The following is a 72,089-nucleotide window of genomic DNA, read 5'->3' as shown; positions in this document are numbered from 1 at the left end:
TAGTTTGGTAGTCAAAACTATAGACACTCATAGTAATAGACCAGCGAAGGTACTTTTATCGAGCCAAACAAACTGTCAAAATTCGGAGCCAAACGAGCATGACGTCATACAATGCAAATAAGCAGAACAAGTATTGCGATTTTATATAAAAAAAAAATTTGTTATTCACAGTAGGCTTCACTTTTCATGTTCGTGTTAGTATTTTACAATGTTATTTAGAAAGATATTTATTGTTTTCTATATAAAAGAATAAAAAACATTTTACTTATGCTCTTTTTCATCAAATTTGTGTTTTTTTAAAGAAACTGGATTTTTTTGCTTTTCTTAATTTCTTGTTGCTCAGTATCAAACGTATAACTTCTCTTTTGATTCACATATTGAACCACTTGAAAAATTATTTTAATAAAAAAAAGGTGATCGAATACAGTCGAGCACGTTCGAGCTTGCACATTTTTGGGTGATGCCAGTTTAACGCGCTTGTTTTTCTAGTTGCCAGTTTTGCGGTTCTTACATCCGCGAGTCTATTACTACACTGAAAAAAATCCAAACGTTAATTCTATTTGCTTCAAACCGCTTAAAATTCATATGAAGTAGAAATGCTATTGTTATCTCGCGCACACATATCTGCTATGTGTCAACTGTATAAACTATGTATGCACACACATAAGTTATATGTGCATATTGTTATAGAATGGGGTTTTATGTGCCTAATAGTTATGAAATGTGAATGTAAGATTAATATTTCTTGTAAATACACACATTAGATTTATGTGCCAGCAAATAGTGTCTATATGCCACCGTTAATTGCAAAAATCTATGTGTAAAATCAATAGGCATAACGTTTACTTTTTTTTGAGTGTATGAGTGTTTATAGTCAAAACCACCGTCTTTCTATCTGTACTGTAAAATAAGTTAAAAGTGCTACAGTGATGCCGTAAATATCGAAAGAGGGGGTTGCCAGGGGGGCACTCATTGTGGATGTGTCGTTTTCAATAAGGGCTCTAGACTTACTTTTTCTGCCGAATCTTTACTTGGGGAGGGTAATGCAGGAAAAAACTTGTTTTGGTATGTGTCAATCTCTTCTTCATTTTTTGTATTTTCTACATTTTAAGTTTTTATAGTTGTTTATATTAATATACTGGTTATATTTGGTCTTCTTGTCTACCATTCTTCCTTCTATTTCTAGTAGTTAGCAAAATATAAGGCGCGCCTGTTGTCGGTTGTATGTTCGACATACAAAATCGATCGTTTCAGATACCTAGGTGGTGCTGATCGTATGCCGCTCAAAAATCACTCACAAGAAAACGCGCGCGAATATTAATTGCATAAGAGTCGGTATCTCACTCAATCGTTCTTGGTGTAAAGAAACATTACATAGCTGTCGTTGTATTGCTTATAATAATATCAGTCTATACTTCGAAATATTCCAATACAACACTATAACCGCGTCTTTTTCGGCAAATGTCTCGAGAAAGTAAAAGTAAAAATAATCACTTCACGTTATTTTGTATTGTTCTTAGGATGTCGTGTTTTGCCGGAATACAGAAACAAGGGATAATAAAATCGTTCACAAGTCGTTTGATTCAATTTAATATAAGTAACACTCCCGACAGTCCTGTGTCCGGAGCTGACGTTACATTTTTACATTGCCGAATTAATTCAACAAACGATAAATCTCATATATTCTCGGCAACCGGTTGCCCAGAACAATAAACACATGATAATACTTCTTGAACTTGCATAAATCGCATCACTTATCAAGGTGAATCCAGATTTGTGTAACTCTTTACCCCATCCCACTAACAAAAACTCCTTCCCGTGGCAAACGTGGAGATGCAGAGGTATACACGGTCTCCATAACAACGTTTGTTACACTAACATTCCTTTCCTTTCCCGATGACTGTAAGGACGTGGCCGGCGCCGTTATTGTCCTTTCAAAGTATAAAACTCTCGAAACGTGCACATTGAGAATGGATAGTTACTCCCAGGCTCCATTTGTTGATTCTCTGTGCAATTTTGCTTGTTCTGGACAATCACGGAGTAGCAACTACGAATTGTACGGTCATCATGCTCATGCTCATGCAAATCCGCCACTGTGCATGGTAACAATGCTGGTGCCAACAATTTACAGCACCGTTCGAACAAAAATTTTCTCTTGTGTTCAGTAAGTAAACAGACCATTTTGAATTAAAAGGTAAATTTACGTAAACAAGGGAGCGTATGATTTGGCAAGTTTTTAAATTGAAAAACTGCAAATCGTTGGTTTCGCAATCTGAAAACTCAGTAGATATAAAACAACAAAATAAATTTGCTATTGTTATTGCTTCTAAAACGTATGAAAACATCTCGATTGGAATATATCGAAACACTTACGGCCAATTTCTTCACTTGGATGAAAACCGGTTTTCGGCTAATTGGCAACCAGCAGCCCGTATAGTATAGTTTTGAGCAACCACGTTTTGTTGTCATGCTTGCTAGCTAAAAATTTAATTTCTGCTAGCTGAGCTGTGTCAGTAATTGCTATCAGCCATCCGTGTGTGCGGAACGAAAAAATCAATAAGTAGTTCAATCTCAATAGGATCGGAGCTGCATTGATAGCTTGGTGTCGATTGAATGTATACGTCACGGCTTGATGCTAGCAGAAGGGGAAAAGAATGATCGCATGGTCGTACTAGGCGAGGATTCATACAATGTTTGAACTTGTTGATCCGCTTCAAAATCTACATATTAAAGCATCTCCTATCTCCGTCACACCATCCTAAAGGACAATAACTACCACGCCTCCAATTTCATTTTCAAAAAACACTTCCTCTGCTCCAATCTATCTAAGTAGTATTACGGAAGAAAAATTGATTTCTTGTAGCAATCAATGTTTCAATTGATGACTGCAATGTTAAATTCTACCTCCATGTTTGAAGCTTTTTTTATCTTAAATACGTTTATTTAGGCCCAAATGCTGTAGCTTAACGAGGCCGATAATTCATTTTTTTTATTACATGTCACATGTTAGTGGGGGAAGGGAAAGCCGTATTTAGGGGCGGCTTGCTCCCCTCTTATGTAAGTAAAGGAAAAAGGTAGGAAGTGGGATACATATTGTGTAATTGACATCGTCGTTTGCTGATTGATCATTGTGGCGGATATGCACACTTTGTTGTAGTGTTGTAGTTTCCAGCCTGTAATCGCAGGGGCGAGGGGAGGGTCGATATTTCGGATAATTATTGGCACTCTATATCATCTGCATGTGCGGTATGTCATGATGTTCTGGATAGACGGTTATCAAGAAGGGTATGCACCGAAGACTCGTGAAGCAATGCCATATTGTAGATACAGGGATAGGTTGGTGAGATTCTACTGTGAATGAGAGAGGGGAAAATGTATTAAACTTGGACATCAATAGTTTTCAAAAAGATATAGATAAGAAAAATATAGGGGTGGTCACGGCTTGCTAGGACGTCCCGGACTGGCACATAGGGTGATCTACCTCGGGCCCGAAGGGAATCTATTAGTTGGGACCTGGCAACACAGTACTCTGCGCACAGCCAAACAACATGCTCGATGTCGTGATAACCGTTCTCACAAACACAATGATTACTTTCAGCAAGCCCTATGCGACGGAGATGCGCGTCAAACGAGTAATGGTTGGACATGATCCTTGACATCGTACGAATAAAGTCCCGGTTCACATCCAACCCCTTAAACCAAGCATTCGTTGATACCTTCGGGATAATGGAATGTAGTCACCGTCCCAGATGCCCATTGCTCCATGAGGTTTGCCAGCTATCGAGCGTCCTCTGACGAGAGATACTGAAAAATTCATTGAAGCAAATTGGTCTTTCGTAAGTGTCGCCTTCTAATGCGCCCACCTTGGCTAAAGAGTCCGCCTTCTCATTTGCCGCAATAGAACAATGTGACGGGACCCAAACCAAGGTAATCTGGTAAGATTTTTCAGATAAAGCACTCAGATATTCCCGTATTTTCCCCAGAAAATACGGTGAGTGCTTTCCAGGCTTCGCCGGACGGATGGCCTCAATGGAGCTGAGACTATCCGAAACGATGAAGTAATGGTCTGAGGGCAGGGTGTCAATGATCCCGAGAGTATACTGAATGGCAGCTAATTCTGCGACGTAAATTGAAGCAGGATCATTGAGTTTGAATGAGGCAGCAAGATTTTCGTTGAAGATACCGAAGCCTGTGGACCCCTCGAGAATTGATCCGTCAGTGTAGAACATTTTGGCGCAGTCGACTTGATGGTATTTGTTATAGAAAATATTTGGGACCACTTGTGGGCGAATATGATCCGGAATTCAACAAATCTCTTCCTTCATGGATGTATCGAAAAATACAGTTGGATCAGAAGTATGTAAGAGATGAGCACGGTTGACGTTATACGTAGATGAATTGATGTTCTGTGCCATGTAATCGAAGTACAAGGACATGAATCGAGTCTGAGAATTAAGCTCGACAAGCCTTTCGCAATTTGCAATCACCAATGGGTTCAGAATATCGCATCGAATGAGCAATCGATATGAGAGGTCCCAGAATCGATTTTTCAGCGGAAAAACGCCCGCCAGCACTTCGAGACTCATCGTATGGGTCGAGTGCATGCAACCCAAGGCAATACGCAAGCAACGATACTGGATTCGCTCCAGTTTGATGAAGTGTATGTTCGCAGCGGAGCGAAAGCAGAAACATCCGTACTCCAACACTGATAATATCGTTGTTTGGTACAGCCTGATTAGGTCTCCTGGATGGGCACCCCACCATGTTCCAATTATTGTACGGAAAAAGTTGATCCTTTGTTGGCACTTCTGTTTCAGATACCTAATGTGACATCCCCAGGTACCTTTAGAGTCGAACCATACCCCGAGATATTTGAATGTTGAAGCCTGAGCAATAGTTTGATCCATTAATTGAAGCTGTAGTTGCGCTGGTTCACGCTTTCTAGAAAATACGACTAGCTCAGTTTTCTCCGTGGAGAACTCGATAGCCAGCTGGAGAGCCCAAGCAGACAAATTGTCCAAGGTATCTTGCAGTGGTTCTTGCAAGTCGACGGCTTTAGGACCTGTAATAGAGACCACACCGTCATCTGCAAGCTGCCTTAGCGTGCAGGAATTGACAAGACATTCGTCAATGTCATTCACGTAAAAATTGTAGAGGAGAGGGCTTAGACATGAGCCCTGGGGAAGGCCCATGTAGCTAAATCGTGATGTCGATAAATCGCCATGCGAGAAATGCATTTGGGTCATTCCACGCGAAGTGATCAAAAAAAGATGCAAACTTGAAATCGACCTTCACTGATTTAAACAAAATTTGGAGGAATTGTTCATCTAGGGCCAATATATAAAAACCCAAATTTTTGTGTCAATTGAACCACCCCTCGGGTCATGGGAGCACCCCCCGTTTTGGCAAATTGCCAAAACCCTTGATTTTCTTTTGATCATATCTCCGGTTCTATTTACTCTAGAATCAAACCACAAGATGGCTTTTGAAGAAAATTGTTCAAGGAGTCTAGAAAAAATATTATTTTTTGCCGACAGTGTTGCCAACTATACAATTTTTTCAGTTAAATATTAAAAGTTAATTTTTCTCTCAATACGTATATTTTAATTTTGAAAATTTTAATGCCATCGCCTTCCTCAGACATTTTTACATAAAAAACACTTATCGTCCCAATATAATATGAGCGCATCCTGAGATATACCATTTTGAAGGGGAAAACTCCGATTTTCTCATATAAAAATCCATTTTTATTGGCCAAAATTGAGAAAATCTTCAAACTGTCATAAAAATCGACCCTGATCTGCTAGAAGCAAACCAAATACGTAGTTTTTCATCATTTCTCGTCTAATTCACGAAAAATTATGTTTGAACTAAGAATACTCAAGTTGGTTTTTAGTGTTGCGCGCTTGCGATTTTATATGGGAAATTGTGGTTTTTTCTCTTCAAAACGGTGTATCTCAGGATGCGCTCATATTATATTGGGATGATAAGTTTTTTTTATGTAAAAATGTCTGAGGAACGCGATGGCATTAAAATTTTCAAAATTAAAATATACGTATTGAGAGAAAAATTAACTTTTAATATTTAACTGAAAAAATTGTATAGTTGGCAACACTGTCGGCAAAAAATAATATTTTTTCTAGGCTCCTTGAACAATTTTCTTCAAAAGCCATCTTGTGGTTTGATTCTAGAGTAAATAGAACCGGAGATATGATCAAAAGAAAATCAAGGGTTTTGGCAATTTGCCAAAACGGGGGGTGCTCCCATGACCCGAGGGGTGGTTCAATTGTCACAAAAAATTGGGTTTTTATATATTGGCCCTAGATGAACAATTCCTCTAAATTTTGTTCAAATCAGTGGAGGTCGATTACACGTGCCTTGATCACTTCGCATGGAATGACCCATTTGCTTTTCAGACAACAGGTTTAGCAAAAAGTTATTTAAAATTGGCGAAAGACCATGCTGGTGCAACTTCTCATAAAGAATGTTGATAGAAACTGAATCGAAAGCCCCCTTAATATCCAAGAATACTGATGCCATCTGCTCTTTGTTAGCATATGCCATTTGAATTTCTGTTGACAGCAACGCAAGGCAATCGTTCGTCCCTTTGCCTTTGCGGAAGCCAAATTGTGTATCTGACAGTAAGCCATTTGTTTCGACCCAATTATCGAGGCGAAACAAGATCATTTTTTCGAATAACTTCCGGATACAGGACAGCATTGCAATCGGACGATACGAATTGTGGTCGGAGGCTGGTTTTCCTGGTTTTTGGATGGCGATGACCCTCACCTGTCTCCAGTCATGTGGGACAATATTACCCTCAAGAAACCCATTAAATAAATTCAACAAGCGTCTTTTGGCAGAGTCTGGCAGATTCTTCAACAAGTTGAATTTGATTCTATCTGGCCCCGGGGCTTTATTGTTACATGATAAGAGAGCAAGTGAGAACAACACCATCGTAAACGGTGTTTCGTTCGCGGTATTGTAAGGCGACGCGACGCGGTAGATTTTCTGTGCCGGGGCGGAATCCGGACAAACCTTTATGGCGAAATCGAATATCCAACGGTGTGAATATTCCACGCTCTCGTTAGTACTGTTTCGGTTTCGCATACGTCGGACCGTGCCCCAAAGAGTGCTCATCGATGTTTCTCTTGTTAACCCGTCGACAAACCGGCGCCAGTAACTGCGTTTCTTAGCTTTCATTAAATTTTTCATTCGCTTTTCTAATATCACGTACACTCGATAACTAGCAACTAACCCGTCGTTCCGGAAGGTTTTATACGCGGCAGCTTTCTCCGCGTACACGTCTGAGCACTCTTTGTCCCACCACGGGTTGGGAGAACGTTTTTGGGTGTTCACGTCGGGTACTCGTTTCGTCTGAGTTTGAATCGCGGTATCGAGAATCGAGTTGGACAAAGACTTATATTCTTCCTCCGGGGGAAGTACCTGTGTTGAATCGGTAGTTTTGGATATCTCAGCAGCGTAGCTCTTCCAATCAGTGTTTCGTGTGAGGTCATAGGGAACATTGATTGGTGCCGATGGTCTTGAACCAGTGGTGATTGCAATTACAATTGGTAAGTGGTCCCCTGTGTTCAGAATTCTCATATTGAAGTTGTCACAAAGGTCTTGAGTTGTCGAAGATCGATTATCGTCGTATAGACAGCCGCACCCCGTACCGTGAGAGTTAAAGTCTCCAAGAAGCAGGCGGGGCGAGGGAAGGTGTTCAATCACGTTGGAGAATCTTCGATATCCCATCATGGCCCTAGGAGGAATGTAAATAGAAGCAATGCAAATATCTTTGCCTTTGATTGTTGTTTGACAAGCGACAACTTCAATGCCTGGCGTCGAAGGGAGGTTGATTCGATTGAAGGAGTAGCACTTTTTGATCCCTAAAAGTACCCCTCCATATGAGTCTTCTCGATCCAAGCGGATAATGTTAAAATCGTGGAAGTTGAGGTTTATATTAGAAGTTAGCCATGTTTCACATAGGGAAAATGCATCACAATGATTGTAATTTAGCAAGTGTTTTAATGAATCAATTTTGGGGATAATACTTCTGCAGTTCCACTGTAAAACAGTGATCAGATCCCTGATTCCGTCCAATAAGTTAGCCATCGAAGGATACGATCGCTGTAAGGAGGGGCCATTGTTCAGTCAACTGTTTTAAAAATGTTCTTACTGTTGGTAGAATAGCAACCAGCAAGCTTTTCAGAGGATCGGTAATGTTGAAAGCTGTGAATATCCAGTCCACAATGTCAGAGAATTTAAGGAATCCCGTTTAGGTTGAGTTTCTGACTGTAAAATATGAGCACTTGGGATTTTTGGTGCCCCGGGGAGTGCAGGGAACTCCTGGTTGTATCTCAATTTCCCAAAACCAGGAGGTATTATCTTCGGATTTGTACCAGCACTTCCAGTTGATGAATTATTTTTATTTTGTACCCTTGTTTGGGACAACCTAGGACCCTTACGAGGAAGTTCAGGTGAGTTTTGATTAGGTCTTTTCCTCGAGTTTCCAAGCGGAGCCAAAGAATGCCCCTTGCAAGGGTCGTTAGAGGCGTTATCGTCAGTTGGCAAGAGAGCGAATGGGTTTTCGGAGATAAGTGGAACAGCTCTTTTAAGCATTTGGCGGATCGCTTCAGTTTATCCGCGCGAAGTTTGTACGTTGGGCATGTCAAAAGTGCATGAGGATTCTCCCCACAGTAAACACACTTCTCGGCGGGCCTACAGTAGGTGGCCGTGTGACCTAGCTGCTTGCAATTGGAACAATTCATGACGTTCAACGTAGCTCGGAAGTGCAGATCCGGCGAAGGTTACGCGAAACGAGTCTGATGGATAGTAATTACCATCTTCGATGGACTGAAGGTTAGGGTCCTTAAAGCGGCCAGCCCCATCATTCATCAGATCATCGACAGTTAGACCCGCATCACTTACCACACCGTCGATCTCCACATCACGAGAAGGGATGTAGACGCGATACTCCAGCGTAAAGAGGCTATTGCTAACGATATCATTGGCCTGTTTCAAGTCAGTAACGACTGCGCGCAGTTTGTCTGACTGAACCTTTTTAATCTCGGTTACGGCCGAGTAATGTTTTGTCAGCTCCCGTGCAACAGGTATGCTGTTTAACGGTTTATTTTTGGGCCGAAAGTATACCACCCAAGGACCAGCGGATCCATCCTGGTAAACCTTGACTCGGGGGGGGGGGGGGGGGGGGGGGCTGTGAGACATTGGGGGAAAGTGGGGGAAGTGGATCGACCATAACATTATCTGTCTCAGTATCAGATATACGTTCTTCTTCCCCATAATATTCGTCTTCGGAGGGTGATCCTTCTGTTTGTTCCATTTTGTGGCGGGAGCAACACGCTCGACCGCACCATTTAATTTAAATCAAAATAAAAAATCAAAAACAATAATAAAAAAAATCGATAAGAAAAGTAAAAAACGAAACACTTCACCTGTTGGTTCCTGACGAGCTGGTAGGTAAATTGATCCTTCGTTTGTTTTATCCGTCACCCGTGTGACCTTCACACAGTAGAGAGCTGATATAGCTCGTCTAAACAAAGCCGTCTTTCAGGCAAGAAAACTGTTTAGTAACGCACTTCACTGCACTACCTTCACCGATATCGCAGGTAATAATTATCACTCGCGGGACTGTTTATTAGTAATGCTTTACTGCAGCCTCTGCCACAGCAAGCACCTTCGTACTACCGAAAAAACTAAACCACACCGGAGAGAACAAAAAGCACTTGTTTCTCGGTACACGTTCGGTTACGAATGATGTTTGAAGCTTTTCAAACTTGGTGGGAGTTTGCTAACAAAATTGTAATGATTGTAAAGTGTAATACTGACTTTAAATAATCTTTTAAATTCATTAAATTGGATCGCTCGTTCAGTAAAAACTTGGGAAGTCGAATTTTTCAACTTCTTGAGCGTACATAATGTGCATATAACCGTTTTTACCGAAACTTTTTTAAAACCACATATTAATTTGAAGAGTAACTTTATTTTTGTTATTCATCGATAGATCGAATTGTTGAATTCGGCGGAGGAATCGCAATAGCTGTTAATCACAGAATCAAACATTGCGTCTTGCCGTCTTTTGACACATAGAGTGTCGAATGTCTGTGGGACCTTGGCGTATTTAATTTGTATTTGGTTTGGTTAACGAAGTTGAAACCGATCCAGGTATCGTTTTTATTGTTGCAGCGTTTTTGCCTTTTCTTTGCAATGGCGAGCAAACTAATTTCTTGAAAAGAGACTTACAAAAGCTCGAAACCAAGAAATCGGCATATATATATATATATATATATATATATATATATATATATATATATATATATATATATATATATATATATATATATATATATATATATATATATATATATATATATATATATATATATATATATATATATATATATATATATATATATATATATATATATATATATATATATATATATATATATATATATATATATATATATATATATATATATATATATATATATATATATATATATATATATATATATATATATATATATATATATATATATATATATATATATTGTGTACATTGTACACTCAGGTTTATTTACGCAGGGGATACTCGCGTAAAAACAGCGCGTGAAAAGGACAGTATATATAGAACATTGCATGAAATGGGGACGGGCATAGCGTAGTTGGTAAATCGATTGCCTTGTACGCAGCTCACCTGGGTTCGAAACTCAACCCTGCACATAGGATTAGAGATTTTTCAAAAAGAGATTTCTCTAAACCGAAAAGAGGCGAAGGTTTTTATTATAGAGGTTAAAACCTCTATAATAAAAAAAAAATCGAATGAAAATGTATAAACTTTCTTTTCCGATAGTTCAGAGGGCTTGTTTACATGGACTTAGAAATTTTTTGATTCCATCCAGTGCTAGAAACTTGGTTCGAATTCTAACACCATGTAAACAAGCTCGTTGAACTGTCTTTTTTCGAGCATTTCTACTCATATGCAGAGCTTTAAAAAATTGACATCACTGCGTGAACTTGAAAGAATACGAAATTCAATTCATGCCCGCTGCGATGAATAATTTTTGGTTCGTTTCCCTCGTCATTCGTTCTCCCGACGCAGCGCGTTCAGGTACGGACATGTTCGGTTTCAGAAGCAAAGTGAATTTTGTTTCTATGCTAGCTCTGAGAGGGATTATTGATCAAAAGTGCACCAGATATAGATTACGCAGTTCACTTATGCTCGAAAATGTAGAAGATGCTAACTTCTGCCTTCAAACTGTCCACATAATTACAAATGAATGCTTTGGTTGGTGAATGAATTTGTATTTCCTCTGCACTCCAGCATTCGATTCTGCATGAAATTTCAGTCAGTTGGAAAGTAGAAGAATGAGGGAGGCGTTGAATCTGAATGTCGGTTTCGGTAAATGCAAGCAGAAATAGGTAACTGATTTTGAAATTTCGTAGCACTGCATATATGACGTCATCTTGCAATGTCCCATTTTACCATTTTTTTATATTGACCCTAACGCATCGATCCTAATTTAGCATAATATATTTAATGTATAAAGTAAAACCTTTTAAATGCAATCAAAATTATCTAATTACGTTCACCCCCTTTCGAGATAACAACATTTGAAAAGGGCGTATTTTTCAGTGAAAATTATGTATAACTTTCGAACCTGCAGGGTGGCGATTCCTGGAAAAAACCTGGAAAATCAGGGAATTTCAGGGAATTCTATTTGACCTGGAAAAACCTGGAATTTTCAGGGAATTTGTATTCAAATCAGGGAAAAATTTCGACCTGGTTTTAATATTTTTTTTAAATGCGACTGGAAAATATTGGCTCAAATATTCGGTTGAACGCACTTACTCCCCTCAACACATTTTATACTAGGGAGAATAACAATATTCGATCCATCTCATAATTACAACTTCTCACAACAATAGTTATATGGGTCATCCCCCGTCAGATTTACAACCAAAATTTGAATTCCTTCCAATTTTTTTTCTTTCATTCTTTAGCTTAAAATAATTAACACGTGTTTTTTGTTTTGGCTGAATATCATACTTTTTTCAAGTTATTAGATTTGTAACTTTTGAAGTTTATAAAATCGAACATTTTTCAATCACTGATAACTGCATGGAAAAAAATATTATTTACAAAAAGTAGTTTTTGCATGAGCTTACCGAAAAAAACATAAACATTTTTTTGTTATATAGCTTATGAAATCTGCAATTATTATAAACAAATTGATTTTTTTTAAAAGTTGGGTCAATTTTAAATATTAAGAATCATGTTTAATCCTTTTTTTGTGAAAAATTATGGAGTGGATATCAAAATACTATGCGAGATATTACAGTTATAAACTGAAAACAAGCCAATTTTACACTAAACGACCAGTGACAGACCTGTTATAATTGTATTGTCTCGTGAAGTACTTGGAGATCCATTCCGAACTTTTTACCTAAACTTCGCAATATAATTATAAATGATTTCAAAAAATAATAAAATGTTTTTGGTTCAACTTAAAAGAAATTTGCTTTTAGTATTTGCAGAATACATAAGTTACATAGCAAAAACAAATATGCATTGCAAAAACAATTTCGGTGAGCTCATGCTAAAAGGCAACTTTTATTATTTAATATTTTTCTACAAATTGAATATCTCTGACATTACAGAAAAATCTGCAAATATAGTAACCCTGCCAACAAATTTGATATACCTACATTCGCCTCAAACATTGAACCCAAGCGAACAAAGCAAAATGAGTCAACGCTGATGATGGGTAGAGCGAAAGAGACAAGCGATTTTGTGTAGGAATAACTGTATTCGAGATTGTACATAAAAGTGTGCTGGAAACGAGCACAACACAAAAGAAATCATAGCACTAGATAGCGTATCTTCACAAGCAGTGTAACGGACTTCTCATTCAGCTACACTGGCTGTGAAAACACACAGCGCAGTGATCTGCTCCGCCTTCCGTTCAACAGGCAACTGAGCTTGTCCGGCCAAATTCGTTCTTGAAATAGTCGATGATAACGTTATTCATAGAAGCGTAGCGCGCTAGGTACACAAATCTGTCGTACCGGGCTTGGGAAGCGCTATCTTATGTGTGTAATTGCGCGATATTTTGACAAGGTTGTATATTATTTAAATTTTTAATGCCATGATATCAAAAATCTTTGGGTTTATCTATTGGAATCCATTCTTAAAAGTATTTTGGGGCGATTCGCGCATAAAATTTGAAAATTTATCGGGAGATGGCTGAATTATTTGCGTTCAAAATTGGACCACTTTTCGTTACATACAAGTTTTGCAGAATTTGCAAAGTGCACCCCCATATCAAAAACAAAGACGTAGTCCTACGTCAAAAAATTGCCGATTCTTGAAATAAATCTTCATGACCGTATAACAGTATATCGCATCGTAGCTGATCTCTTGTTTTGCGGCAGCTTATTTTTTGCTTATATAACCAATTTTGGGGTTTGTAATCAACTAATTCTCAACGGCGTAAACTTGTTTTATTCAAGTTCTTTCATGTACTAGCCATCGAGTTAATTCTAAGCGCTACTCAATTCCACTCGTGTTCAGTGCTAGTCCATAGCGGCATTAGGTAACGCACAGCTTTCATACTTCTTATTCGCGCACGTTGGCTGCCCCTATTTTTTGTCTGCAGCTGAAGTCATTTGTCTGCTCCGCTCACTGACAGACAGAATTATTAAGAAAGTAAATAAAGTGTCACAACCGCTCCGGGATCAAATTATCAGATAGTCCCATGACGATTGTTAACAATCTCTGTGGCAAACCCAAGAATTTTGACATCCATATTACTAGGGTTCTTTGAAATTTACAAATAGTATTTCAAAGCTGGGACACACTTCCAGGACCGGGTGTCCGGAAACAAGATCTCATACGATTCCTTATAGCAGGTTTAAAAAAGTAGCTGACTTCCTGATTCCAAACCACCTACAAATATTTGAATAAGTTTAAAATTATAATAGTAATGACCATTACCCTGTCAGTCTGCTATGCGGTAGAAACGACCAAAACGTTCGCTCAGGTCTACATCTTCAATTTTATCTCACTAAAATTTATGCCTAGTGATGTACTATGATGTCACCAAGTTTCTGGTTCTAGTTATGGACAGCACATTGTAATTTTAATTGAAATCTGGAAAGGTACTCGCGTACTATGTCGCTACCTAACGGTTAAACACTCAACTCCGCTTAATAATTCAACGTTTTCAATATGGCTTTCCGTGTATAATAGAACTGTATGAAGATGACTTTCGCAAGCTTCAGTTTCAATATCATCTTCCGCTAACATACGGGCGGATAAGACAATATTTAAAATCAACAAATAGTGTATTTAACCGAAGTTTGCCTCCCTTTTGCTGCGAAGCTTAACTCATCTCACAATAAACAGACAAACGATCATCGCAAAAATAAAATCGGCAGTGTATTATCACTCACCATAGATCGTGGCGACTGTTACGTATGCTTAACTTATAGCACTAGCTTGAGCAGAGATAGAATATACACTAGTGTCCTTTTTTGTGTGCTGCTATTGCCAGATTGCATTAAAAATCGTTTTATTTATTTATTTGTTTGTATTTATTATATTGTTACTATGTTACTATGTTGGAATTGGAAGATGGAATTTTCAACTGACCTTTTCACTGCCGTTCAACGCATAATTGTCTTATGTATAGAGGGAATCTCATAGAACATGGGACGAATACGATCTTAACGGCAGTTTAGAGGGTACTTAATTTCTGAATTGTTGGGAAAAATCATAAGCAGGCAAATGAGAGACTAAAAAACTGTTTGTCTCAAATCACAAGTAAACTTACCAAAAACCGGTTTCTATAATTTGTTCGCAGACCTGTCTGTGTTTTCCTGTGATTATTCGACATTTTCTTGAATTATGCCCCTACTTTAAAGTTGTGAAAAGTGCTGGATGATTTTGTATCAACAACACAATCATTATTAACCTTCCGGAAGTCGCGCAAATGGCCCACTGAACGAGCAACCGCTGGTGCGCTCAGACGATTTCGCTAGATTTTCAGAGCAGCGTGTACTCAGTGCACTAGCGTGACTTCCGGAAGGTTAAAAAGAAGAATCCAAATCTAACCAGAACATAAAAAGCGGATTATTACTGTACAGAAGTGGTTAAAACCGCTTCTGTAAACAATCTTCTTAGCACATATTCTGGGATACCTTCCTGTTGGTATGAAGTTTTTACTGGTTCACCCACTGTTGCAGAAGACCTGCTTAACCAAATATTTCTTGAGAAATTTAGACTTCTCTATCGTTCAGAATTACTTTAATACTTCATTTCGTTACATACCATGAAGCATGGTTGAAGTCTTCTACGTCCAAGTTTTGTAATCGATTGCCACACAGGAAAAATTGGTAGAATATCCGCGCTACAATTTTCGAAGAAGTGTTTAGCCTTCATATTCTGCCTATCACTAAAATTCGGAATAATCAATACCTTCAATGACTTCGTTCCTTAATGATGCTTCGAATTATACACAAACACATTTGACGTTTTTATTTTATTATTATTTTATTAGGGTACGAGCAGAATGTTTGTCTCACTATCGAATCCATTTCGTCGTTTCTTAAGATTGTTTTTTGCATTTCTTTTATATGTAGCTGATGGCAATCGAGTATTAGACGTTTTGGAAACGGTGTGAACAGAGCTTGCCGATTAGCCAAGCTTTTTAGAACTATTCCAATGAGATGTCTTTTGATTTCCGTTTGGACCGCACATATTATTTCTAATTTGCATTTCTTTCGACCCATTTTTGAAAGCTCATTTAACATGTCAACGAATTATGTATTTTTGGATAAAAAAGACATACGTCCATATTTGTAAAAAATTTCATTTTTGGTTGAATATATCAAGAGATCTATGTGTTTTTAGGTTTCCATATTTTGTCGCGAACAAACTTTACATTGCAAATTGACCTAAGAATGGGTTACGACCACCTTCAAGGGTGTTTGGAATATAATACAGTATGTTAAAACGGTGCCTACTTAACCCTCCGGAAGTCGCGCATGACACTGAATGAGCAGCCGCAGTTGCCCAAAGACAATTCGCTAGCTTTTCAAAGCAGCGTGCACTCAGTACACCAGCGCGACTGTCGGAAGGTTAACGGAAGATCCCAGACTCATCACCATTTCCACACAGACTAAAATATATAACACTATGAGGAAATTCATCCTAAAAATGTCAATCCGCTTATTTTTCCAGAACACTAGCTCCTCCTTTTATACACGGTCCCATATCTATCCTCAGCTTACTTGTGCATATGCCAGGGGCGGCCTTATCATAAATACGACCACAGCCCCAACCAAAAGTATATTCTAAATAACCGTTATATTAGGCGAAGCATTGTTTTCGAGTGTTATGTATGTTGGTCTGTGATTTCCATAAGCACCACGATGTGTATGCAATACTGTTATCCAAGATTCGTCACAATCAGGCCTTATGATCTAGAAAATATATTTTTATTTAAAATTGTAGAGGATGAAACTTGTTTAGATTTGGAAATAATTAAATTACATGGCAGTTAAAAGACCAAATTGAAATGGAAGATACAAAAAGTTTAAAACTAACTAAAAATGCAAAAATGGTGTAAGCTCAAACGAAAGACATTGAAAAATGTGAATTTAATTTAACTCTGGAAAATTTATAAAAAGGTCTGGAAAAACCTGCACCGAGACAAAATGACTATTGAATTCCATAAGAATCGCTTATGATTTTGCGCCACAAGTATCCCATATGAAAATCATAAGTTTGACTTATGACTCGGAGGAGAAAATGGCCATCGAGTCACTTAGGGTTTTCATAAGTAATGCTAATGAAATTTTTAAGCCGTTCTTGTACCTTTCATAGGAATGTGCTTATGGAAATCATCAAATTAGTTCGAGAAAATATTAATTCAGCATCACGTTTTTTTTCATTTTATGGCATATCTTTATTATTTAATTGAATTAATTTTACATGAATAAAAAGTGCTTAACCTAAATTTGATGTTTGGAGGCGTGTGTGATGTACCTCATTATAGTTCCAAAAAGCTGTAAAATGAATGGAAATGAAATCTTGAAAGTTGGTGTCAATTCCATACTTTTTTTTGTGAAAGTCATGTTAAATATGGAACAATGAGAAAGAAAAGAATATTTACTTACATTTCATTGCCACAAAATTGCAAAGAAACCTCAGTTTCAATGCACTTTTAAAAATGCCTGTTTCTCTAATTTCACAGATTTCGTATGGTGAAATTATGACATTTGCACAATAATACGGTTATGAACATCATTACATGCGCCTATTAATTCCATAGGACGAACTTATGAAATTCATAAGCGCTCAATGGAATCAAAATTGTGCACCTTCATAAGTTGCGACTTATGAAATTCTTAAGTAGGTTTGCCTCAGTGTGGAAAATCAGGGAATTTCATTTTCAGAAATGAGTCGACACCCTGACCTGACAAGATAAAATTTTTCTTCCTTCAGTAAATCATGCTCTAAAAGAACACAGAAGAGCACTTTTGTGCGAAAAAACTGCACGGAGAAAACTGATTTTTTGAGAGACACTTTAAGTTATGATATGAAACTCATTATAAAATGAAAACGGTTTGAGATTTAAGGTTAGGATTCTATCTCAATTAGATAAAAAATGTCTATAACTTTGACATATTAAGGACCACCCTACAACCGTTTCAGCTAAAAGAAGTAGTTTATCACGCATATAAAATGTTTCTAAGACACCAAATCTCTAAATCCAAAGATGAAAGCGTAATCAATTGCTTCCCGCTAGTTTCGCTTCCTGGAACACCGTGCATTGTTTGCTGAAAGAAGTAGTTAATTTTTTTATTTGTTGCTGTGTACAAGAATTTATAATTTTTATTCGAAAAGGACATGCCCAGAAATTTGTGGTTTCTTCCACTACATATTTCGTAGTGATGGGCATTTTCCACTCTTTTGGGCGCGAATTATCATCACAAGTCATACATTGAAATCTAAATGATAATGTGAAGCCTCGACATAGACGACACTGGGTCAGATTTTTAATTCTACCCCATGTCATTCATAACATACCCACTTAACCCGCACTAAACGTGCTTTTTAATACATAATCAATTTATTAACCTCATTGTGGTTAAAATGAATTAAATAAAGCTCCAGCATCATTGTAGAGGGCTAGAGCCCTTAGCTTTTAGCTCTTCATAAGATTAACTTGTGAAGTTTTCCCTTCACCAAGTGAACTCTTCAATTCGATGGATATTTAATCCAAAACTTTGGCTTGGTGGTAGGCCTTCCAAGAAATCTTTGAATAGTCTATCAGCCTTGAAATCATATGAATAAAATTTATGTAACTTCTCCGTGAGATACAGGAGGAGTCGTTTGTGACCAATCAATCAATCCACTATAAAACGACATTCTCTGCTTCGACCAATCTGCAAGACTACAAAGTACAACAGCGCGAGCGCTCGAGAGCTACACCAGATCACTTAAAAAGTTCAATCACTTTTTGTATTTGTTATAGCATGGACGTGTTATGGACGAAGAAATGTAAATATGTAGCGGAATAATTTCACGAATCAATTAATATATTTTGAAATATTTTTGTCAAGAGCATTTGGATTTGGAATTATTTAATGGAAAAACTTATTTGCTGATAGCTTTTCCATGATGCAATTTCTTTTTTTTTTTTTGCAATAAGGTCTGTATTCTCTGTAAGCCACTCTTGACTAGTTTTGCTGTCATATGGTTATCGAACTATATTTTGCAACAACTCCTACGCCCTTAAAAAAATTGTGCGTGACGTTCAGATTGCCAGAGAAAAACGAGGATAACATGGAGATTCACATGCTTTTGATTTTAATTCCGAATGGTATATGTAGATTATTGCATTCAGATTAGGTGCGATTTGCCAGAAATAGAAAAATGGACAGCTTAACCTGTATATGGCAACGAAGTCTGTCACTGCCGGTATCAAATAAATAAATACCCATGTAATGAATTTTAATTTGTTTGAAAAACTGTTGATTGCACTGAACACGTGAGAGCTAACATTACCGACAGCAGCAGAGAAGAGAGATCACATGAATGCGGAGAGCAGATGTTTCGCTCTTTGCGAGTAAAATGCATCTGAACTTTTGCGTACTGCGCAAGCAAAACAAACGCACAATAAATAAATACATTCGTTGACGACTATCGGATACTGCAAGTAAAATAAGAAAACCATTCAGGTAAATTCCTTGGTTTAACCTAGTTGAAATAGTAGATAACGAGATTCAAATATCACTGCTATACTGGGAGAATATCGTTACTGCGATTTTTCACGATTTAGATATTTACAATCCAAATGGAGCGAAACACTTGTCAGAGTGTATACTGAGAGCAGAAGAGAGTTAGATCGATTTACTGGAAGCGTGATTGTATTTGAGTTGATTTAATGGGTCACTCGTCTTCTCTTGCACGCGATTTTCCTCATCCGAACCCCTTCGACGCGAAGTGTGTGAAGTGTGCGAATTTTATGCTCAACGCTGGAACGGGCAATCAATTTCATTTACAGTGATTTTCACCTTTTGGTCAGCAATCGTGGTCGGTGATTGATTTTGCTAAGAATATATCAGTTTTCTATGACTAGTTGGTAACATATTGATTCCATGCTGGATGTGAAAAGTGCATAACGACTAACAAAGAAACAGGTTTCACTATATCTAAAGATATCACGCGAGACGAATATAGCTTATATATCTAGGTGAGCAAAATTTGATGGATATCAAAGGTTTATTTTATTTATTTCCCACGAAATATAGTGAATGTTCTAAGTTGTGAAATATTATTGATACACCTTGTTGATTCCAGATACTAGCGTAATCTTCGGTGATGCGATAGTAAAATAGTGATATGCATTTGTTTGCCTATTATACGTATGCAATTTAACATGTCGAACCAAAGTAGATAGATATATCGACGGTAGTATGTTCTCTTGTTCCAGAACTCTTCTGATAGTGTGGCATAATTTTTGTTGGTCTTGCAGTTTTTTTATTTGCATTAGCTCAAAAGGCCACAATTCAGAAATCTTGTCCTCCTTATTATACACCATGTTTATATTTAGGAGTTTTACAGAACAATACAACACATGGGTGACGAATGAATACCCAACCAAAGGAAACTATTTTAAATAGATTTTGATTGCATCTCACACGCAAATATTTTGAATATACAGTGATAAGGAATTATGAATTATGTGAATATTATGTTGTGAATTTTATTAATTAGTTTACAGCCGTACAATCAGCAACGTGTCTAAGTGAGTTGACTCGTACGAAAACATCCGAGAGGTTGATAACAAACGATCACTTTTTAATTACATCAATATTAGTAAATACATAATCTAATCATATGCATACATATATGATGATTGTTTATTTTTACGCTTCAAGCCTCAATGTAGATGACAATGCTCCAATTTTGAGTTTTATGTGGTATATGTTCTGTATGTGCGTATATCACCAAATTTTTTAAGATGGCAATACAAACCTAAACTAGAGGTGGTTAATGCCAGGGACATAACTATACGATTGACGTAGGGATATTCGTTGGCATATTATGTCATGGTCAAGCTGCGGTTACCTTTTTTGAACTGTAGATATTACTTTTGAATTGGAGTTTTTTTAAAACAATTATTACCAGCTTGTCCTCAAAAAATATCTAAATGTAGAACACTACTGCTAATTTATTAAACGCTTAACACATTTTTCGGTAAACTTCTGCTCACAAAAGCTCACGAATAGTGACTAGTTCAATTGCTAAATTCTCACTAAAAATAGCACTTTAGTATACGAATTCTAAAAAATACAATGAAAATTTCAAATTATTTTTCTTTTTCTTGATAGAGTAAGTGAGCCTATTAGATGAGGACGAGGGAGGGGGAGGTTGGGGGCAGGGTTGCCACTATTTTTTGAAGAAAATCTGGCAGTTCAACTGAAAATGTCTGGCAAAATCTGTCACTTGACCTTAGTCATCGAAATTTTGCATCCATTTTGCTTTTTAGAGCGTGTTTTAATGGAATATGACCAGGATTTCCAAAATTTGTTTGTTACAACTTCTATAATTTAAAAAGCTGTTATAATAAGAGATTTCACTGTTGGCTGGAGGCTTAAAAAACATTGGCTGTACCAGATAAATCTGGCATAATGGAAACCTCGCTGGGGTGTGACGTAAAATTCTGAATATCTGGAAAAATTTGGCAAAATTTTAAAAATCTGGCGAAATGTCTAGCTTGAACGAAGGTCTGTTCAGTTGAGAAAAATCTGGAAGATTCCAGATAAATCTGGAACATTGGCAACGCTGCTTGTGGGTCACACTCTGGGTGCTATCGATTTTAATGCAACGATGATTACCAGAGCTTCCTCTCGACTTAAGTCATCTTTCAATCCGGGACCCGACGGGCTCCCCTCCGCGATACTGAAAAGGCACATCGAAGTTTTAGTTGCTCCGCTTCTTCAGATCTTTAGAGCATCTATTACTAGAGGTATTTTTCCATCTTGCTGGAAATCAGCGAACATGTCCCCAGTTCATAAAAAGGGCAATAAGCGAGACGTCAATAATTACCGTGGGATAACTTCATTGAGTGCTGTCTCGAAGTTGTTCGAGCTGGTGATTATGGAACCGCTTCAGGCTCACTGTAAGCAGTACCTAAGTGACGATCAACATGGCTTCACGTCCGGGCGGTCAACTGCATCTAACCTGTTATGCTTAACATCCTACATAACATTGCAGATTTCTCCAACAGCAGCTTCAAGCCTTTGCTGACTGGTGTACCAACCGCATGTATGTAAACCCGAAGAAGTGCTCGGTAATATCGTTTTCACGGAAAAAAGGATTCGATCTATTTTAAGTACCGTCTTCTAGAAACAGAAATCGAACGCGTCAGTCACGTGAAGGACCTGGGAGTGATTCTGGATTCTCAACTTACGTTCAAACAACACGTCTCCTATGCAGTCGGTAAAGCGTCTCGAGCGCTAGGATGCATCTTCAGGATAGCCAAAAATTTTACAGATGTTTATTGTCTCAAATCGCTGTACTGCGCTTTCTCCCGATCAGTCCTTGAATATTGCCCTGAAGTGTGATGATGATATGATGATATGTTACTGCCACCTATTGTAGCAGGAGCACCCTCCATAGCACTGGGTAGTCCTTACACTTCAACTTGATCAAGTATTACCCACTTATTATAATCAGCATGTCATTGTACGAAGGGGCAAAAAGGAGTTGGGCGACCGGTAAGCAATTTCGCTTGCACGTATCATGGGGATGTTCAAGAATCTCCTTCAAATAACAAGATCATATGAATAAGTCGCAATGCAAGCCGTTGATGTGAAAGGTAACCCCAATAGGTGGGGAGAAGAGCCCGCCCAATGTCCACGAAATGTTAGTAACAGGGAGCTAGCGACTCTACTCTCCCTGTCCAAATCGCTTCGATCAGGTGCCCTGATGGTCCCTCCCAATTCCCTTTCGTTATATGAAATTTATTACATATTATGTGGAGTAATTTGATGTAATTGATCATTTACCTTTATCCATATATAGCAGATACCATGTGGCTGTAATAAATAAATTTCTCCATGTTCAGTCGACGTCATCTTTGGTGCTGAGCACAGTATTGTTTCCTATATTTTGAAACAAAAAAAGGAAAAGAAAAAGAAAGAAAAAAAAAGAGAATACGGAGGAATCACTTCGAAATGGGCAAGAAGAAAAACAATTCCTTAAGTTTTCCTATGGTGCTGAAAATGCTACAATATACCTGTAATCTGCACTGGGCATGATAATTTTACTCACCAAATTATACATGGTGTTTTTATTGTACCTACATGAATGTATTTCTTGTCACTTACATGTATTTGCGATCTTCCTCGCACCCCTGTTATTACCTAAAGCTCGACGAGACTCTGGACAGGGCATTTGTAATAAATTACGTAACTTCGAATAATTAGCTGGTATTAATATCCTATAATTATCGCTTTGTGTCATGCAATAATAAATGCTAAATCATTATTCGCAACCCTGTAGTAATGATTACTTAAATGTTTTCAGTTGTTAAATACCTGTGGGATGATATGTTTATTATATACAATGAATTAATGTAGTATTTAGTAACGAATATATCATTACACTTACTTAGTAATATGATATATTGGAATATAAGTTCGAGACGTGAAGTGCTGTTTAGTTACTCACCATAAAACCATTTACCAGAGAGCAAATTTAACCGATTGTTTTGACTGCGATTTGTCGATATTGACTGCGATTTACTCGTTGGTCGAACGTGTTATGTAAATATAATATTGGGTTCCTTTAAAATGTATAATCCATTCATATTGTCGCCTTTCTTCGATCGAATAGGTCATCTTTTGTTTCTTTAGTATTATTATTAATTCTGTTCTACATACCTCACTCTCGCCTCTTACTTACCTTTTGATTTGTTCACATCTTTCCAGTTAACTACTTTTCCTGTGTTTCCCATTATTTAAATTCCATGGCTTATTCCTTTCGTATATCTTGTCCTCGGCATATTTTCATTTGGGTATTCTGTTTCCGATCTGCTCTTGGGATACTTTCGCTATTCCTATCTCTATTGCTGCACTATTTCGTATACAGCATGGTGTCTTTCTTTTGTTGCGTACTATTGGTGGTGTAAGCTGATGTAAGATCGATGAGAACGGTTGTCTTGTATGTGCTGATTTGTTTCGTACTTATTTGTCAAAAACTAGCGTATTTTCAACCGGAACGTATCTCGCACCCTGTGTCCGTCTCCATCCTCTATTGCTATTACTTCTTTTTTCATTTTCTTTGATTTTTTGTCTTATTTCTCCAGTGCCTATATCTGCTTCCTTTCGTTTCTTCTTGTGATGATTCTCCTTCCGAAATTTCACTATTAGTGTTATCATATATTTCTTCTGCCTTTCTTTTTAGTTTGTCTTTGCATTTTGTCATTTCTTTCCATTGTTGTTCGCTGAAGTTTTGATATTTTTCCAAATCTTGTTTGAGTGCATCTGTCCATGTTAAGCTTGGTCTTCCTTCCTTCTTTTTTTTACATTTCAGTTTCAGCGCTTTGCGTAATGGATGATGATTTTCTCTACGAAGAATGTGTCCATAGTAATTTATTCTACCTACTCTAGCTCTCCTATTTATTGTTTTTCCCTCTAATATCCTGCTCGCATTAAATATAAGACCTGGGGGCTTCTTGCACTGGCTGAATATGTTTCTTAAAATAATTTTTTCGTATTCACTCATTGTTATCCTGTTTCTCTTCGTCAAAACTGTTGCTTTAGTACCATATAGAATAGATGGAGCTATTACTGTATTATACATTAATTTTCCTAATTCCCAAGAAGGGTTAAATTTTTTACAAAAATCAATGATAAGCCTAGATGCTTTAAGCGCGTTTCTACATCTTTGTCTATTGGTAAGTTTTCTGTTCAGTGAAGCAGTTAGGCATATTCCTAAATATTTTATACTTTCGCTGACCTTAAATGTTTTCCCGTTTAAAACTATCTCTTCTGGGGTTTTTGCATCGTTGTTGGGATATCTAATCATGGCTTGACTCTTCTCACAGTTTATCATAAGTCCTACATTTGACAATCTTTCCTCTAGTGCCTTCAATATTTCTTCCAGTTGTTTTTTACTTCTACAGATTATTAAAATATCATCTGCAAAAGCTAGAATCAATGGGAGTAATAGATAGCCTACATCCAATAATCTAACGCCTGGGATGTCTTCTTCAACTTTTTTTAACACATCTTGCATTATTAAATTAAAAATTATGGGCGATATCGGGCATCCTTGTTTGATGCCTTTTCCGCGTTTAGCTTCAGACGACAACTGGTTTTGCCATCTGATCCTTGTTATTTCCCCATGGACGCAAGTTATTATCCTATCGACTAGTCTCGTTGGTACCTTTAGTCTAACTAAGATGTCTGTTAGGCTCTGTAAGCTGACTGTATCAAATGCTTTTTTTATATCTAATGCTAGTATATATAACTTATCTCCTGAATTCCAATGTTCTTCCATAATCCTTCTTGCAGTAAAAATATGGTCGTCTGTGGATCTATGAGATGTAAATGCCGCCTGATGTAGTCCTGGATCACCTGCAAATGTTCGTAATTGTTTAGTTAACCACCGGGCATATATTTTGTATGCCACATTGCACAGGGAAATTCTCCTGAAATGTTCTGCTTCCGTAGCATTTGATTTCTTCGGGATTGGGACCTGTATTGATTTCTTCCATTCCTCTGGCATTTTATTGGAGAGGTACACTTCTTTTATGATCCTGGTTAGTGTTTCAATTGATCCTTCGTCTGCATATTTTATATATTCTGCGTATACTCTATCTGGGCCTGGGGATTTGCCATTACAAGAAGCTCTGATAATCTCCTTTATCTCATCCTCCGTTGGTGGGTTTGGTAATGGCGTGTAGTCTTGATCTCTACACTTTTCGATATTTGGCCCCTGGCTTTCCTTTAACATATCTTCCCAAACTTTATTGCTGATCACCGTTTTGCTAATTTTTTTTGTTTTGTGAATTCTTTCAGATACTTGTAAGTCTTCCTGATCCTAACACCTACATCGAAATCATTAAGATTTTTAAAAAAAACTCCTAACTTCCTTCTCTTTATGCTCTTTGATAGCTTGGATAAACTCTTGCCTACAAGTTTCCACCTTGTATCTATAATTTTGCATATAAGGCCGTTTTTTAGTTTGTTTTAGTGCTTTATTTAATCGGTCGCGAGCTCTTTTTCTTTTGGGGGTGTTTGGCAATATTGATATTCTCAATGTTTTCGACGCGGCCTCCTGAGTCTAATTGCTAGTTCGTTATAGCATTCGTCAATTGATTTATTACCCTCATTATCTGTTGGTGTTAATTTAGTTAAGCAATCCTGGTACTTCTTCCTGATTTCTGGATTTCTAAGTAGCTCCACGTTTATCCTTTTTGTCACTTCTTTTACTTTTTTATTCCATTTAGTTCCGTTCATTTTTATTTCTGTTATTATTAACTTGTGGTCTGTTTTTAATGTAGTCCATTTCCCTTTTATATATCTTATCCTGTAATCTTTCAATCGGGGGACTATAATATGATCTATTTGGCTTTGTTTTTCATTGCACTTCCATGTTATCTTTACATCCTTACCAATCATGGAAGACACATTCTTTATTTTGTTCATGTGCAGAAAAATTTTAAATAGTTCACCATTGTCGTTAGTTAATTCATGTCCTAACTTTTTTCCTATCCATTTTTTGTCTTCTGGATTAAGATCATTTAGTCCTAATTGGGCATTGAAATCTCCCATCACTAACATACGCCTCCTATCTTTTGTTATTCCGATTAGTCGGCTCAATCGATTATAAAAAGGACCTTGTTTTGCGTTCGGTGCATGCACATTAATAATTATTAATTTTTTATCACCTATCGCAATTTTTGCCCATAGAATACCATTTTGTACTGTCGTATCATTTGTTATTTTAATTCCTGATTGTTTTCTAACTAGCAGTGCCAACCCTCGCGACTTATTCTGGTGGTTTCCTCTTATTTTCCAAACGTAATTAGCTGAGCACACGTCGTCTCCAAGTGTGTTTACTTCCTGTAGTGCAGCAATGTCAATATTGTGATTCGATAGGACTTCATCTATCTCGTCTCTTTTTTCTCGGCTTCTACACCCTTTAACGTTCCAGCTAGCTATTCTCACAGCACTAGTTGCTTCATAGTTATCCTTTACATTCTGCCCCTTACCGTTTCTCTGTTCGTGTTCTTTTCTTGTATACTTATGGTTACCGTTCCTCTGTTTAATGTCCACTCGCTCAATCCTGCTGTATATCTCTTTTATTTCTTGTGTTTCGCTATTCGCTATCTCGGTTCTAGCATCGGTTTTTTTTACATCCTCCACATCCCTGTGCACTTCCTGTTCATCAACTATGCTATCGTAATGATTTTTTACATTTTCTCCTGTATAAAATATTCTAAGCCTTCCTTTGTGTGCAAAACCTTCTCCTATTAGATAGTTTATTCCATCCTGCCTCACAACCTGTATTGATATTTCGAATATTTCAGAAAAGGCTACTATTGCTTCCTGCCCTAGCCAGTACCCATTTTGTCTGAATTTATTGATAACTTCCTCAAAGGTTGATCCATCTTCTTGATATTCTACTAGGTAATTCTCGAATCGTGCTCTTCGCTCACATATATAATCCGCAATTAAATTTCGGGTGTTATCTACACTCCTGTCCGACGTGTAAGGCCTGCCTGTTTTATTCTCTAGTTGATCTAATAAAGCTCTTATCAAGTAGTTTCCGTCTCCTGTGATTTTTCTTACTACTATTTCTTCCCCCGTGCATAGTATTCGTCTGTACGTAGTTTCATTTGTACTTATCTCCGGCAAGCCACTTGCCCTTGTTCTTTCCTGATCCCTCCGTCCATTATCGCTTCCCTTTCCTGGTAATATGTCTGTCATTTCATATTCCATATTCAACATTTCTCTCACCTCATCCGAGCAAAATTCTATGTGTAACACATTCTCAATCGTACCTTCTTTCGTAATAGCAAATTCCAGTTTATTAAAAAATGAGTTGACTTTTCCTTTTCCAAATGTCAGCTTCGACCCAACTTCATTATATATCGATATTTCACACTCCAAAACTTCTGACATGATCCAGAGTGCTTCTTTTCCATATATTAATTCTCCAGATCTTATTTGTCTAGCATATGTATCAATAAAAAGCTTATCCATCCACCCTAAGTTAGCCATATTGCGTGCAAATTCCGTTTTGTGTTCCATCATGAAATCATATACGATTAAATTAAGTCTTACAATATCCTCCTCTTCGATTTCTTCCAACCCTAATTTTTCTTTTATTTGTGTCAAGACTAACCTGCTAAGGTCAGATTCCCCTATACATGTTTGTAGTTTCAGTACTACCCCTTCCTTTCGCACCAGTATTTCGTGTTCGCTCCAATCCATTATATTCATTTCCGTTAGTTCTTATTCAGTGGATATATATTCGCTTATGTATTTGTACACTCTTTGATAGAAGACACGCACTTACCTTGTTCTGGTGTATGTGATGTGCTGGTCGTTCGGAGAGTATTTTCTCTTGTCTCCGGAAAACTTGCCAGTGCCAGTACCAGCGTTACCGTTCTTACTTGTTATCAATCTAGATCCTTTCCTTTTCTTGCACTCTATTTACTAGACCTGATTCTTCTTTTTCCTCTTTAATACTTACAACTCTGCACTCTCTTTTCAGCGCACTCTTTTTCTCTGCCAGTTCTCTATTTCTCTGGCAACCGAAATAAGAACCCTACAACAGTATAAAATTAGTCTCACTCGTTTTTTTCTTCATCGACTTTCTCTCTCACACTTCTTCTACAGAGTATCACTTATCTTCCGTTTCCCTACTCTTGATCATTCAATAATTAGCTCTCGTTTGGTTCTTCCTCTCACCAACTCTCTCCGCTTTTATGGCAATTTTCGTACAAATGGCGTTCCCTGACGCCCAATTATTTTTCGCACTGCAGCAATTACAATTTCATTTTGTATTGATTTAATTTGTGTGATATTGGGATCACCACACAATACACTTTTTGCACGATATTGTGTTTTAAGGCTTCTATCCGCAAGCCACCGCTGTTTCCGCATCACACGACAATCAGTCACCAATTTATTTCTTCTCTGGTGCTCACCTTATCACTTTTCCTTATGTGATGCACTTTACCACCTTTTTTTCTGTATCGCACTTTACTTGCCAGCACTTATCAGCCTTTGACAAGTACCCGGCACTTTACCACTTTATATTTTTATTCGGTATAATTACCGCCGTCACTCCGCTGATAGCCGCTCGAATTGACTTGCTCTCTGGTAGCCTGATTTTATTGCGACTGTCTCACTCAACAGCAACTTTACGTCTGGAATATTGCCCTGAAGTGTGGAGCCCAAACTACAATAACGGCGTTGAAAGAATTGAAAGCGTACAGCGTCGCTTTTTACGTTTCGCGCTCCGTAGATTGCCTTGGAGTCCGATTACCTAGCTATGAAAACCGGTGTCAGCTGATTCAACTGGAACCCCTTTATGTTCGAAGGAATACAGCAAGAGCTTTGTTCATCGCCGACACTTTGCAAGGTCATATAGATGCCTCAGCTATATTAGAACAAATTAATATAAACGTCGCACCAATTAATATAAACGCGACAACATTATGCTTCGATTACCGTTCAGACGCACTAATTATAGTAAGCATCACTGGTCTACAAAGGATTTTCAACCAGGTTGCTTCAGCTTTCGATTTCAACGTGTCTAGACAAACTCTGCGTCAGCGATTTTCTAGACTTTTTAATCAATCTTTTAACCACATTTGACTTTATTACTGTTTTTGTGAATTATTGTATGACCACTATTTGTGTATATGACTTGAATGTTAGCAATAAGTTTATTATTAGTAAGACCAACACCATTGGGGCTTTGGTATGCCTGTTAGTGTTTAAGAATAATAAAGAAAGAAAGGATGGAAAAACGTAGAGGTTTGCAAATCGTCGCCTAGCGCTGCCATTCAGTGGTGAAAATGAACCTTTTATGGCATCAAAATGTAGCTGGGGTTTCAAACTAACAATTAGGACCTTTGGCCGGTAAATTTTCTCACATCTATCCACCTAAAAAAGCGATTTGCTTAAGTAGGTCCGAATAGCCCCGGGTTCCCCTACTATCTGTGATTGGCGAGTAACAGTTTGTCCGGAATTTTCTTTCAGAGAGAATTTTGACAGTTGGCTTTTAAGCCGTAATCATATGTTTGTCGAGAATTCATATTCTCGAATATCAAAATCAAAATCAAAAATTACCATAATGATTCAAGCGCTTTTTCTAGTTACTTTTCTATAGTAGCTTTATTATATCAAATACCAGATTCTATTGTTCAGCAATGTTGAAGCTTATACCACTTTTCACAAGTTTCTCGCTAACTGTGTATCAATATTTTACTCATAAAAAAGATATAATCAATTTTCCGAATTATGTACACATGACAAAACAATAACGCAAACGGTTGTGTGGGGTACATTTGTATTCCAGACAAACTTTTAGCGGGCACTGTTAAGTTGGTCAAGTGAAACGAATAGGTTGTACCTGCTTTAATGAAAGTTTAATAATCAAATGGATTTATGATAAAGATTGCTTTCAGTTAAAATAAACCTTAACAGAAAAACCGGGGTTGCAAATAGCTCTGGGGTACAAATGTACCACACAAAGCCGTTCTAAGGTGAATACTTCTAATTTCTTTACAATTCAGTTTTCCAGTAGATTGATTGCACTACGATGCGATAAAAGGCAGTTTTTTAACTGAGCGACCGAAACTAAAAGTCGTACGCATTTCTTATGCTGAAGGATCTCAGTCCGATTTTTACGCTTGAAGTTTATTTCCGATTTTTACATTCTAAAATATTTAAAGCGGTTATTTTCGATCACTCAATTAAAGCTACACACTTAATTTGGCTCTACGTGGTATTAGTACCACCAATTTTTCTTAAACTATAGTTCAACAATTCGTAACAACAACACTGTGTCTGTAATATTTTTTCAGTCTTTCCGTTGTGTTTTGTGTTATTTCAGATAACACGAATTGTAGTCAGTGGCACAAAAAAGACTGCTACGTCGCCGAAATCCTCAAAATATGCGCGTCGAAATGAACCTCGATATTCAGGAAAATCACAGCCTGAGAGATGACATCGATTCTCGTATAGAACAGTTCAAGCAGGATCCAGAAAGGATGAGCGAAATGAACATCTTTGTTGATGAAGTGCTAAACGAGGCACAGAAAAACGCCGAGGTGAAGCTACGCGATAAATCTGTGAGTTGGATATAATTAGCTATGCGATGTGTTCGTGAAATACTAATACAATAACGATTTCCAGGCGGAGGACAGGCCCCGGAATGGTACGTATAGATATTGTTTGAATTCGTGTTTCTCCGTTTGCTTAATTACATAGACGGTTACATTGTGTTTAATCGAACGATGCGCGTCGGCTTAGTCTTCGAAATACTGCATAAGCAGCAATTATAACACTTCAGTAATTGCCAGTCTAATCATTCAAAATGATATTATTAACAAGACAGGTGGAAGTGAGTAGTTCGGCTCGTTGATTTCCAGTGATAGTGCAGTTTTAAAGTATAAATTCCAATGTTTTGGCTTAATTGTTTGCGTTTTTCCTACCATGAATAATCGGAGAAGAAAAATCTGTTCAAAGTTCTAAGTTATGAATATGAATCAGCAACATGGGAAGTTTAACAATTGTCATATTAGTGTTTATACTGAAAGTGTTAGGCCCTATAGATGGAGCGGTAGGTATATATTTGTTTGCTATTTACCATTTTACTTTATCAAGTTATAGCTTCGAAGCAATTTTGTTTAGATGACAATGAAGCAGCTCAACAATTCACTCGAGATGATGCGGAAAGCCTGCGCGCCAAAGTATAAAGTTGATGAAGGTAGTTAAGAACACTTCTGATAATTCTAGGAAAACTAAAGCAGCATGCTGATGGAAATAACCCAAACTTTTTTCAGCGAGTTTAGATGGTCTCAAGTCAGGGGATTTTCCACCGGAACCGGATACTGAGTTAAAATGTTATACGATGTGTATTGCACAAATGGCGGGAACGGTAAGTAATATTTATATTTTGGGTCGATTTTGATATCTTTTCACAAACCTTTTTGTGGGTTTTAATTCACTTTACGATTTAAGTTAACTTTCCATCGCAAATTCTGTAGTAAATTATGTGAAGAAATAAATATGGTGTTCTGGTGTTATAAAACAGTCATCTTATGTTCGAGTCGCGACGAGAATGGATTATTTAATTAATATGATCGTAACCCTGTAAATGAGCCCTACGTACATTACACAGTTTGCACCCAATTCGCTAATTTTGGATATAGGGTGATGAGCCTATTTTCGCCATGTTTCTATTATCACCCTGCCCATTTGATATCGTTGGTTAGAGCAGCGTCTGCCATCTTTGTTTAAAAGGGCGAAGAGGGGGGGGGGGTATAAGAGTTGCAGCATGAAGAAAAAACTTTTTTGCGATTTTTTTAGAACTTTGCGCGAAGCGAATTGATCAATACTTTTGTACATTATAGTGAATCATTTCAGTAACATTCTGTAATTTTTTTTGCAAAAATATCGACAAACAACTCGGTGACGAAACTTTTGTAGAACGTCTCTGGAAAAACATGGTTTGCGGTGTTACCTACCATTCAAAAACTACTGAACCGATTTCTTTCAAACATTGCATACACATTCTATATAAAAATACCTAAACCCTTTTTCGTTATAAACTTTCAGTTAAGGGGGTTTATTACGCATTTAAAAAAATTCTATGTTTCACGAAAAATTCCGCCTTTTTATGAGTAAAAACCCCCTTAATTGAAAAATTATCTCAAAACTCAACGTAGGGGTTAGGTATTTTTTTACATAGAAGTATGGAAAATTTAAAAGAAATCGGGCAAGTAGTTTTTGAATGGCAGTTAACACCGCAAATCATGTTCTTTTCAGAGACGTTCTACAAAAAGCTTCGTCACCAAGTCGTAGGTCGATATTTTTCCATAGAAAAATTACAGGATGTTTTTGAAATGATAAATTATAATGAACAATAGTTTTGATTAATTCGCTTGACGCAAAGTTCTAAAAAAATCGCCAAAAAATATTATTTTCTCACTCTGAAACCATTTATTCAAGACATTGCAGAACTTTTGTAACTTTTTTTGTCGAAGCAGTCTAGTTTCTATCTCTTTTGTTTGGACAATTAAGGGCAATTTTCAAAGCAAAAATCGTTTTCTACAAAACTATATTTCTTCAAAGTTTCGAATACGACTTTACATATATAACCTTTTACTAATTTACCTCGCCTACAGTTAACCAAAAAAGGAGAAGTAAGCTTCTCGAAGACATCGGCTCAGATTGAAGCTATGCTTCCACCGGAACTTAAAGCGCCCGCCAAGGAAGCTCTGAACCACTGCAAGAATGCACGTAAGATTGAAATAACAAGTAGAGTTCAACATTTAAACTTTTTTATATCTGTAGAAGCATCGTACAAAGACCCCTGTGATAGAGTGTTTTACTCGGTAAAATGTGCTGCGGAATTCAACCGAGATGTGTTTATTTTCCCTTAAACGACGACCAACGGCTTATAAACAGGATGAAGCTCCAGGACCTAGGCTAAACCATTATCATAATTTTGGTGTTATTTGCTAATTATCAATGTTACTAGATTTCACAATTTTTATGTTATGTTTATGTTAGAAAATATAGTACAAAATCGCACAGAAGTACATACAATTAAAACAAAACTTGCATCAATTGTAAAAAATATATCGATTTAATGTCACTCAAACGTATATGTATAAAATAAACATTCATTTTTTATTTTTAGGAAACAAGCTTTTGAGTGGACTGAAACAGCATCGCGTTGTCACTCGTACTCGTGGTTTAGTTCTGAGAATTTTCGAAGCAATATGCAATTGCACAAACTCGGCTACACTACCGGGTCAACGAGCTGCTGGAGCAGCACCAACTGCAGCCACAGTCGCTAACGATAACAAGTAATTGCGTAATTTGCAACCACCGCGTTAAAAGTGTTGACTCGACGTAGCATCAATGTTACTAATTACCGTATAAGATTTCCAGAATGGTAAGATTTGAAACGGATGGTATTCTAAAAAAATATTTGGGGAGCTGAAGTGCGTATCTCAGCAACCAGATGTGGTGCATATTTATAGTACCAAGGTACAAATGTTGGTCTACCAGTTCCAAGTAAAACATCCCATATATAGTGCGTACGTCATATATGTGTTTAAGTGGTTATTATATTCAAAATATAATTTTAAGCTGAGAAAAAAAAATGCACGTATGGCAATATCTCGCTTATTGGATCTAATCCATTGCAATTAAAATTTGCATTCCAATCTTTCGAAATTATTTGATTTTCATTCCACCGGTGAATCGTCAAATCTAAGAAATTTATGATTAAGAGAAAATTTATTTAGAATTATAAGTAGATGTACCTTTATCTAATAGAATGCGTCAACGTCAAAATTTAATTCATTTTAAAATGTTTCAATTTGGGCGCTTAAGACTGTTAAATTCCCACGTCTATAGTTGTACAAATAAGCAGTTACATAAATCGGTTACTGAAAATTGTTGTTAGAAATAGGATGCGCGTGTATGCAGTAAAAACGGTTTGTAAACAAGCTATATTGAATGTCCAACGTAATGTATGTTTACACTATGAAAAGCGTACGAAAAATGCATTTTGTATATGCATACTTTTTATATATTCACTACACCTTTTGATACCGTATTTTTATTTTACTCTGAAACTCCAATTTTACCACCTGCTCGCTGTATTTTAGCGAAAACTGCACAATTACAGAAAGCTATTTTACCTTTAACAGCACCATAATAGAAAAATTATATATGTAAATAAGAGGGTATACTGACATGAAACAATCAAACAAATTTACTGACCGTGTTTCTATTACCTGCAAGTATAAATATATGCCCTGAATTTTAATTTTGGTATTTTCCAAGATTCTTTAGAATGTTTTTATGACCAATATTACAACATACAAATAGGTTAGATTATTCGAGTAGTACAACACATAGTTTTATTTTAAAATAAAGACACCAAGGTGGCACAAATTTTAGACTTCTGTGGAACCGATGTACAACTAGTTGTAATACGATCTACATCCACTATGCAAAATGTTGATTTGAAAGACTGCACTGTATTTTAGCACAAATGGTTTAAAGTTTGTATTAAAGACGCTGAATCCCTCTGGATAAAGACTCGCCATCTCTATCTTATTCTTATTATTCTGTAAGTGTCATTCTAATCGAGCACGAGACCTGTCAAAAGCACTCAATCCGAGGAGGAAAATCGCTTGGAATCCTTCTGGAACGAAGGCCATTGACAGGCCTCGTGCTCGATTTGAATGACACTGGCAGATAAATGGTAAACAAACGATAGACGTGTCAAGTCTTTATCCAGAGGGATTCGGCGTCGTTAGTTTGTATGTAATTTAACATGGATAAATAGTCAACATTAGATAATTTCTTGTAGACAAGTTGGTATGTATTCTAAAATATGTGCAATGCTAACTTCGAATGATACGAGTACAGTGTACAACTTACCCAAAGAGAGTAAGAGGCTACAACTTCTGATCCAAAAATTATTCTATATACAATGCTTAAGTTTCCACATCGTTCAGATGCGACCGTCATGAACAGCTAATCCGAAGGACGCGAGCTCGAATCTTGATTTCTGAAAATGAAGCAGGATCATATCATGTAGAATTGTTAGTTTCAAGTGTTGTAGTGCATATTAGAAAAACTCTAGAAAGAGAACTGCGGAGACTCCATTTTGGATCGATTGGATTCGCGTTTAGCTGTCAAAAAACGAATCCAATCGAACATTGCCTATCCTTATAACATTGGACGTGTTGCCATACAATGCCGGGGCATACGTTGCCAAAAATGCTGTTTTTCTCTCCGCAGTTCTCTTACTAGAGTTTTTCTAGTGCATATCCGTTGAACTTTCACAACAAACGGAAATCGTTCCCGCTTCAGTCTCGTTTCTATTGTTACCTACCGTTGATTGGTGCAGCGCATATTATTGTTCACTACAAAAAATATAATCATAAATTATTCAATTACAATTCGAACTAGCGTTCTTAAGATCACATATTTCTGATTATACCGTCTGAATTATATTTCCGCTTCACACCAATGGTATACTACCGCTCTACGCATTATTGTCCCATGTGTATACGGAATCCCATACCACATGGGACATTTATGCTTATAGCTGCAGTATAACTGGTAACAACAACCAATAGGTTCCCTCGATTGAAAGATCAGCTCGCCGGGTAGCCAGAGACGGCACTATTTTCATCGGTTCAATCACAGAGAACAACCGTTTATGCTCGATTCGAAATGTGACGAAGACGTCTGGAACACGTTTGGCAAACTTTTGTTGATGGTGCAGTATTCGATGCAAAGCAGTTGGAGTGCAGCTGTCAAACACGTGTAGTAAAAAATTGCGTAGATGGCGAAACACTGATTTCAAGCGTTTATCAATTTGAAACTGTTTTTAAGGATTTTTTGTTTACACTTAAATGTCTGTTATCTGTGGTTTAGTCTTGCAATAACTTAATAATTAGCTGTTATAGCTATGTTTTTAGAAATTGTTGTCCTTGACTAAATCTATAGAAGCACTCAATATATTTTCCAGTGGCCCCAGATGACATATTTACGATTTTAAAGGAAACTCTTTGTTTCTCATAGTTATCAGTAGCGTCTGACTCAAATGACACGTTCTCATAGTTAACTCCATACAAATTTAAAAACATCTGTGCTAAAACATGCTCCAACAGGATTCATTTAGATTCGACGAATTACAATTTTTCTAACCTAGTTCTGCGATATTTAATTTTTTTCATACATCCTTGTGCCACCCTAATAAAGACTGCTCCAAAACCTTTTTGATAAATTAATTTTTAAATACGAAGATAAAAAGCACCAATGCTATTAAATCACACTAACAGATAACGTTCATAACTAGATGAAAATGGAATCTCCATTAGACTTTATCTACTCCTGACGCATGTCGAAAAATAGTGGACCGGTTGAAAAAAAATTTCGTTGCAAGCGCCTATCAGGATTATATTACACTGCTCAAGGTATCCTGTATATCAGATTTATTTAATGGATATAATTGTGCATATCGTTTATTGTGCTTGTTTTGAATAGATGTAAACTGCAGTCGACAGATCAATAAAACGATATATTAAATTGCTTACTATCGTTCGTCATTAGATATCACATCAAACTTCTGATGGATCGAAACTGTTAAAATTTTTATTTTAAATAACGAAACAAATAAAAAAAAATTAAAGTAGCCTAAAGCTTAGTATGCACCTCTTGCGAAATGAGGTCGCGAAATATTTTTCCTTCTTCCGTGCGGAATTTTGACATTTGCTCGCGAAAACTAGTCTGTGTGTTTGCTGTTAGATGTCGCTTTTGATAACTGGAAAACGACATCAGCTGTTGTTTGTTTATTTCTTTTTTATATTTCTGTTATCATTTAAATGTTTTAAATAATGTATTTTATTAATTCATCACGGATGTGTATGAAATCGGTAACAATTGTAAACCTATTTGCCATTCATGAAGCTCTCAGGGAAGTGACGTACTCAGCGTGAATCATATTTCGAGCATGATTAATCATAATGCTTATTTGTGACGGTTCCGGATGTCTCGGGGAAGTTCAGTCTGACCAATTTAGACAGCACAATTCCTGCAATCGGAAATTTAAATCATTGGCTGGCCATTTTCTATCTAAATTGGCTGCTTCTACTGGTTCCAGAAGACCCAGGGAAATGATCGAAATTCGCTCAAACCAAATCTATTGTAATTGTCCGAATCGTAACTCTTAATCGGCGTTTGACCATTAAGAAGCAAATCTGATTGCCTTGGCCGCCTTTACCGCTTTCACAAGTCTCGGGAAAACTACCTTTCGAAACACGCTTCGGAATCCGGAAATATAACGCAAATATAACAACCGACTCCGACTCAATCGGTTTCAGGTCGAACCAAACCCTAGGCTTTAAACTTTGGCTGACGTTAAAAATCGATTATGATAACAATGGCTACTACTAAATGTTCTGGAAGTCTCAGGGAATGCTACCAACAATCAGTACGGATACAAACCTATTTTTGGTATAACAATTGTGAGAATCGTAGTTCAAATTTATTTCCATAAGTAATTCGTGGTAATTCTTATTGCATGAAACACTAGAGGTTTAAGGAATTGCGCATATTGCTACTACTTGTATTACTGCCACAAGAAGCATAATTGTCCCATGTGTATAGGGATTCCCATAGCACATGGGACAGTTTTGCTTCTAGCGGCAGAATACTTCACACAAAAAATGCTGTTCAAGTCTGATATTACACCGAAAGTTAGACGAATTAACTGAATTCTAATTTGATGGTCAGATTGACCCTGTATGTAAATTATGGAAAAGATGTTATAAGCCTTTTACAATCAGTCATAATACAATAATACGTTATAATCCATTTAAAACGAGTGTATTGCTAGTTAGGCACTTTTCAATCAGTTAGGTCCTTTCATAATCAGTTCGGTCATAAAAATCAATTAGGCCCTTTTATTAATTGTTGTAAAATCGCTATCAAAATTCTTCATGATCAAATGTTGCGTTATGTACGTGCTCGGGTAGATATTTGTTAATGGAAAACATGAAATTTCAATTTGTTACATTTTGCAGTTAGGCCCTTTTCAAATGTTTGGATAGAACTGGGTAGAGATAAATTGTAATTTTAATTGTAAATTTATTACCCTGTTGGTTACATATGTCAGGTCAAGGAAGAAAAACAAATTAATAAAATTATAAATTCAGAATCATAACAAGTATGACCCAAAAAAGCTCCTATGCCTTTCACCAGTAGCTGGTCGAAAACACTTTACGGTGCGATCTTTTCAATTTCGTCCGAGTTCTCCGCGTCTAGCAACTGAATCTTTTTCCGGAAGTGTTTTTCGATTGATCTGCAAATCATGCTTCGATCACTGCCTACTAGGTTGATGGTGATTCCGTTCTGTTAAAGTGGGAAGAAATACAATCTATAGGATCACAAGAATGAGTCACACTTACCGAATCTACCGGTGCGTCTAATTCGATGTAGATACGTTTCGCAATCGGCTCGTCCCTGCTAATCCATCGGCAGGTCGAAGTTGATGACAATGGTCACCTGTTCAACATCGATACCTAAGGCGGAAGAATCTCTCCGTAACCTGGTGCTGCAGCCAGAATCAAGTGGTGGAACTTACCCCTAGACTAAACGTTCGTTGCAATCAATATCTTATATAGTCCGGCTCAGGATCGATCCAGAACGGCCAACCGTTGCTCCGCCGTTAGATCACCGGACAGTACCGCTACTGAGTGATTATCCTGGTCCAACCGGCCGTTTTGCGTGCCTGTTTCGATCGATTAACAATGCCGAAAATAAGTTTACTTGGAGTTTACAACTATCCTATACATCATATGACAGAAAATGATCGCTTGTCCGACGGTAATCACACCGTACATGTTTGAAATTGCTTGATATTTCTCGTCCTGGTTGCGGCATTTGACGTAGTAGTGTTTGGTGTTATCGAGTGATTCTTGCTCCCGCACCAGAAGAATCATGATCGGATTGGTTACGATGTACTGGGCGAATCCCATCACCTCCCGCTCGTACGTGGCTAAAAAGAAACAGCGATCATAACGCCCGCCTCGTCCGGTACAAAAATTGCAATCTTCTTAAGGTCGAACGCCCGGCTGTTCCGATGATGATATGATTAGTCAGCTTCGCCCCTTTGACGATCTTCTCACCGCGAACGGTTTAACCAAGTTCGATTTCCGCACAAAACTTTGCCGTTTTGCAGCTACTTTCCCCTTCTGAATTGCCAGTTCATACGTGGGGAAAGGCAAATCACCTGCGGATAGTTTTTCAACGGATCGACTCGATTGAGCATTGCCAGCACGAAGGCAGTGGTTTTTCTTGTTCCCGACCAACTCTGGGCGATTATGTTCTGTGGCGGATCGGCCAACAGAGTAGGTTAAGCCGTCTTCTGAATCTTGGAAGGAGCGTTGAAACCCATAGCATAGACTCCCTGAAGCAGTTCCGAATTCATGTGCAAAGCTTCGAAAGTTTTAACCAAGTATTGCGGCGAAGAAGGATCCTTCACCCCCAGATCCAGCTTTGATTCTACTAGACCTTTCGAATAAGTTTAATTAGCAAACTTGCATCCGCCGGGCTAAAAGATGAATCATGGATAATTTTAAAGCTGATATTAAATATTTCTGGAGAAAAATTTGAATAGGACGTAAGTAACAATGAGATTCTTTTTGGTGTGTTTCTCTTCTGTTAATTACTCAGTCGTTTCAATATTTAGTACTCAACTCTTTGCCTAATATTCTAGTAAAAACTATCGGCTTTCGATATGTACTGGAAAATTAGTGTAAAGTGTTATAAAGACGTAATAATCGAAACAGAAAGTAAACAGAGTGAGGCTCTCAATGTTACTTATGTCCTAATCAAAATTTTCTCCAGATTTCGACTTACTTGAATGCCTCTGCATCTTCCGTGGTGGAAGCTGTTTCGCCATTTTCGCTAGCAGCTTTTTTTTTCTTCAGGAGCTGCTAAAGTCTTAATTTCTGTAGCTACCGAAAACAAAACTGCAGGTGCAGCCGTTTCTACGGGAGTAATTTGATCGCTGGTTCTACTGGCGGTGAACTAGTAGGTTTTTCCGCATTCTCTTTCTTTGGGCTGTCAGCCGCCGGCTCTGGTTCCTTATCCTTAGGGATACTCAGATCGATAACCTATTTGTATTGAAAAGAAAAATTCAAAACCTATGGAAAAATTATCGCTCCAAAAATAGGTTAGTTGGTTATGACAAAAAAAAACACTTACCAAGTGCAGAAATTTCCTGATCCTCCCTCCGCCTTTTTGACCCAGTTATCGGCAGCACTTGCCATCGTTTCGACCGGGTATTAAAATTCAAAAGCTACAATATATGGAAAAAGGTCCCAAACAGCACGGATACTGTCACTCCGGTGGTTTATTCCTTGCAATTGGCTGAACTTTTGCCTAGAGCGACCTTGCGGAAAAAACGCCTTCTTTTGTCTGCTCACTTCGCTGCCATGAAACCGATGATGAGCGCTTTTTTCCAAACGAGTCACACGGTTGGCCCGATTGAATATGTCGCGCGTGTAGAGTATGCTTCCATTATGTTTGTTCTGTAAATTGACAAGGACATCTAAATATGCAAAGGAATGCTTGGAGGAGAGAAGCTACTGTTAAACACATACCGAAAGAGAAAGTCCTTTCCGAGGATCTTGATGTTGTATTTACTGTTGACCCATTATCACCGTGTTCTGCTGCTGGGTGGTTACCATGGCATTATGTTGCTGGTGTTCGGTGATGTGTATCCGCTATGGTTGCTGTTCGATCTGAAAAAAAATATGATGAAAAATATCCGTGAATGAGTGAACGCGAGCTTTTGAAAGAAGAATAGGGTATTACATTACAATGTACTGAACACGGTACTGATCCTTCGAAACTAAAAAAGGTAGTAAAAATGACTCACCTTGCTGCATCAACTGAATAAAAAAAGTCCTCCTGCACGAGGCGTGGTACAGTACAGTATGCTGCTGCTACTGTGTTTGAAGGTGCTGTTGATGTATCTTTTTTTGCGATTGACCAATGGTCTTCTACATTTGGCCCTGATTGGCTTGGATCGATTGCACTAGTTGCGGTTGCTGGCCAGTTTCTACCGTCAGTTGAACGTTGTTGCTACCGATCTGTCGGATGATGGTCATGGTCTAGGGGAAATCTTAATTTTCTGATGTTGCTGGCGATAAGCACTGGAATTGTGGTTGCTAGCTGCTGCTGGGATGGAATCACGAGCACTGTGGAGGCAGCGATATTTTCATGCAAGCAACTGGTAGGAGCCAAGGCAGTAATATGACGTTTGTGTTTGACTCTGATTTCTCTACATCAGGAAGGTAACCGCTGGTAAGAATAGTGGCAGGCAAGTTTTACGACAGAATGTGCCGATAAAGTGTTGGGTCCATTATTCGTAAAAAAAGCTCTTGTTGCTTTGTTGGTTCTGAGCTGTAATTGCTGTGGTTCTTTTTTGAGAGATTGTTGGCAGCTGCTGGATTTGGAGTTGTTGGTACTGCTACGGTTGTATCGATTTAATGTTGGTTGGCTGATTGCCAGATCCAGGATGTTGAGTCAAGTTGAGCTGATTTATAGCATCTGGTTGTTGTTGATGAAAACTTATCAAGTAGATAGATGGCTGCTGCTTCTGCTGCTGACGAAAAATGCTGCTCTTGTGGCTGCTTTGTTCGGGTGTGCCTGTAAATAATAATAATTACTAGAAACAATCACAATTCCAATAATATTTTAAAACTTACCATTCAAATTCAAAATATTGATTCTCAAAACTACAAAATTTTGACAGGTCGCGATGAAAAAAAATACAAAAAATTACTAATCTTGTGTTTTTTTATATTTTTTCATTGCAACCTGTCAAAATTTCGCGAGCCTCCGTGCGAAATAATACCATTGACCATTATTTCGCAAGGAAAAAGTTTGCCTTGGTGACAGCGCATAGAAAGCAGCGCTATCTCGCGGAAGTATTATGAAACTTATCGTTTGTCGAACCGTGTCTCGGCTAACTGCATTTTTCGTTATCGTTTTCGCGAGAGCAGCGTACCGCTTACGAAATGGAAACGGAAATTTTTTTCGCGAGCATTTCGCGACGTTTTTTATGCATAGGTTTTGTATAGGAAATTTCATTTCGCAAGAGGTGCATACTTAGCTTAAAGCTTAGTATGCACCTCTTGCGAAATGAGGTCGCGAAATATTTTTCCTTCTTCCGTGCGGAATTTTGACATTTGATCGCGAAAAATAGTCTGTGCGTTTGCCGTCAGATGTCGCTTTTGACAGCTGAAAAGTACTATCAGCTGTTTTTGTTTATTTGTTGAAAGCCTGCTACAAGAAATGCTCGTTCAATTGCCCGGCCAACCTGTGCACGATCCGGGATGGTCGGGTCGACAAGGAAAGCGAATGGGCACACAACCATGCGCCTGGGGTAAGCCATTTTTTTGTAATTTGTAATTTTATTGAGCACGATAACCTGTTAGTACAGACTGAATGAGGTCAAGGAAGTTTTTTTTAATTTTCATGCTAAAAAAATTGGATTGATTTTTTTCGCGCAGGACGACTACGAAAAGAATGCCATCAACCAAGGTTACATGTAGGATGCAAAAACAAACAAGTAGATTGCTTACAAACCTATTTCGGCTGAGCGGGGTCAGCGGTTGGTCGTGCACAATGGCTACCGGTACTCGTCGGTCGGTTGATCAGCGACGGGCGAATCGCATGGAAGTGCACCAAGTGTAAGGTGTTTTGCCATCACCGGCCGTTTCGGGACAATTAAGGATCGTGGTACGGAGCATAAGCACGAACTGGATGAGAGTGATTCGTTCCTAGGCTATCAGCAGGAGATGATACAGACGATTTGTCGCAATCGGTTAAACTCGATGTTAGTAAGGAACAACTTGCTGAGGATGATGATGGAAACGGCGCCAAAGAATGAGGGCAACGTTTGCGACGTTGGAGATGAGACTTTTGAAGCTGCCGAGGGAATGTTTATCATTCCTTTAGCTGTGGTTGGGCAGAGTTAGGTAAAGTAAAACCTGCGAGCTGTAAGGTATTTTGGCGTGATAGTCATTTACATGGTAAGACGTGGAAAACTCGAAACATTGTCTTGTATGTTTTGCCTTTTTCATATAGAAAGGTTATGCAATCACTCTGAAAACCGTCAACCTAATCCCAGCCTAATTTTTTTTTTACTGTCGTAAGGTTTCTTGATTTTAACAGTGGCATAGCTGAGGGGAGAGGGGTTACCCCCCTCTACCGTTTACTCTCTCCCTCAACCCCGTCATCTTTAAACCACCACTATATCACAAAGCATACCAAATTATGCTGGGGAGTCGTTCCTTCGTGGAATTTTCGCCCTCCTTCCACGCCCACCCCCGCATGCAAAATGAGTAACCAAGCAAATAACATTGAACTAATACTGATTAGGCTAATTAAGTATATTTTTTGTTTCAAGTGTTTTACCGTCGACACGTAGCTCATCAAGTTCGTGGCTGGCAAGCTATTGTGTATAAGTGCAAAGTGTACTAAGAATGTAATGGACATTTCCACATAACAATGTGGACAAACATTGTTGAACATAACCAGCCACCGAGCCATAGTATAGAGAAATGAGAAAGGCACAATTGCACCGCTAGGTGGATTAAAACAGGTTTTTTTTTATCACCAGTCAATGTAAATATATTAAATACGTTTAAGCATTTGCGATTTTTATTTAATATCACAATCATATTTGCGGGTGAATTGCTTTTCTAACCTTCCGGCCATCACATCATATGACAGGTGTACATAATCATGTCGTCTCTTAAGAACCGTGGCACCTAACTAAGGCGCCAGGCTAACACTAGTCCTGCTGGTTCGATTTCAGTATGTCAAACAGAACTTAACTTGTACGCTAGAAGTCGTTTAATGTGCTTTCAATTTTGGGCTAGCGCCCGCCTGGTGTCTTAGTCATGAATGGTTGCCATGGTTCTAAACACTAGATCGATACGCAAACCAATTTTTTATTTTTACCATTTTTTGTTAACCATTTTTTGTTAACGACCTATAGAAAAGTATGCTATCGATGCATAAATAAAATTCTGCGTGTATAGCTCCATGCAGCGTGCTAGCTATCACCGTGCTAGCGAGTGCTCTCACTAATCGGTGCTCGTGCTACTTGCTAGCTCTAGCTCATCTAAAACCAGCACAAGCTCTAGCTAAATTAATTTAGCTGTGACACATTAAGAGCCAGTGCACAGGAATAGGACACAGAGCAGCACCGTTCTTGTGCATACCTGGTTATAATACATTAATTCGTTAGTCCTTTTAAAATGAGTGTATTTCTAGCTAAGAACTTTTCAATCAGTTGGCGCTTTTGAAATCAGACACTTTTATAATCAATTAAGTTCTTTTGTAATCAGTTAGGCCCTTTAATAATCAGTTTTGTCATAAAAATCCGGAAATCGTTATCAAAATTCTTCATAATTAAATGTTGCGTTATGTACGTGTTCGGGTAGATATTTGTTAATGGAAAACATGAAAATTCAATATGTTACATTTTGCAGTTAGGTTCATTTCAAATGTTTGGCAAGAACTTGGTACAGCTAAATCAAATTACTATATTTAAATTCAGAATCGAAACAAGTATGACCCAAAAAAGCCCACTATTGCGATCCGATCTTTTCAATTTCGTCCGATTTCTCAACGTCTAGTAGCGGAATCTTTTCTTGAAGTGTTTTTCTATTGAGCTGCAAATCATCTTGCTTCGATCACTGTCCACTAGGTTGATGGTGATTCCTTTCCGTTACAGAAGCGGGAAAAATACAATTTATAAAACACAAGAATGTGTCACACCTACCGGTGCGTCTAATTCGATGCAGATACGTATCGCAACCGGCTCATCCCTTCGGCAGGTTGAAATTAACAATAGTCACCTGTTCGACGTCGATACCTAAGGCGAAAGAATCTCTCCGTAACCTGGTGCTGTAGTCAGAATCAAGTGGTGGAACTTACCCCTGGACAAAACGTTCGTTATAATCAGTAGCTTCTCTAGTCCGGCACGAAATCGATCCAGAACGGCCAACCGTTGCTCCACCGTTACATCACCGGACAGCACCGTTACCGACTGACAATCCTGCGACATCTTGCCAGACCAACCGGCTGTTTTGCGTGCCTGTTTCGATCGATTGACGATGCCGAAAATAAGTTTACTTGGAGCTTATAACTGTTCTATACATCATATGACAGAAAATGATCGCTTGTCTGACGGTAATCACACCGTAGATGTTGACGGCACTTGACGTAGTACTGTTTGAGTCCGATTCGAGTGATTCTTGTTTCCGCGCCAGCCGAATGACGATCAGATAGGTTACGATGTACTCGGCGAACTCCATCACCTCCCACTCGTACGTGGCCGAGAAGAACATCATCAGGCAGGACGACGACAGCTGCTTCTGTATCCGGATGCACTGATCCTGGTTGCCCTGGGTAACGATCATAACGCCCGCTTCGTCCAGTACAAAACGGCAATCTCTTAAGGTCGAACGCCTGAAACTTTATTCCCCAGTCTATCAGCTTACCGGGTGTTTCGATAATGATATGATTAGTCTGCTTCACCTCTTTGACGATATTCTCACCGCGAACGGTGTAACGAAGTTTGATTTCCTGACAATCCTTTGTCATTTGGCAGCTACTTTCTCCTTCTGAGTTGCCAGTTCATGCGTGGCGGAAAGGCAAATTACCTGCGGATAGTTTTTTAACAGATCGAATCGACTGAGCATTGCCAGCACTAAAGCAGCTATTTTTCCTGTTCCCGATTGACTTGGCGATCATGTTCTGTGGCAGATCGGCCAATAGAGTAGGTAAAGCCGTATCGTGAATCTAGGAAGGGGCGTTGGAACCCATAGCATAGACTCCCTGAAGCAGTTCCTGCTTTTGTGCAAAGCTTCGAAAGTGTTAACCGAGTATAGCGGGGAAGAAGCATTCTTTCGCTTCACCTCCAGATCCAGCTTTGATTCTACCAGACCTTTGCGAATAATTTTCAGTAGTGAAATTGCATCCGCCAGGCTAAAAGATTAATCATAGGTAATTCTAATATTAGCTAAATATTTCAGAAGAAAATTTAAAATAGGACGAAAGTAACATTGAGATTCTCTTTGGGTTCTTTTTTAATTAGTCGGTCGTTTCAATATTTAGTATTCAACTCTTTGCCTAATATTCTAGTAAAAACCATTTGCTTTCGATATGTACTGGAAAATTAGTGTAAAGTGTTATAGTGACGTCGTAATAATCGAAAGAGAAAGTAAATAGAGAATAAAATCAATGTTATTTATGTCCTAATCAGAATTTCTCCAGATTTCGACTTACTTAGCTGTTTCTCCATTTTCGCTTGCTAAAGTCAGAATTTTCGCAGCTATCGAACTCAAAACTGCAGGTGCAGCCGATTCTCGCTGGCTCGATTGCCGATAAACTAGACATTTATACATTCTCTGGACTGTCAGCCGCCTATTTGCATTGAAAAGAAAAATTTAAGTCCCATGGAACAATGATCGCTGCAAAAATAAGTTAGGTGATTGACAAAAAAACACTTACCGTGTACAGAAATTTACTGACCATCCGCTTTTTTGACCCAGTTATCGGCAGCGCTTGCCATCGTTTCGACCGGGTATCAAAATTCAATAGCTACAATGTATGGGAAAACGTCCTGAATCGACATCAGTACCCCTCCGGGGGTTCATTCCTTGCAATTTGCTGAAATTTTTCTCAGAGCGACCTTGCGGAAAAAACAATGCCTTCTTTTGTTTGTTTTCCAAACGAGTCACAGCGATTGGACACGTTCGTGTAGAGGATACGACGTTTCCATCAGAGTGTATGTAAGCACTCAGGTTTCCATAATGTTTGTTCTGTAAATTGACAAGGACATCTAGATATGCAAAAGAATGTTTGCAGGAGGGAAGTTACTACCCAGTTAAACTCATTCCGGAACCGGTTCGGATTTCTGAATGGAGTCAGTATGGATTCCAAATCATATGCAACAACCGATTCCGACTCAATCGGTTTCAGAATCGGTTGTTGCATTTGATTTGGAATCCATACTGACTCGATTCAGGATTCCGAATGGTTTGACCGGGTAATAAACACTTACCGAAAGAGAAAGTCCTTTACCAGCATCTTGATGTTGTTTACTGTTGCCCCATTATTACTGCGTTCTCTGACCATGGTGACCTTGGTATTCTGTTGCTGGTGTTCGATGATGTGTGTCCGCTATGGTTGCTGCTCGATCTGAAAAATCATTAAAAAAAATGTTCCCGTGAATGAGTGAACGCGAACTTTTTTAAAAAGAATAAAGTATTATTTACATTACAAATTACAATGCACTGAACACGGTACTGACTTCTTCAGCTGTATAATCACACGCTGTATCGACTGAATACGGGTTTGTTTGGGAGTTCTGTAAATAATCATTACATATTGAAAAATGATTTCGAATCAGAAATTAAACAATTCAAATAATATTTTAAAACTCACCCGAATATTACACCACAAAAGCAAATTCTATAAAAACAAGTTTTGACAGCTTGCGATGAAAAAATACAAAAAATGTACAAGACTTGTTTTTTTTTGTATTCTTTTATCGCAATCTGTCAAAATTTCGCGAGCCTCCGAGCGGAATAATAGGTTTGTTCCAGTACACAGAAGTCACTCCGGAGTAAACAGGAGCAAAAAATCTTTGCTCCTTTTTACTCCGGTTTGCTACCAGAAGAAGAAAAAAGAGAAGAAGAGAGTACAGGAACGATTTTCTCCGGAGTACTTCCAGTTTCTCCTGGTACTGGAACAGACCTAATATCACTGTCCATTATTTCGCAAGGAAAAAGTTTGCCTTGGTGACAGCGCATAGAAAGCAGCGCTATCTCGCGGAAGTATTATGAAACTTATCGTTTGTCGAACCGTGTCTCGACTAACTGAAAATTTCGTTATCGTTTTCGCGAGAGCTGCGTACCGCTTACGAAATGGAAACGAAAAATTTTTTCGCGAGCATTTCGCGACGTTTTTTATGTATAGGTTTTGTATAGGAAATTTCATTTCGCAAGAGGTGCATACTTAGCTTAAAGGTGAAAACTACCCAAAGTTTAATGTCTCTAAAAATCCGTGGTGAATAAACATATAAATATATTTGTGGAAATGTCTATTACAGTCTTATTAAGCATGATAGGTATACATAAGTTCACGACCCCCACGAACCTGATAGGCAATATGTCGTAACTGACACATTTGTTACAAATAAATAAACTATTTAATTAACCACCCTTATTCTTGTTTACGCCGAATGGGAGATTCGTTCGAAAGTGGTTTATAAATAAATGGATAAATGGGCTTACTATTCGTTCGAATCGCTTTCGAACGAATGTCGCATTTGTCGTAAACAAGAATAAGGGGCCATACACTAATTACGTAAGGGCATATGGGGGGAGGGGGAGTTTCAAAATATCTTACAAATTCTTATCTGAGGGGGAGGGAGGGTTTATCCTTTCTTACGTAATATCATAAAGCAAGTTTAGAAAATTAAATCCGTAAGGAAAATATTCTTTTTAAAAGGAAAGGGAACTATTTTCATTTGTACCATATAATCCTTGCATATCAAACAATATGAGTAATTTTTTGGCTCTTGGTTGTACATTTTTCTGTTCGGGAACTGGAGTCACAATATGCCTTACAAGTTAAGAAGTGTTGATACCCTTCGTGTTGTTAGACCGACTTTGTTCTTTTCAAACATTCGATTCAAATCCGCAAGGTATCTAGAAAATGTTCTAACATGCGATTGTCAAAGATCTTGAATGTAGAATATTTCCAGAGTGTGAACTGTATCTTAATTCAAGAAAATTCGAAAATGGTTAACTCGGAGCTATGCGTACGATAAGCGTCACAGCTGGAACTCAGAATAAATTCATGCCAGAACAGGTTATAAACTCTTTTAAATTCTACATCACAAGAAAATAGATTCAAAGGAAGTGGAATACAGCAAAGCACCTAATTGGAGTTACTGAATATCTGACAACAGTTATTCTTTGTACTGGGCGAGATTGGCATGCAATTAAAATTCTGCGGATGATTACAGTTAAATTTTGTCATGAGTTTTCTTGTAATAATTCTATACATATCGTTTTCGCTATAATAAATTTGATGAATAACAATTCGATTTTTAAATTACGATAATCAGTATAAGATCTTATGTAGGGGGAGGGGGAGTTCACCAAAATTTTACGAACTCTTATCGGGGGGGGGGGGGGGGGAGGTTGAAAAGCTCTAAAAAGCCTTACGTAATTAGTGTACGGCTCCTAAGGGTGAACATCAGTTCAATGTTGTATTCATGTTAACATATTTTGGAATGCAGGGTGGTGGGGGATTATTAGTGTCATACGGGAGGATGTGTTGCATACCCCCTAACTTGTTTTGACATGCGGGATGAATGACGGGATCTGTGCGGTAAAATATCAATTTTCAACGAAAATATTCGTTTCAATTGAAACTGCGAGTCTTTCACTGTAAGCATACCGCCACTATATCAGTTGAGTTCTGCTGCCGTCTTCGTTTGAGTCACTCAGAGTTCACTGTCAATTGAATAACAGGTCATTCGTAACCCAACTTTGTACCGGGAAACAAGTGCTTTTTGTTCTCTCCGGTGTGGTTTAGTTTTTTCGGTGGTACGAAGGTGCTTGCTGTGGCAGAGGCTGCAGTAAAGCATTACTAATAAACAGTCCCGCGAGTGATAATTGTTACCTGCGATATCAGTTAAAGTAGTGCAGTGAAGTGCGTTACTAAACATTTTTCTTGCCTGAAAGACGGCTTTGTTTAGACGAGCTATATCAGCTCTAATGTGTGAAGGTCACGCGGGTGACGAATAAAACAAACGAAGGATCAATTCACCTACCAGCTCGTCAGGAACCAACTGGTGAAGTGTTTCGTTTTTTACTTTTCTTATCGATTTTTTTCTTTTTATTGCTTTTGATTTTTTATTTTGATTTAAGTTAAACAGTGCGGTCGAGCGTGTTGCTCCCGCAACAAAATGGAACAAACAGAAGGATCACCCTCCGAAGAGGAATATTATGAAGAAGAAGAACGTATATCTGATACTGAGACAGATAATGTTATGGTCGATCCACTTCCCCCACTTTCCCCCAATGTCTCACAGCCCCCCCGAGTCAAGGTTTACCAGGATGGATCCGCTGGTCCTTGGGTGGTATACTTTCGGCCCAAAAATAAACCGTTAAACAGCATAACTGTTGCACGGGAGCTGACAAAACGTTACTCGGCCGTAACCGAGATTAAAAAGGTTCAGTCAGACAAACTGCGCGTAGTCGTTACTGACTTGAAACAGGCCAATGATATCGTTAGAAATAGCCTCTTTACGCTGGAGTATCGCGTCTACATCCCTTCTCGTGATGTGGAGATCGACGGTGTGGTAAGTGATGCGGGACTAACTGTCGATGATCTGATGAATGATGGGGCTGGCCGCTTTAAGGACCCTAACCTTCAATCAGTTAAGATTTTGGAGTGCAAGCAATTGCACTCAAAGTCCATCGAAGATGGTAATTACTATCCATCAGACTCGTTTCGCGTAACCTTCGCCGGATCTGCACTTCCGAGCTACGTTGAAGTGGGAGGAGCTCGTCTACCTGTACGCCTGTTTGTACCGCGGGTCATGAATTGTTCCAATTGCAAGCAGCTAGGTCACACGGCCACCTACTGTAGCAACAAGCAACGGTGCGGTAAATGTGGGGAACGCCATGCGGATGATACTTGCAGTAGCCCTGCTGAGAAGTGTGTTTACTGTGGGGAGAATCCGCATGCACTTTTGACATGCCCAACGTACAAACTTCGCGCGGATAAACTGAAGCGATCCGCCAAAGATCGCTCCAGACGCTCTTACGCAGAAATGCTTAAAAGAGCTGTTCCACTTATCTCCGAAAACCCATTCGCTCTCTTGCCAACTGACGATAACGCCTCTAACGACCCTTGCGAGGGGCATTCTTTGGCTCCGCTTGGAAACTCTAGGAAAAGACCTAATCAAAACTCACCTGAACTTCCTCGTAAGGGTCCTAGGTTGTCCCAAACAAGGGTACAAAATAAAAATAATTCATCAACTGGAAGGGCTGGTACAAATCCGAAGATAATACCTCCTGGTTTTGGGAAATTGAGATACAACCAGGAGTTCCCAGCACTCCCCGGGGCACCAAAAATCCCAAGTGCTCCAATTTTACAGTCAGAAACTCAACCTAAAACGGGATTCCTTAAATTTTCTGACATTGTGGACTGGATATTCACAGCTTTCAACATTACCGATCCTATGAAAAGCTTGCTGGTTGCTATTCTACCAACAGTAAGAACATTTTTAAAACAGTTGACTGAACAATGGCCCCTCCTTACAGCGATCGTATCCTTCGATGGCTAACTTATTAGACGGAATCAGGGATCTGATCACTGTTTTACAGTGGAACTGCAGAAGTATTATCCCCAAAATTGATTCATTAAAACACTTGCTAAATTACAATCATTGTGATGCATTTTCCCTATGTGAAACATGGCTAACTTCTAATATAAACCTCAACTTCCACGATTTTAACATTATCCGCTTGGATCGAGAAGACTCATATGGGGGGGTACTTTTAGGGATCAAAAAGTGCTACTCCTTCAATCGAATCAACCTCCCTTCGACGCCAGGCATTGAAGTTGTCGCTTGTCAAACAACAATCAAAGGCAAAGATCTTTGCATTGCTTCTATTTACATTCCTCCTAGGGCCATGATGGGATATCGAAGATTCTCCAACGTGATTGAACACCTTCCCTCGCCCCGCCTGCTTCTTGGAGACTTTAACTCTCACGGTACGGGGTGGGGCTGTCTATACGACGATAATCGATCTTCGACAATTCAAGACCTTTGTGACAACTTCAATATGACAATTCTGAACACAGGGGAAATGACACGAATTCCTAGACCACCTGCGCAAGCAAGTGCACTGGACATATCTTTATGCTCGACATCACTACGGTTAGATTGCAAGTGGAAGGTAATATCTGATCCCCACGGTAGTGACCACTTACCAATTGTAATTGCAATCACCACTGGTTCAAGACCATCGACACCAATCAATGTTCCCTATGACCTCACACGAAACATTGATTGGAAGAGCTACGCTGCTGAGATATCCAAAACTATCGATTCAACACAGATACTTCCCCCGGAGGAAGAATATAAGTTTTTGTCCAACTCGATTCTCGATAGCGCGATTCAAACTCAGACGAAACGAGTACCCGACGTGAACACCCAAAAACGTTCTCCCAACCCGTGGTGGGACAAAGAGTGCTCAGACGTGTACGCGGAGAAAGCTGCCGCGTATAAAACTTTCCGGAACGACGGGTTAGTTGCTAGTTATCGAGTGTACGCGATATTAGAAAAGCGAATGAAAAATTTAATGAAAGCTAAGAAACGCAGTTACTGGCGCCGGTTTGTCGACGGGTTAACAAGAGAAACATCGATGAGCACTCTTTGGGGCACGGCCCGACGTATGCGAAACCGAAACAGTACTAACGAGAGCGTGGAATATTCAAACCGTTGGATATTCGATTTCGCCAAGAAGGTTTGTCCGGATTCCGCCCCGGCACAGAAAATCTACCGCGCCGCGTCGCCTTACAATACCGCGAACGAAACACCGTTTACGATGGTGGAGTTCTCACTTGCTCTCTTATCATGTAACAATAAAGCCCCGGGGCCAGATAGAATTAAATTCAACTTATTGAAGAATCTGCCAGACTCTGCCAAAAGACGCTTGTTGAATTTATTTAATAGGTTTCTTGAGGGTAACATTGTCCCACATGACTGGAGACAGGTGAGGGTCATCGCCATCCAAAAACCAGGAAAACCAGCCTCCGACCACAATTCGTATCGTCCGATCGCAATGCTGTCCTGTATCCGGAAGTTGTTCGAGAAAATGATCCTGTTTCGGCTCGACAATTGGGTCGAAACAAATGGCTTACTGTCAGATACACAATTTGGCTTCCGCAAAGGCAAAGGGACGAACGATTGCCTTGCGTTGCTCTCAACAGAAATTCAAATGGCATATGCTAACAAAGAGCAGATGGCATCAGTATTCTTGGATATTAAGGGGGCTTTCGATTCAGTTTCGATCAACATTCTTTATGAGAAGTTGCACCAGCATGGTCTTTCGCCAATTTTAAATAACTTTTTGCTAAACCTGTTGTCTGAAAAACAAATGCATTTCTCGCATGGCGATTTATCGACATCACGATTTAGCTACATGGGCCTTCCCCAGGGCTCATGTCTAAGCCCTCTCCTCTACAATTTTTACGTGAATGACATTGACGAATGTCTTGTCAATTCCTGCACGCTAAGGCAGCTTGCAGATGACGGTGTGGTCTCTATTACAGGTCCTAAAGCCGTCGACTTGCAAGGACCACTGCAAGATACCTTGGACAATTTGTCTGCATGGGCTCTCCAACTGGGTATCGAGTTCTCCACGGAGAAAACTGAGCTAGTCGTATTTTCTAGAAAGCGTGAACCAGCGCAACTACAGCTTCAATTAATGGATCAAACTATTGCTCAGGCTTCAACATTCAAATATCTCGGGGTATGGTTCGACTCTAAAGGTACCTGGGGATGTCACATTAGGTATCTGAAACAGAAGTGCCAACAAAGGATCAACTTTTTCCGTACAATAACTGGAACATGGTGGGGTGCCCATCCAGGAGACCTAATCAGGTTGTACCAAACAACGATATTATCAGTGTTGGAGTACGGATGTTTCTGCTTTCGCTCCGCTGCGAACATACACTTCATCAAACTGGAGCGAATCCAGTATCGTTGCTTGCGTATTGCCTTGGGTTGCATGCACTCGACCCATACGATGAGTCTCGAAGTGCTGGCGGGCGTTCTTCCGCTGAAAAATCGATTCTGGGACCTCTCATATCGATTGCTCATTCGATGCGATATTCTGAACCCATTGGTGATTGCAAATTGCGAAAGGCTTGTCGAGCTTAATTCTCAGACCCGATTCATGTCCTTGTACTTCGATTACATGGCACAGAACATCAATTCATCTACATATAACGTCAACCGTGCTCATCTCTTAGATACTTCTGATCCAACTGTATTTTTCGATACATCCATGAAGGAAGAGATTTGTGGAATTCCGGATCATATTCGCCCACAAGTGGTCCCAAATATTTTCTATAACAAATACCATCAAGTCGACTGCGCCAAAATGTTCTACACTGACGGATCAATTCTCGACGGGTCCACAGGCTTCGGTATCTTCAACGAAAATCTTGCTGCCTCATTCAAACTCAATGATCCTGCTTCAATTTACGTCGCAGAATTAGCTGCCATTCAGTATACTCTCGGGATCATTGACACCCTGCCCTCAGACCATTACTTCATCGTTTCGGATAGTCTCAGCTCCATTGAGGCCATCCGTGCGGCGAAGCCTGGAAAGCACTCACCGTATTTCCTGGGGAAAATACGGGAATATCTGAGTGCTTTATCTGAAAAATCTTACCAGATTACCTTGGTTTGGGTCCCGTCACATTGTTCTATTGCGGGCAATGAGAAGGCGGACTCTTTAGCCAAGGTGGGCGCATTAGAAGGCGACACTTACGAAAGACCAATTTGCTTCAACGAATTTTTCAGTATCTCTCGTCAGAGGACGCTCGATAGTTGGCAAACCTCATGGAGCAATGGGCATCTGGGACGGTGGCTACATTCCATTATCCCGAAGGTATCAACGAATGCTTGGTTTAAGGGGTTGGATGTGAACCGGGACTTTATTCGTACGATGTCAAGGATCATGTCCAACCATTACTCGTTTGACGCGCATCTCCGTCGTATAGGGCTTGCTGAAAATAATCATTGTGTTTGTGAGAACGGCTATCACGACATCGAGCATGTTGTTTGGCTGTGCGCAGAGTACTGTGTTGCCAGGTCCCAACTAATAGATTCCCTTCGGGCCCGAGGTAGATCACCCTATGTGCCAGTCCGGGACGTCCTGGCAAGCCGTGACCACCCCTATATTTTTCTTATCTATATCTTTTTGAAAACCATTGATGTCCAAGTTTAATACATTTTACCCTCTCTCATTCACAGTAGAATCTCACCAACCTATCCCTGTATCTACAATATGGCATTGCTTCACGAGTCTTCGGTGCACACTCTTCTTGATAACCGTCTATCCAGAACATCATGACATACCGCACATGCAGATGATATAGAGTGCCAATAATTATCCGAAATATCGACCCTCCCCTCGCCCCTGCGATTACAGGCTGGAAACTACAACACTACAACAAAGTGTGCATATCCGCCACAATGATCAATCAGCAAACGACGATGTCAATTACACAATATGTATCCCACTTCCTACCTTTGTCCTTTACTTACATAAGAGGGGAGCAAGCCGCCCCTAAATACGGCTTTCCCTTCCCCCACTAACATGTGACATGTAATATAAAAAAAAATGAATTATCGGCCTCGTTAAGCTACAGCATTTGGGCCTAAATAAACGTATTTTAAGATAAAAAAAAAAAAAAATTGAATAACAGGTTGTGGTCATATGACGTTGTTGCCTGTTTAGTTTCTATTGAAAACATACCTCACATTAGCACGGTCTCAGCTAATGGAAGTGAACCGTTCCAATGAACCGCTTACAAATGAATATGAATGAACACTCACTGACATGAAAATAACTCCGACCAAGATAATAAATACATATACGGTAAAAAAGAATAATCAAATGACGTAGTGGGCGTTTCTGTTAATACAATTTTTTTTTTGACAATTAAAGTTTTATTGGTTAATTTCGGTTTACATTTCTGTATGTTTTACATAGTAAGTGATACAGCTTTGCTTTTCATCTTCGTTTTGATTGTGTATATACATTTTTAATTTTTTTCTTTCGATATGATAGTGGATCAACTTTTGCAGTTATGTTATTTTTCTGTTAATACAAGTTTTGGTTTGGTAATAATTATTTTTTATCAGTAGTTTCGAGATGAAAAGGTAAAACCTATAAAAACTCTAGAAAGAGAACTGCGGAGACTCCATTTTGGATCGATTGGATTCGCGTTTAGCTGTCAAAAAACGAATCCAAACGAACATTGCCTATCCTTATAACATTGGACGTGTTGCCATACAATGCCGGGGCTCGGCCGGGGCATACGTTGCCAAAAATGCTGTTTTTCTCTCCGCAGTTCTCTTACTAGAGTTTTTCTAGTAAAACCCGGCCTTTTCTTTCTTTTCATTATGCGCCAAAGAATCGGGATGCTCGTCCGGATGATTATGTTTACTACCAGGGGCCCAGTGGCCATGCTTAATTTTACAAGTATAAAACATGTACGCTCAAAAATGACAAATGTTCCGAACCTTTCTTTCTCTTCATCTTGGAGCAGTTGTCTCTGTATTTTTATGTGGTTTTTGTTAGAAAAACTCATAGTAAGAGAACTGCGGAGAAAAAAACAGCATTTTTGGCAACGTATGCCCCGGCATTGTATGGCAACACGTCCAATGTTATAAGGATAGGCAATGTTCGATTGGATTCGTTTTTTGACAGCTAAACGCGAATCCAATCGACCCAAAATGGAGTCTCCGCAGTTCTCTTTCTAGAGTTTTTCTAGTTTTTGTTTGAGGTGAAACTGAGTCATTTCCTAACCCCAACCGCTGTCAAAATATATGAACTGACAGCGGTTGGGGTTAGAACCTGACTCAGTTTCAGGTTCAAGCGAAATCGCCATTAGTTTTCTTACCTTTCTTGTACCCTGCTGAATAATTGTTGACAGATGACTGTATGCAGCTAGCGAGGTTGGCAGTGCAGCCAATTTCTTTGTCATATTTAGATATGTTACTATAATACACATAATAATGACCGTTTTATTTACTCTCAAAAATGTATCTGGAACTAATCAATCCAACATTTTTATCACATACTACATGTTTCTAGCAAATTCGGCCAGCATAACAGCCCATTCATCAGAATCATATGTTCCACAAACATTTATATAGAGATGTGCGTGCTACCAAAATACAGAAATGTACAGAAATCGTACTACTAGTTGCCTTGTCTTGTCGAACTCGTTAAAGGTTCAAGATGATAGATAACGGAAATCGATGGTTAAAGTCATTTTACATGAAGGCGCAGTTGGTTGAGTGGTAAGCGTGACAGCCACCCATCCCAGTTGGTCTGGGTTCAATCCCAGCCGAGGTCGTCGAAATTTTTCTGAGGTGAAAGTTCTTCCTTCGGAAGGGATGTAAGGCCGTTGATTTCCGGTCCATTAGATGATGGGTCGATATCTAGTTACTAACAAATATCCTCCTCCCGTGATATTTGTGAAGTGCGCAGTAGTATATACGGCCTCTAGCAAAAGCAAGTATCGGACGAGCGTTCCTTCTAGGATTACCAGGAGTTGCACATTGGAAGATGTTTCTCTAATCCCAAACATAATTACCTTCTGATTCCCTGTGCAACTTCAGCTAGTCCAGATCGATAACGGAATGGCAGCCAGGGGTGGTCGCACAAGGTCAAGCTCACCCAGTGAGCAAATTTTCTGGCAGAGACCGCTCTGCTAGATTTCTGTAAGTCTTGGTTTGGCAGCCCTGTCAGATTTCTGCGCGTATCCTGTCGGGTTAGTTGAGCTAGGGCGAACTCGGTTTCGCTCGCGTTTGCTGGCAAATTTTGACAGGAACCGAGCAAAACCCTGGCATAACTCGGACATAAACTGTGCAAAGATCCTGGCAATTCCTACCTGGTAGAATTTAGCAAGAATCGAGCAAAACATCTGACAAAGATGTGGCAGGAAGCGTGCAGAGTTCTTGGCCGTACGTTTCTGACTGGATTCTGGATAAAAGTTTGCAGCATCGGTTGGTTTAACCGCTTCTGTCAGAAACGGTTGTTGCATTTGAGCGAATTCGTTGCCAGCATTTTCGCACAAATCGCGCAAAATGCTCGCAGAAACTCTGCCAGCATCAATTTCGCTTTGCTCAACTTTTGCTAACTTTCTGCTTGCCACGCTGACCGGGCAAGCTCGATGGTTAAAGTCATTTTAAAATCAGAGATGAGGGCAACATGGATACCATTTAAAAGGAGGTGAGGCTATTTTGAAATCCAAGATGACGGCCTTTGGTTACCATGAAACAGTGAAAACAACTACCAATTGGGTTATCATTTAAAGTAGTCATAAAACACCGGAATTAATGAATTTACGCCATCATGAAAACAAAGATGGCGGTTTTCGGTAACCACAAAAGCGAAAACCACAATCAATATATATCTGTCGCTTTTGCAAGGCTGGTCAGTAGATGACGAAAACTGATGATTGAGGACATTTTGCAATCAATCCAATATGGCGACTTTTGGTTACTTCTAATCAATAAACTCACCATCGATATGACCTGTTTATAGCATTAATGTCGAGCAAAATCTTTTCGAATTCTTTCTGATAGAGAACATCGACTATTCTTGTTACGGTATGTCCCGCTGACCCCTTCCAACTCCACGGTCGACCACCTGTCGGTGAAGGACAATTTTGATGTAGTGAGGACCATTTGAAATGGAAGGATAGGAAAAGGGAAGAAGGACCGTTTGAAATGGAAGGATAGAAAAAAAGGAAAAAAGGATCGTTTGAAATGGTAGGATAGAAAAAGATAGACGTCAAGCACAGATGAGAGGAAGATATAAGAAAAAATATAGATGAAATTTGTTAGAAGTTGAAAATATAGACCATTGAATTCGTGAACATCACAAGCAAAAATTTAAATCCCGTAAGTAGAACCTACGTCGGAGAGGAATTCTTTTAATCCTTACCCTGAATTATATTCCTTAACAGGTGATAGTAGCACAAGAATACTGTCGGTCAGAACGGACGGTGTCGGATTGTTCAAGTTAAGGTTAGGACAAACGTGGCGTGAATTTGTTCGCCCTGAAAATTAACATTTTGATCCAAATTATAGCTTTAAACGGGATAGTATTCTACCTGCACAATTGTTGGGAAGAAGAAGGATTACGTATTGAACCGATGTAAGTAGCGTATAAGTTTCATAGGGCATTTCATTAATAAAGCTCCACAGCTTTTAGCTGATTCATGCTGAAAAGCCGTTTATTCAATCCACCCAACAATCTAAAAGATCGACATGCGCAACGACTGCTTTGGCGAGATGATCCTACACAAGCCCCCGATGTGTATTTGATGGACGTCGCAACGTTTGGTGCAACGTGTTCACCGTGTTCGGCACAATTCGTGAAGAATTTGAACGCTAAGGAGCATTCAAGACAGTATCCAGTTGCAGCCGACGCAATTATCCGGAAGCACTACGTGGATGACTACTTGGACAGCGCTGACGACGTTGACGAAGCGGTGAAGCTGGCACATGAAGTCAAACTGGTCCACTCTCTCGGCGGATATCATCTGCGGAACTGGCTTTCAAATTCCACCGAGGTTCTCGCACGGGTCGGGGAGAGAGACCCAGTCACAGAAAAGTGTCTCCAGCTGGACAAGAACAGTTCAACCGAACGCGTGCTCGGGATGTACTGGAAGCCGGTCGACGATGTCTTCACGTTTACAACGACGCTAGCGGTGGGTGCGGAGCATCCAACTAAGCGCCAGGCACTGCGAGTAGTGATGAGCCCATTCGATCCGGCAGGATTGTTGTGTTTTTTCCTCATACACGGCAAGGTACTAATCCAGGAGCTGTGGAGGGCGAAGACGACATGGGATCAACTAATTCCGGAGGAGTTACTTGGGAAGTGGATGCGGTGGACGAGTTTGTTCAAACATCTGGACCAGATTAGCATTCCGCGTTGCTACTTTCCGCAACGTTCGGTGAAAGATATCTTGTCGCTGCAACTGCATATCTACGTGGATGCTAGCGAAGAAGCTTATGCGTGTGTCGCTTACTTTCGGGCGGTATTTCCGGATGGGATTTCTGTTGCGTTAGTCGGTGGGAAATCCAAGGTGGCTCCACTGAAGGCACACTCCATCCCACGGTTGGAGTTGATGGCAGCGGTAATCGGAGTTCGCTTGATGAAGACCATCCTCACTGGGCACTCGCTCGTAGTCGAGAAGACAGTGTTATGGTGTGACTCTAAGACGGTGCTGGCTTGGATAAATTCAGATCATCGAAGATATCGCCAGTTCGTAGCTTGCCGAGTAGGTGAGATTTTGTCCAAGTCGGAGGCGAAGCAATGGCGTTGGATATCATCGAGAAAGAACATCGCCGACGATGCGACAAAGTGGGGAAAAGGGCCGTGTTTGTCCTCAGGCGGCCGTTGGTTCCGTGGTGACAACGATTTATATTTGCCAGAAGATCAATGGACCGTAGATGCAGATTCAGTCGGCGCGACGACCGACGAAGAGCTGAGGTCGTGTTTGGTGCACAAGGAGGTTATCGTACCGCCACAACTTGTGAGGTGGGAGCGATTCTCGAAACTGACGCATTTGTATCGATCGGTAGCACATGTTCATCGCTACGTACAAAATCTACGGCGAACGGTAAAACGAGAGACTCGACTGGACGGACCACTCACTCAAGAGGAATTAGCAACAGCCGAAACCACAATCTTTCGTTGGGTGCAGTGTGAGCAGTATCCGGACGAGGTGGCGACTTTGTCAGTAATGCGGGACAAGCAGCCAGGACAACAGGCGCGGCTAGAGAAAACCAGCAAAATATACAAACTGTCTCCGTACTTGGACGAAGCAGGTGTTATTCGTTCTGATGGAAGGATATCTGCTGCGACCGTCGCCGCGTTTGACACTAAGTTTCCAGTAATATTGCCGAAAGCCCATCCAGTGACTAGACTGCTGGTTGAATGGTACCACCAACGATTTCTTCACGCCAATGGCGAGACTGTCGTGAACGAAGTGAGACAGCGTTTCCACATATCGCAACTGCGCCCGTTCGTGCGTAAGGTGGCTAAAGAGTGCGCCTTGTGTAAAGTCAAGAAGCCAAGTCTGGCGACACCCCGAATGGCTCCACTCCCGGCGGCCAGGTTGCAGGCGTACGTACGTCCATTTTCCTACGTAGGCGTCGACTATTTCGGGCCGATCGGCGTGCGGGTGAACCGAAGTATTGCAAAACGATGGGTAGCTCTGTTCACGTGTATGACCACACGAGCAATCCATCTCGAAGTCGCTCACACACTTTCAACGGAATCTTGCAAGATGGCGATCAGGCGTTTCATCGGACGCAGAGGAGCACCTGTGGAGATCCGCAGCGACAGGGGCACAAATTTCGTGGGATCGAGCAACGAACTTAAGCAAGAGATGGGCAAAATCGAGCGCCAGCTTGCCGAAACGTTCACCAACGCGAACACGAAATGGGTGTTTAACCCACCTGGATCACCTCACATGGGTGGCGCCTGGGAGCGTCTAGTGCGGTCGGTGAAAACCGCTCTTGCTGCAATGGAGTCTTCTCGAACGCCGAACGAAGAAACGCTGGCAACGTTGCTAGTGGAAGCTGAGAGTGTGGTCAATTCGAGACCGCTAACATATATTCCTCTGGAGACGGCGCAACAGGAGGCTCTAACACCGAACCACTTTCTTCTAATGAGCTCGAGCGGCGTAACGCAGACTCCGAAGACGCTTACGGATCCAAGACAAGCCTGCAGGAGCGACTGGAATCTATGCCGTACAATGGTAGATCAGTTTTGGCGCCGGTGGGTGCGGGAATATCTTCCTACCATCGCACGTCGTACCAAGTGGTTTGAGGAGACAAAACCGATCGAGGTAGGAGATTCGGTGATCATCGTGGAGGAGAAGATACGCAACGGATGGATTCGAGGACGTGTAGCCAAGGTCGTGGTGGGCCGAGATGGGCGAGTTCGCGATGCCGTGGTGCAGACTCCCGACGGAATGGTGCATCGACCTGTAGCAAAGCTGGCGCGGATCGACATAGAAAAGGTGGGGCTTCAGCCGGGAACAGCAGAAGGTAAAGCTGAACCGGAGATAGCTAACCAGCCTTACGGGTCGGGGAGTGTTACGGTATGTCCCGCTGACCCCTTCCAACTCCACGGTCGACCACCTGTCGGTGAAGGACAATTTTGATGTAGTGAGGACCATTTGAAATGGAAGGATAGGAAAAGGGAAGAAGGACCGTTTGAAATGGAAGGATAGAAAAAAAGGAAAAAAGGATCGTTTGAAATGGTAGGATAGAAAAAGATAGACGTCAAGCACAGATGAGAGGAAGATATAAGAAAAAATATAGATGAAATTTGTTAGAAGTTGAAAATATAGACCATTGAATTCGTGAACATCACAAGCAAAAATTTAAATCCCGTAAGTAGAACCTACGTCGGAGAGGAATTCTTTTAATCCTTACCCTGAATTATATTCCTTAACAGGTGATAGTAGCACAAGAATACTGTCGGTCAGAACGGACGGTGTCGGATTGTTCAAGTTAAGGTTAGGACAAACGTGGCGTGAATTTGTTCGCCCTGAAAATTAACATTTTGATCCAAATTATAGCTTTAAACGGGATAGTATTCTACCTGCACAATTGTTGGGAAGAAGAAGGATTACGTATTGAACCGATGTAAGTAGCGTATAAGTTTCATAGGGCATTTCATTAATAAAGCTCCACAGCTTTTAGCTGATTCATGCTGAAAAGCCGTTTATTCAATCCACCCAACAATTCTCGTGTCTGTAGACTGTGCTCGTAATGTGTTCCTATAGAACCAGTGTGGAAGTGCTTTACCCCTTCACCATGTCATCGGAACAGGAAAATATTGGTAGAGGTGCAAAGAAAATTGCTGAATTACATATTTGATTTTAGCAATGAATTTGACTGCTTCGTACAATAATGATATAATACCACCGACAAACTGACATGACACTGTATTTTCAAATTTGGCAAGATATTATTAGAGAGTCGACGCAAAATTTTGTAACTCGTCCTGTCAAACGGGCGTTCGTTTGACGGTATGAGGTACGAAATTTTAAGTCAACTCTCTAATTATCATCGAAGCTACTCTATCTATCTAGAGTTCCTCCAGTAGAAGTTTGGACAAGAGAAAATAGGCAACCATAGAGTTCTATGCAAATCATTTCACACACACTAATTGGGGGTTTGTTTTCCTCCAGCTGTCATATATAAAACTGTCAGCCAATTTAAACATTTGAAATAACTCGCGTAAAGTATTTATAATGGTGTTGAAATGCTCTATGACACTGTAAAACTTATTACGGACACGTACAATACCGGTTGGTCAAGCTCCAGTATGAAAATAATCCGACCGAAAAGCTATTTTCGATTTGGTTTCCTCCACCTATGACAGGTGGAGGAAAACAAATCGTTGAACACACTAATACAGTTACACATTGTCAAGTACTCTATAGTTTCAAGACACTTGGCTCAAAGAAGTTGAGCCATACTTAAAAATATATGTTCTAGTTTTGTTGAACATTAAATTTTGACAAATATTAATCAATGTGATAATAAATCCCGAAGTTGTTGTAAAGGAATTAAACTAGCAAGAGACTGGAAGGTGAAGTATATTTTTCAATATTAAGAGCCATAGTATTCATGGGAGAGCAAGAAGATGAGGAAGAAACTTTAGAAAAGCGTGGAATAGGGTCATTTGAGCAAGCTTCCCGGCGACTTAGCCTTTTGCCTGCTACCGCAGAAGTTAGGATCTTTTGGCATTAGAATGCAAATCACATGAGTCTGCGGCATGTCCGGACGAGCGTAAAGTAACTTTGTACTTCATCCTGTCGGAACCGACTTGAAGTTGATTCAATTTTTTTCGATTCACTTTTCATGGAGTCAACCAGAGATCAAAGCCAGTCAATACCACAATACTTTCTACTTAAAAGTTAATATACAATGCTCCGCTCATTTGAATTCGAAAAACTTCTGCTCGTTTGAATATGTCTTGTCCAGACATTTACTAGAGGACATTAGTGTTCTTTAACGAGAGACACGTTAAGTAATGATGTGTAACTCATTATACAGATGGAGGTACTGTTCCGAGTTTGAATTATTTGCCAAACATTTTCACCGAAATCGTTCTAGTTGTCATGTCAGTTTGTCGGTGATCATACTGCGGATGTCATAATTATTTTTCAAAATTTCATAAATTCGCAGATTTCAGACAAAAAATAATGAATCTAGTAATAACAGCTTGTTTGAACTGGTTGCAATGAAAAACGTATTTGGTAGTACGTTCATCTCTATTATATTTTTGTTGCAAATTTGATTCTGATGAATAGGCTGTTATGCTGGCCAAATGTGCTATAAACATGAAATCTTGAGCGTTTTTTCAAAACGTCATATCTGCAATGAGTTACTCTCTGTTTATACTTTCTCTTTCGATTTTTACGGCGTCACTATAAAACTTTTCACTTATTTTACAGTACAGATCGAAAGACGGTGGTTTTAGCTAGCATATTATGCAAAGAGCTGAGGGATAAATGTTAAAGTGACCGAATTATTAACAGAAGAGAAAGTAAACAAAGAGAGTAACTCATTGCAGATATGACGTTTTGAAAAAACGCTCAAGAAATATGTGATATAAATTTTGGGTTGATTAGTACCAGATAAATTTTGGCGAAATGTGTGTTAATAAAACGGTCATGATTATGTGTATTATAGCAATATATCTAAATATGACAAAGAAATTGGCTGCACTACCAACCTCGCTAGCTGCATACACTCATCTGTCGTCGGGCACAAGAAAGGCAAGATAACCAAAAACACGAAGCCAGTTGTCTCTTCTTGTCTTAGGCTTACCAGGATCTAATTTGACTGGTGCTCACTGGGTAAATTGAAAGCGGATCTATTCATTTGAGAGGATCAAACGAAGGAGGTTGACTATGAATTGCAACTCTTTTGAAAGCGACGGTGAGTGAAAAGCCATGAACCGAGCTTCAGATCAACAGCCTCTGATGCGTATGAATGCAACCGTAGATGACTGATTGATTCCGTTCATTCAGTTTCGATTGAATGAAATGAAATTTTACTGCACTGGACGGGATTATGGGTGTAATGGTGATTTGAGGGGGTGCGAGTCTGAAGAGACGAGGGGACGCAAAACCCGAAGCAAGTGAACAAGGCCTATTTTCTAAAAGCATTTATGAAAAAGAAGAAGATAACCGGATAGTTATGGAATAGGTCCGGAACCAGCGACTTCCGGAAATATCGATAGTGGATAATTCCAATAATCGTTAACTAGCCATCAGTGATCTGGACCTGCAAATAGGGTAAACAGGTCTAATACGCCCCCTTAAGCAAAAATAGCGATATTTCACCATTCGACACTATGATCTACTCACTAACTACTCTAATTTATTGTTATAATTAGAAATTAATTAGTTAGAAATTAGCTCCCGTTTCATTTTTTATTAAAACATCCTGATACAAGTACTATTAAACATTTTTCAAAGATGCCTAAATTCTAGTTTTTTCTCTCACCCATGGCAAAATGCCCCCAGTGAAAGTGTAATATGACTCACAACAAGAGAACGGTATGCCCCACAGCAATCGGTGAATATGCCCCACAACAAAGAATGGGGAGTTTTGGCCGGTGATGAGCTGTTGTGAATACATGACACACATAGTTTTAAGCCAAGCTAAAAACTAAGATAGTAACTATAAGTTCTATCGAATCCGACTGTTTCTAATTGGTTGTAATGCTATTGGAAAAAGTGGGAGCTTACATCATGAAGCTCTTTTGAAACTTTGAAATACTACGATTATTACCGGTTTATATGGAAAATTTCAATGTGACCGCCGTAACCAACCATTATTGTATCTTTCATTTTAAATTAAGTTTATAAAAATCGGTCAAAAATTTGCTAGAAATAGGTGTGACATTAGCTTGGCGAATTCACACTCATAGGTGTCCGATGCAATGTCGTCAAAACTGCTTTGATTTATCATTAGTGGACTAAACTAGAGTCTGTGGTATTATAGAATCCCGTACAGCGAAATGTGCAACACTGCCTAAAATTATACCCTCCTCTTTGTTCCTGGCACCCACAGTTTTGGTTGTGACTTTGAGTGACTTCAACCGAGTTACACAATAAATGAATATGGAGTGAATTGAAAACCTACTGTTTTGTGGCATACACGTAAAAAAGTAATTATTTTATTTATTAGATTCGATACATAAAATTTATTATATTGAAAAACATATACTTCATAAGGTTAGACATGTTGTTCATAATCTGTTTGAATAAAACGCATTTAGTGTGCATATACAGTGTATTATGTTTCCCATTCAAAAGTGTAAGTTTTATCTTAAGCACTATTTAGACTCTCAGTGAAAATGAACGTGAACAAGTGTTGAATACCTTCTATTGTTCACGGTGGACGACGCCGTGAACAGTTTCATCAGTGAGCAACGATTTCGCGCTCAACTGGCAGTTTACAGTTTGTCAGAATGCAATCTGGTATTCGAAGGTGAACGTTCACCGTGAACAGCGATGACATTTATATTCACCACTTCGTATCAATTCCGTCCATCGCCGCGTTTACACCCCGGTGAACAAGTGACAAATCCACTGTGAACATATTTCACCGTGGAATATTTCAAATGATCGGGGAATACGAATATTATTACATTAGTTCAATTATATCGAATAATTGTGCATGGATTCGCTAAGTATATTAATGAACTATCGTTTAGTTCCATTTTCATCAATTTCTATGCACTAAGATATTGGAAAAAAAACAATTTGGTTCGCATCGAGTTCACGTTCATTTTCACCGAGGGTATAAATAGGCCTTTACGGCGAAAATGTATTAGTTTCAACTAATACTTTTGATTATGTTTTGAATTGAAACAAAATATTCAAAATGTCGTCTCTATCATCCGTTGTGATTGAGAAGTTGCAGCTGCCCGAGGAAATATTGGAAATATTTTTGAGTAATTATGATTGTATTATATTTAAATCCAGTCTAATCAAAGCTAATCTTGTGTTTACTTACAGAGAATGATATCGATTTGGCGAAATTGCGAACTATAAGTAACAACGCCCTTATTGAAGTTTTCAATCCGCAACGAAATATTCGCTCGTCTTACCCATTGGAGGCAGTAACAGATAAGGTTATGAAAGCTAATGCAACAATTGTAAACATTAATGTAAACTGATAACCACAATTCTCGTGTTTCAGGGTTGTCAGTTGTTAACATATGAAATTAAAGAAAAAGGTGATAAATATTGTATTCACAACATTAATGCCATTGATGGCCCTCCGATAAAGCCACACTATATCAATAATAAGTGGTATTTCCGTAAAAAGCAAAATTTTAATACAATGGAGCTCTAATGAAATTATGTAGATTGTAATTTTAGGTATTTTCGAAAGTTATAGTAAGTCTTTGTTCATGAAAATCTAATAAAAAATCTTAAAAAAACATTTTCGCAGTTCTTTAATACATTATGAATTTTAGAACCAAATAAATGCTATAATAGCGAAAAACTGACCAAAGCGTATATTCTACAGTTTTTTTCTATTACAGCATTTAATTGGTTCTTAAATTGGAGAAATTTTAAATTTTATATGCGTGAATGCATGAATAATAATGCTGAAATATATGAGCAAACCTAATGATTTAATTATTATTATTCTTATGTATTTCATGTAACAATACAATGAATGATATTTGTAGCCTAATATTGAATATGTTCAATTGTTTTGAAATGTATAAGTTTGATGTTATGATTTTCTTATGTCGTGTATCATAAAATTTATTTCAATGACAGATATGATTCATAAAGAAATCGTAATGGCAATAATTTATGTGGTTTGCCAGATACAATCATTATGAAAATTTATTTTCGTGCAGGGAACGCGCCATTTAATCGCCCATAATTGCCTAATATGAAAATTACAAATATTACTTATTTTCGGTTTCATTATCTACTCACATAAACTTATCACTACACTAGTTGATCACCACCAAACTATAGGAAGAATCAATGGTGAAATGGGCATTGCACATCAAAACTTACCTCAATCTAACTTTTATTAAGAGTTTAGGTCAGATATCTTGTTCCACTATATTTACACACGATTCCATAATTTCCCACATTCGTTGGCTAAATAAAGTGCACCAGACAAACAAAATACAAGCGAGAATACGCCAATCGTTTAAAAAAACTATTTTAAGCTTAAGCCAAACATGAACGCAAAAACAACCAAGTCCTTTTCAGTCGCCAGAAAATTTGCCTACGTGTTGAAATTGGCTTTAAATCGCATTCGCAAATTGCATTTGTTCCTAGGAGCACAGGCGAGTTAAGTTAAACGTCAAACTGTTTAAATCGCCTGACCATGTTCATCCGCATTTTTTTGACCGGGAGGCGATTTAAACAGTTTGACGTTTAACTCAACTCGCCTGTATTAATTGCCCCTACATTCAAAAAAAAGTAAACGTTATGCCTATTGATTTTACACATAGATTTTTGCAATTAACGGAGGCATATAGACACTATTAGCTGGCACATAAACCTAATGTGTGTATTTACAAGAAATATTAATCTTACATTTACATTTCATAACTATTAGGCACATAAAACTCCATTCTATAACAATATGCACATATAACTTACGTGTGTGCATACATAGTTTATACAGTTGACACATAGAAGGTATGTGTGCGGGTGATAACAACAGCATTTCTTCTTCATATGAATTTTAAGCGGTTTGAAGCAAATAGAATTAACGTTTGGATTTTTTTCAGTGTAGGAACAAATGCAATTTGCAATTGCGATTTAAAGGCAATTTCAACACCTAGATATATTTTCTGGCGGCTGAAAAGAATTTGGTTGTTTTTGCGTTTTTCAAACAGCGGTTCATGTTTGCCTTAAGCTTAAAATAGTTTTGGCTGTTCGGCCATCTATGGGAGCTGTCCATAAATGTCAGCTTCTTTCTGCGAACAGCCTAGATAAGTCGTGTAGTGTCGGTAGTGGTTGTTTCAACCGGCTAAGAATTACACTACGGACTACCTGTTCCGGTGGTAACACCAAACAGGGAACCCCAATTCCATAGTGTCATGCGACCCGTGCTATGGGTAAAATTGTTGAGGGGGTTTAAAATATTCTCAATGGCGAACGGAGCCTGGGAAGAGCCGGGCGAACTTCCCAGTAACTGGCTGTGGTCCACTAGGAGGTTGATAACTCTATTATCTTTCTCCGGACAAAACCAGCCTAGAGGCCGCGTGGCATCCGGCGGGTTTGAAGTATGTCAGTTATGGAAATAACTGTCAAATTCATTCGCAAAGGTGGCCGCGTCACTTATGAGGAGGCAAAGAGCTTTAGACCGATCAGTCTGACCTCCTTCCTTCTCAAATCAGTGGAACGTTTAATCGACCACTACATTCGGGATGGTAGCTTGGGCGAGCACCCGCTGCATGCAATGCAACATGCATATCAGCGGGGGAAGTCTACTACCACCCTGTTACACAATGTTGTCTACAACATCGAAAAAGCTTTTTCACAAAAGCAATCAAGTTTAGGAGTTTTTCTCGATATTGAAGGTGCTTTTGACAACGTGTCTTTCGAATTCATTTTGGAAGCAGCACGAGATCATGGAGTACCTTCATATATCACGAACTGGATACACGCAATGCTTAGCAACCGACATCTGTGCTCATCGTTAAGACAAGTAGAGATGAGGAAACTGAGTGTCTGCGGATGTCCTCAAGGTGGTGTGCTGTCACCACTTCTATGGAACCTTGTCGCCGATAGCTTGTTGAGAAAACTAAATGAGCTTGGGTTTCCGACGTATGGTTTCACCGATGATTATATAATGATCACCGGTATTTGCATTAACACACTTTTTGATTTGATGCAACATGCCTTATTGTAACGTTGCTACCACCTCCGATCGTGTTCGCGTCTGTCTATCAACTAACTCGATGGCTTTCCGTGAACCATCTCTATAAAAGCTCTCAGTCGATCTACTTCGTTCACTCACGTACACTTGTGCATGGGTGCTCTGCGTATTATGGACTGCTTGATATGTCACGACGGTACATCTCTCCCACCATTTAGAAACAACACAACAATGGTTTAAATCTTTTATTCCCAAATCCCCTACATGTCGTATTGTATAATTATTCGTAGTCTTCGTACTTCTTGGGTTTGCGGATTTCCCTACGCTGCCTACCAACCCCGCCATCCTCAGTATACTGTCTTTTATCATTCTCGAAATCCTTTTATATAAATTCTTCGCTTTCATCTCCGCTTAACTTTTCGTCTTTACGCAGAAACTTAAAATGAGTACTATTCCTCTTATACGTTTTGCCCGTTTCCTTCGATTTGACAACCACTTCTCCCCCATTAATAAAAATTACTTCAAATTCTTCTTCTCCGAACGTAGGCTGTAGAGACCCCAGCTTCAAATTTCGCATGATGACAATATCTCCTGTTTGAAGATGATGAACAGCGACATGGCGTCTCGTATCCGATCGAATTTTGTGCTGTTCTTTCATGACCATGTCCCGATCTTTCGACGACTCCAATAACAAGCTATTGCTTTTGTAGATTGACGGGATTGAATTCCTCATTTCGCAACCGTAAATCATTTTCGCAGGGGATAAACCAGTTGTCTCTTGAGGGGTAGAATGATACATGATTAGGTATTCCATTAAATCTGTTTCTCAATTTGTGCTTTGGATAATACTAATCTTGATTCTTCGACCTATATTCCGCATTTGCCTCTCAACCGCTCCGTTTTGTTCCGGCCAATACGGAGTGGAGAGGTTCAGATGAATGCCGTAGCTAGTGCAAAATTGCTTAAGCTCTGAAGATCTAAACTGAGGACCGTTGTCAGCTGTTATTGATCGAGGAACTCCAAGCGATGCGAACATCTTCAATAAGGCACGAATAACTTTTTGTGATGTCGCAGGTTTCATGGTTTCCACTTGCATGAAACGGCTGGTGTAACATGCAACAACGAGTAAAGATTTTCCTTCTGGCAATCCTTCTTTGAAATCCATAGCAAGATCTTCCCAAGGTTGAGTGGGAATTCGGCGACCAATAGGGTTCGGCTTATCAGGCAACGCCGTCATTTGGCAAGGTTTGCAGCTTTTGACCATTTGTTCCACTAGTTTGTCCATCCCTGGAAACCAAACCTTCGATCTCAGATGGGCTTTGATACCTGTGATGCCTTGGTGTCCAATGTGAGCTAACCTGACTACCTTTTCACGGAGTTTTGCAGGGATCACTATCCTGTCTCCTCTTAGCAACAGCTCTCCATAACACAAAAGATCATCTTTGATTGTAGCGGTCTTGTATGGAAGGGCAACTTCATTCCAGTTTCCGGAAGATATTGCGGCTTTAACGCTGTTTAATTCTTCGTCCTCCATAGAAGCTTTTTGTAGTTCAACTTCTCCAATAGCAATAGGTCTCGTTTCATTAATCAACCAATCACCACAACATCTTGTTCCTCGGACACCGGATCTCCATTAACAGCCATTCGGGAGAACGAATCGGCCAAATTTTTATCCCCAGGTTCGTATATGACTTCAAAATCGAAAGCTTGAAGGCGAAGAATCCATCGCTCTATTCTGGCTGAAGGCTTCGATTGCGCTCGGTTGAACAGATACTGTAGAGGCTTGCAGTCTGTTATTAGAAAAAAATGTCGTCCATATAAATATATATAAAACTTTTCCATTGCCCACACAATCGCATAACATTCTCTTTCTGTCTGACAGTATTTCCTTTCGTGGCTTGCTAAGCTTCTTGAGGCACAGTAG

At 39.2% G+C, this 72,089-nt stretch overlaps 4 protein-coding genes and 3 long non-coding RNA genes across 12 annotated transcripts; 4 read left to right on the top strand and 3 right to left on the bottom strand.

Annotated features, from left to right (window-relative positions):
• Positions 1-19,131: 19,131 nt before the first annotated feature.
• On the top strand, positions 19,132-36,920 carry LOC131693181 (uncharacterized). Of its 2 annotated transcripts, none has more exons than XM_058980799.1 (4): positions 19,132-19,272; positions 30,683-30,920; positions 30,985-31,006; positions 33,497-36,920. In XM_058980799.1, the coding sequence occupies exons 2-4, from the start codon at positions 30,744-30,746 to the stop codon at positions 33,667-33,669; spliced, it is 372 nt and encodes a 123-aa protein (XP_058836782.1). In that variant the 5' UTR covers positions 19,132-19,272; positions 30,683-30,743; the 3' UTR covers positions 33,670-36,920. The 2 variants fall into 2 exon arrangements, with proteins under 2 accessions (XP_058836782.1, XP_058836781.1); XM_058980798.1 differs by lacking the exon at positions 19,132-19,272 and adding an exon at positions 19,285-19,787.
• Positions 31,035-33,382, top strand: LOC131693180 (general odorant-binding protein lush). 4 transcript variants are annotated; one of them, XM_058980793.1, is made up of 5 exons: positions 31,035-31,411; positions 31,483-31,558; positions 31,635-31,729; positions 32,979-33,093; positions 33,148-33,382. In XM_058980793.1, exons 1-5 carry the CDS (start codon positions 31,346-31,348, stop codon positions 33,234-33,236), a joined length of 441 nt encoding a protein of 146 aa, XP_058836776.1. In that variant the 5' UTR covers positions 31,035-31,345; the 3' UTR covers positions 33,237-33,382. The 4 variants fall into 4 exon arrangements, with proteins under 4 accessions (XP_058836776.1, XP_058836779.1, XP_058836777.1 ...); XM_058980796.1 differs by having other exon boundaries at positions 31,470-31,558; XM_058980794.1 differs by having other exon boundaries at positions 31,462-31,558.
• A 916-nt stretch (positions 36,921-37,836) lies between the features above and the next one.
• On the bottom strand, positions 37,837-42,393 carry LOC131693176 (uncharacterized). 2 transcript variants are annotated; one of them, XR_009306169.1, is made up of 9 exons: positions 42,217-42,393; positions 42,105-42,134; positions 41,273-42,045; positions 40,995-41,135; positions 40,597-40,922; positions 40,249-40,505; positions 38,972-39,940; positions 38,796-38,909; positions 37,837-38,739 (listed from the first exon to the last, which is right to left on the bottom strand). It is a non-coding gene; the product is annotated as an uncharacterized LOC131693176 (long non-coding RNA). The 2 variants fall into 2 exon arrangements; XR_009306168.1 differs by having other exon boundaries at positions 42,105-42,393.
• A 55-nt stretch (positions 42,394-42,448) lies between these two features.
• Positions 42,449-44,054, top strand: LOC131693177 (uncharacterized). The gene is made up of 3 exons (XR_009306170.1): positions 42,449-42,499; positions 42,546-42,784; positions 42,912-44,054. It is a non-coding gene; the product is annotated as an uncharacterized LOC131693177 (long non-coding RNA).
• A 1,968-nt stretch (positions 44,055-46,022) lies between these two features.
• LOC131693179 (uncharacterized) lies at positions 46,023-47,990 on the bottom strand. Its single transcript, XR_009306171.1, has 6 exons — positions 47,863-47,990; positions 47,694-47,785; positions 47,480-47,616; positions 46,927-47,237; positions 46,702-46,839; positions 46,023-46,401 (listed from the first exon to the last, which is right to left on the bottom strand). It is a non-coding gene; the product is annotated as an uncharacterized LOC131693179 (long non-coding RNA).
• An 11,541-nt stretch (positions 47,991-59,531) lies between these two features.
• Positions 59,532-65,982, top strand: LOC131693175 (uncharacterized). The gene is made up of 2 exons (XM_058980792.1): positions 59,532-63,122; positions 64,741-65,982. Exon 1 carries the CDS (start codon positions 59,581-59,583, stop codon positions 62,431-62,433), a length of 2,853 nt encoding a protein of 950 aa, XP_058836775.1. The 5' UTR covers positions 59,532-59,580; the 3' UTR covers positions 62,434-63,122; positions 64,741-65,982.
• A 5,009-nt stretch (positions 65,983-70,991) lies between these two features.
• LOC131687370 (uncharacterized protein K02A2.6-like) lies at positions 70,992-71,699 on the bottom strand. Its single transcript, XM_058971452.1, has one exon. It carries the CDS (start codon positions 71,697-71,699, stop codon positions 70,992-70,994), a length of 708 nt encoding a protein of 235 aa, XP_058827435.1.
• Between the last annotated feature and the right edge of the window lie 390 nt (positions 71,700-72,089).

This window comes from Topomyia yanbarensis, chromosome 3 (assembly GCF_030247195.1).
Source record: "Topomyia yanbarensis strain Yona2022 chromosome 3, ASM3024719v1, whole genome shotgun sequence".
Lineage (NCBI taxonomy): Eukaryota > Metazoa > Arthropoda > Insecta > Diptera > Culicidae > Topomyia > Topomyia yanbarensis.
Note: the sequence above shows the minus strand (reverse complement) of the source record. Positions and strands in the feature narration are given on the sequence as shown.

Coding starts and splice junctions, on each gene's coding strand:
- LOC131693181 (XM_058980799.1), top strand. CDS start 30,744: ATGCGCGTCGAAATGAACCTCGATATTCAGGAAAATCACAGCCTGAGA. Junction 30,921..30,984: donor TGAAGCTACGCGATAAATCT/GTGAGTTGGATA, acceptor AACGATTTCCAG/GCGGAGGACAGGCCCCGGAA. Junction 31,007..33,496: donor GGAGGACAGGCCCCGGAATG/GTACGTATAGAT, acceptor TTTTATTTTTAG/GAAACAAGCTTTTGAGTGGA.
- LOC131693180 (XM_058980793.1), top strand. CDS start 31,346: ATGGGAAGTTTAACAATTGTCATATTAGTGTTTATACTGAAAGTGTTA. Junction 31,559..31,634: donor AAAGTATAAAGTTGATGAAG/GTAGTTAAGAAC, acceptor AACTTTTTTCAG/CGAGTTTAGATGGTCTCAAG. Junction 31,730..32,978: donor TTGCACAAATGGCGGGAACG/GTAAGTAATATT, acceptor CCTCGCCTACAG/TTAACCAAAAAAGGAGAAGT.
- LOC131693175 (XM_058980792.1), top strand. CDS start 59,581: ATGGACGTCGCAACGTTTGGTGCAACGTGTTCACCGTGTTCGGCACAA.
- LOC131687370 (XM_058971452.1), bottom strand. CDS start 71,699: ATGGAGGACGAAGAATTAAACAGCGTTAAAGCCGCAATATCTTCCGGA.